The sequence below is a fragment of the Lampetra fluviatilis genome, unplaced genomic scaffold (genome assembly GCF_964198595.1).
Source record: "Lampetra fluviatilis unplaced genomic scaffold, kcLamFluv1.1 SCAFFOLD_220, whole genome shotgun sequence".
In the NCBI taxonomy this organism is placed as follows: Eukaryota; Metazoa; Chordata; class Hyperoartia; order Petromyzontiformes; family Petromyzontidae; genus Lampetra; species Lampetra fluviatilis.
Window position 1 is genome coordinate 1,677 of NW_027620597.1, and position 71,591 is coordinate 73,267.

At 50.7% G+C, this 71,591-nt stretch overlaps 1 protein-coding gene across 1 annotated transcript; it reads right to left on the minus strand.

The window, feature by feature from the left end:
- Positions 1 to 4,815: 4,815 nt before the first annotated feature.
- Positions 4,816 to 29,241, minus strand: LOC144954109 (protein BANP-like; the record flags this gene model as incomplete). The annotated part of the gene is made up of 8 exons (XM_078884684.1): positions 29,161 to 29,241; positions 17,505 to 17,699; positions 9,960 to 10,154; positions 8,432 to 8,636; positions 7,494 to 7,928; positions 6,832 to 6,899; positions 6,104 to 6,277; positions 4,816 to 4,920 (listed from the first exon to the last, which is right to left on the minus strand). Coding segments are annotated over exons 1-8 (1,458 nt in total), but the record flags the coding sequence as incomplete, so codon positions are not given.
- Positions 29,242 to 71,591: the final 42,350 nt, after the last annotated feature.

Genomic DNA, 71,591 nt, shown 5'->3' on the forward strand with positions numbered 1-71,591 from the left:
ATTTGGAGGCAAAAACGTGATTTGGAGGGCAAAAACGTGATTTGGAGGCAAAAACGTGATTTGGAGGCAAAAACGTGATTTGGAGGGCAAAAACGTGATTTGGAGGGCAAAAACGTGATTTGGAGGCAAAAACGTGATTTGGAGGCAAAAACGTGATTTGGAGGCAAAAACGTGATTTGGAGGCAAAAACGTGATTTGGAGGCAAAAACGTGATTTGGAGGCAAAAACGTGATTTGGAGGCAAAAACGTGATTTGGAGGCAAAAACGTGATTTGGAGGCAAAAACGTGATTTGGAGGCAAAAACGTGATTTGGAGGCAAAAACGTGATTTGGAGGCAAAAACGTGATTTGGAGGCAAAAACGTGATTTGGAGGGCAAAAACGTGATTTGGAGGGCAAAAACGTGATTTGGAGGCAAAAACGTGATTTGAAGGCAAAAACGTGATTTGGAGGCAAAAACGTGATTTGGAGGCAAAAACGTGATTTGGAGGCAAAAACGTGATTTGGAGGCAAAAACGTGATTTGGAGGGCAAAAACGTGATTTGGAGGGCAAAAACGTGATTTGGAGGCAAAAACGTGATTTGGAGGCAAAAACGTGATTTGGAGGCAAAAACGTGATTTGGAGGCAAAAACGTGATTTGGAGGGCAAAACGTGATTTGGAGGGCAAAAACGTGATTTGGAGGCAAAAACGTGATTTGGAGGCAAAAACGTGATTTGGAGGCAAAAACTTGATTTGGAGGCAAAAACGTGATTTGGAGGGCAAAACGTGATTTGGAGGGCAAAAACGTGATTTGGAGGGCAAAAACGTGATTTGGAGGGCAAAAACGTGATTTGGAGGCAAAAACGTGATTTGGAGGCAAAAACGTGATTTGGAGGGCAAAAACGTGATTTGGAGGCCAATACGTGATTTGGAGGCAAAAACGTGATTTGGAGGCAAAAACGTGATTTGGAGGCAAAAACGTGATTTGGAGGGCAAAAACGTGATTTGGAGGTAAAAACGTGATTTGGAGGCAAAAACGTGATTTGGAGGCAAAAACGTGATTTGGAGGCAAAAACGTGATTTGGAGGCAAAAACGTGATTTGGAGGGCAAAAACGTGATTTGGAGGGCAAAAACGTGATTTGGAGGCAAAAACGTGATTTGGAGGCAAAAACGTGATTTGGAGGCAAAAACGTGATTTGGAGGGCAAAAACGTGATTTGGAGGCAAAAACGTGATTTGGAGGGCAAAAACGTGATTTGGAGGGCAAAAACGTGATTTGGAGGCAAAAACGTGATTTGGAGGCAAAAACGTGATTTGGAGGCAAAAACGTGATTTGGAGGTAAAAACGTGATTTGGAGGGCAAAAACGTGATTTGGAGGCAAAAACGTGATTTGGAGGCAAAAACGTGATTTGGAGGGCAAAAACGTGATTTGGAGGCAAAAACGTGATTTGGAGGGCAAAAACGTGATTTGGAGGGCAAAAACGTGATTTGGAGGCAAAAACGTGATTTGGAGGGCAAAAACGTGATTTGGAGGCAAAAACGTGATTTGGAGGGCAAAAACGTGATTTGGAGGCAAAAACGTGATTTGGAGGCAAAAACGTGATTTGGAGGCAAAAACGTGATTTGGAGGCAAAAACGTGATTTGGAGGGCAAAAACGTGATTTGGAGGCAAAAACGTGATTTGGAGGCAAAAACGTGATTTGGAGGGCAAAAACGTGATTTGGAGGCAAAAACGTGATTTGGAGGCAAAAACGTGATTTGGAGGCAAAAACGTGATTTGGAGGCAAAAATGTGATTTGGAGGGCAAAAACGTGATTTGGAGGCAAAAATGTGATTTGGAGGCAAAAACGTGATTTGGAGGGCAAAAACGTGATTTGGAGGTAAAAACGTGATTTGGAGGGCAAAAACGTGATTTGGAGGCAAAAACGTGATTTGGAGGGCAAAAACGTGATTTGGAGGCAAAAACGTGATTTGGAGGCAAAAACGTGATTTGGAGGGCAAAAACGTGATTTGGAGGGCAAAAACGTGATTTGGAGGCAAAAACGTGATTTGGAGGGCAAAAACGTGATTTGGAGGTAAAAACGTGATTTGGAGGTAAAAACGTGATTTGGAGGGCAAAAACGTGATTTGGAGGCAAAAACGTGATTTGGAGGCAAAAACGTGATTTGGAGGCAAAAACGTGATTTGGAGGCAAAAACGTGATTTGGAGGCAAAAACGTGATTTGGAGGCAAAAACGTGATTTGGAGGCAAAAACGTGATTTGGAGGCAAAAACGTGATTTGGAGGCAAAAACGTGATTTGGAGGGCAAAAACGTGATTTGGAGGCAAAAACGTGATTTGGAGGGCAAAAACGTGATTTGGAGGCAAAAACGTGATTTGGAGGCAAAAACGTGATTTGGAGGCAAAAACGTGATTTGGAGGGCAAAAACGTGATTTGGAGGCAAAAACGTGATTTGGAGGCAAAAACGTGATTTGGAGGCAAAAACGTGATTTGGAGGGCAAAAACGTGATTTGGAGGCAAAAACGTGATTTGGAGGCAAAAACGTGATTTGGAGGCAAAAACGTGATTTGGAGGCAAAAACGTGATTTGGAGGCAAAAACGTGATTTGGAGGGCAAAAACGTGATTTGGAGGGCAAAAACGTGATTTGGAGGTGTGTGTGCACTGTGTGTGTGTGCACTGTGTGTGTGTGCACTGTGTGTGTGTGTGCACTGTGTGTGTGTGTGCACTGTGTGTGTGCACTGTGTGTGTGTGTGTGCACTGTGTGTGTGTGTGCACTGTGTGTGTGCACTGTGTGTGTGTGCACTGTGTGTGTGTGTGTGCACTGTGTGTGTGCACTGTGTGTGTGTGCACTGTGTGTGTGTGTGCACTGTGTGTGTGTGCACTGTGTGTGTGTGTGTGCACTGTGTGTGTGTGTGCACTGTGTGTGTGTGTGCACTGTGTGTGTGTGTGTGCACTGTGTGTGTGTGAGACGATGCGAATAAAGATTCTGCTCAGGGCAGCACCTCGCGAGGTCTGGACACTTGCTTACTGCCACCGCGGGGGGGAGAGCCGTCCCCGCCATAGGAACGTGGAATGAGCGTCCTCCCTCCCTACCACCCCCTCCTCCTCCTTCCCACCCCTCCCCCCCACCCCTCCTCTTCCCCCCCACCCCTCCCCCCCTTCTCACCCCCCCACCCCTCTCCCTACTCCTCTTCCCCCCCACCCCCCCTCCCCCTACCCCCCCTCGTCCTCCTCCCCCCACCCCTCCCCCCCTCCTCGCCCCATCTCAGAGGCGACGGTTCAGACGACAACAACAACGTCAACAACAACAACGTCAACAACAACAACGTCAACAACAACAACGTCAACAACAACAACGTCAACAACAACAGCGTCAACAACAACAGCGTCAACAACAACAGCGTCAACAACAACAGCGTCAACAACAACAGCGTCAACAACAACAACGTCAACAACAACAGCGTCAACAACGACGACGCAGAGCGACTTTAGCGGCTTGTGCAGATTTTGCTTTAATTGGGAATCCTCACAGCGCCTCCCCCTCCTTGCACTTGCGGTGGTGGTGATGGTGATGATGGTGGTGGCGGCGATGATGAGGTGGGGGGGGGGGTTGCACGTCAACCACGTTGGTCAAGGTGGTGGCGGTGGTGGCGGTGGTGGCGGTGATGGTGGCGGTGATGGTGGCGGTGATGATGGTGGTGGTGGCGATGATGACGATGATGAGGTGGGGGGGGGCTGCACGTCAACCACGTTGGTCAAGGTGGTGGCGGTGGTGGCGGTGGTGGCGGTGATGGTGGCGGTGATGGTGGCGGTGATGGTGGCAGTGATGGTGGCGGTGATGATGGTGGTGGTGGCGATGATGACGATGATGAGGTGGGGGGGGGGCTGCACGTCAACCACGTTGGTCAAGGTGGTGGCGGTGGTGGCGGTGGTGGCGGTGATGGTGGTGGCGGTGATGGTGGTGGCAGTGATGGCAGTGATGGCAGTGATGGCGGTGGTAGTGATGGTGATGGTGGCGGTGATGGTGGCGGTGATGGTGGCGGTGATGGTGGCGGTGATGGTGATGGTGGCGGTGATGATGGTGGTGGCGATGATGATGGCAGCGGTGATGATGATGATGGCAGCGGTGATGATGATGATGATGGCAGCAGTGATGATGGCAGCAGTGATGATGATGATGGTGATGGCGGTGGTGATTATGGGAGCGGTGATGATGGCAGCGGTGATGATGGCAGCGGTTATGATGATGGCGGTGCTGATGGTGATGATGATGATGGCGGTGATGATGGTGGTGGCGGCGGTGATGAGGATGACGATGATGAGGTGGGGGGGGGCTGCACGTCAACCACGTTGGTCAAGGTGGTGGCGGTGCCCTGGTGGATGTGAATCTGGTCCGCCTCCACCAGGCCCAGCTGCAGATGCTGGTGCTGCTGGTGGTGTTGGTGGTGCTGCTGGTGGTGGGGGTGGTGCAGCACTGCCTGGAACTCTCTCCCAGCAGCTTCCATCACGGCCTGTGGGGGGGGGGGGTGGTGGTGGTGGTGGTGGTGGGGTGGGGGATTGATTGTGGGGGTGGTGGTGGTGGTGGTGGGGGGGTAGGGGGATGGTGATGGTGGTGCTGCTGGTGGTGGTGGGGGGAGGTGGTGGTGAGGGGGTGGTGGTGGTGGTATTTGTGGTGGTGGGGGTGGGGGGGGGTGGTGGGGGTGGGGGGGTTGGTGGGTGTGTTGTGGTGGGGGTGGTGGGGGGGTGGTGGGGCGGTGGTGGGGGTGGTGGGGTGGTGGTGGGGGCGGGGGTGGTGGCGGGGGTGGTGGCGGGGGTGGTGGCGGGGGTGGTGGCGGGGGTGGTGGCGGGGGTGGTGGCGGGGGTGCCTTGGTGGATGTGAATCTGGTCCGCCTCCACCAGGCCCAGCTGCTGGTGCTGCTGCAGATGCTGGTGGTGCTGCTGGTGGTGGTGGTGGTGGGGGTGGTGGTGGGGGTGGTGGGGTTGGGGATTGATTGTGGGGGTGGTGGTGGTGGTGGTGGGGGTGGTGGAAGGGGTGGTGGTGGGGGTGGGGGTGAAGTTAGTGGGTTCGAGAGTGAGTGTGCGTGTTCTTGACACTTCACGTGACCTTATAACGTGCACCTAGCCTGGCACAAGCACTGCAGTGACGTCACCGCCACTTTGCGGAGAAAGGCGTTTGTTTTTGTTGTTGTTTGTTGTTGTTTGTTGTTCTTGTTATTTGTTGTTGTTTGTTGTGGGGAGCGGTGGGTGTAACAGCGGTTAGCGGAGCGCTGGGCTATGAGCCCGGCCATTGCCCGAGTTTGATTCCTGCTCAAGGCCAACACCAGCAGCTGTGTGAGTGAGTGGGTGGGTGGCTGAGTGAGTGAGTGAGTGGCTGAGTGGGTGGCTGAGTGAGTGGCTGAATGGCTGAGTGAGTGGTTGAGTGGCTGAGTGAGTGAGTGGCTGAGTGATTGGGTGGGTGAGTGAGTGAGTGAGTGGCTGAGTGAGTGGCTGAGTGGGTGAGTGGTTGAGTGTGTGAGTGAGTGGCTGTGTGGCTATGTGAGTGGCTGAGTGAGTGGGTGATTGAGTGAGTGTATGAGTGGGTGAGTGGCTGAGTGGTTGAGTGTATGAGTGAGTGTGTGGCTGTGTGAGTGAGTGAGTGGCTGAGTGAGGGGCTGAGTGAGTGAGTGACTGTGTGAGTGGCTGAGTGAGTGGGTGATTGAGTGAGTAGCTGAGTGAGTGAGTGGCTGTGTGAGTGAGTGATTGAGTGAATGAGTGAGTGGGTGAGTGGCTGAGTGGGTGTGTGGATGAGTGAGTGAGTGGCTGTGTGAGTGAGTGAGTGGCTGAGTGAGTGGGTGAGTGAGTGAGTGAGTGGCTGTGTGAGTGAGTGATTGAGTGAGTGGGTGGGTGAGTGGATGAGTGAGTGAGTGGCTGTGTGAGTGAGTGGGTGAGTGAGTGGCTGTGTGAGTGAGTGGGTGAGTGAGTGGCTGTGTGAGTGAGTGGATGGCTGAGTGAGTGGCTGAGTGAGTGAGTGTGTGAGTGGGTGGCTGAGTGAGTGGCTGAGTGAATGAGTGGCTGTGTGAGTGTATAAGTAGGAAGGGGGGGAGGGGGGGTTGTGGTTGCGATCTCCTCCCTGGTCACTCACCGTGGCCACGACTACTCCATCGTGCCCTCCGTCTCGGCCGTCGTCACCGTCACTGCCGCCGCCAGCGGGCGCCAGCTGCATGTACTGCCCCTGGATGGAGCTGGCCGGCAGGGCGGTGGTGGTGGTGGCGTCACCGGCAGCGCCGCTCGCGTCACCGGCTGTCTCCGCAATCAGCTGTCGCGGGGGGGGGGGGAGAGGTACGGTCCAGACGGCATGGTACAGATGGTACAGTGCAGATGGTACGGTGCAGATGGTACAGTGCAGATGGTACGGTGAGGTGAACGACTCACTCACCCACCCCACCCACTCACTCACCAACTCACCCACCAACTCGCCCACCCACTCAACCACACCACTCACCCACCCACTCACCCACCCCACTCACTCACCCCACCCACTCATCCACCCCACTCACTCACCCACCCCACTCACTCAATCACCCACTGACTCACCCACCCCACTCACTCAACCACCCCACTCACCCACTCACTCACCCCACTCACTCACCCCACCCACTCACTCACCCCACCCACTCACTCACCCCACCCACCCACTCACTCACCCCACCCACCCACTCACTCACCCACCCACTCACCCATCCACCCACCCACGGAATCAACCACACACTCACCCACTCACCCATCCACCCCACTCACCCACCCACCCACTCACTCCCTCACCCATTCACCCACCCACTCACCCCCTCACCCACCCACTCACCCACTCACCGTGGGTATGATCTGCCCGCTGGCCAGCGTGTAGCTGTGCAGCTGCGTCGTCTCCTCCCTGCAGACGCCTGGAGGTGGAAGGAGGTCACCACCATCACCACCATCATCACCATCATCACCACCATCATCACCACCATCATTATCACCACCATCATTATCACCACCATCATTATCACCACCGCCATCACCACCATCACCGTCAGCACCGCCATCACCACCATCACCGTCAGCACCGCCATCACCACCGCCATCACCACCATCATCATCATCATTACCGCCATCACCACCATCACCGCCATGACCGCCATCACCGCCATCACCACCATCATCACCGCCACCACCAACATCACCACCATCAGCACAATCACCGCCATCACCACCGCCATCACCGCCATCACCACCATCATCATCACCGCCATCACCATCACCACCATCACCGCCATCACCACCATCACCACCATCACCGCCATCATCATCATCATCACCGCCATCACCACCATCACCGCCATCACCACCACCCCCATCGCCATAACCACCATCACCGCCATCACCACACATCAGCAGCATCAGCATCACCACCATCACCACCCTCACCAGCATCACCACACACCACCACCAACACCCTCACCACCCTCATCACCACCACACACCACCACCCTCACCTCCCCCATCACCGCCGCCGTGTTTAGCAGCGACTCCCGCTACGCCGGTGCCGCTGGTGCCGCTGGTGCCACTGGTCCCGCTGGTGCCGCTGGTCCCGCTGGTGCTGCTGGTCCCGCCGGTGCCGCCGGTGCCGCCGGTGCCGCCGGTGCCGCCGGTCCCGCCGGTGCCGCTGGTGCCGCCGGTCCCGCCGGTGCCGCGAGTGCCGCTGGTGCCGCCGGTCCCGCGAATGCCGCCGGTGCCGCTGGTGCCGCGAGTGCCGCCGGTGCCGCCGGTGCCGCTGGTGCCGCGAGTGCCGCCGGTGCCCCTGCGGCCCTTAACTGTGCAGCTCTTGCCGAGCTGCTTGCGACGCCAGGCGGAGCGGCATTTTGTATCTATGGCAAGTTTTATGCGGCACCAGTCGCCCTCAGTGATGCCGAACTTGTAGATTAAGTGGCCTGCGTCACGGTCGGCATGGTGGTGGTGGTGGTTGTTGTGGTGGTGGTGCAGGTGGTGCAGGTGGTGGTGGTGCAGGTGGTGGTTGTTGTGGTCGTCGTGGTGGTGGTGGTGCAGGTGGTGGTGGTGGTGGAGGATGGAGGGAGGGAGGTTACAATTTGTGAGTATTCAATGGGACACTCCCACTAACACCCCCCACAACCCACTCCACCCACCCCACTCACTCCCTACCCGTCCACCCCCTCCCCCCTACACACCAGCCACCACCACCGCACCATCACCACCACCACCCCACCCACGCACCCACCCACCCCACCCCACTCACACCCCACCACCACCACACCCTCCACCCACTCCACCACCACCACCACCCACCACCACCACACCCTCCCCCCACCCCACCACCACCCACCACCACCACACCCTCCCCCCACCCCACCACCACCACCCACCACCACACCCTCCCCCCACCCCACCACCACCACCCACCACCACCGCAACTCACAGCGGATGCCGTCGACCATGAGCGGGTCCAGCTGCTTCTTGCCGTGGTGCCCGCGACCCGACAAGTTGCTGGTGGCCTGCACCTCGCGATCGAAGAGGTGGTCCAGGAGGGTGAGTGCCATCTTCCTGGGCGTGCGGCAAGTGGCGGTGATGTGCAGGAGGGCCCCCGGGGCGATGGGGCAGCGCACGCGAAGATTTAAATTTGACTGGTCGCCCAGCCAAGTGCCATGCGGGAGTGGGTGGGTGGGTGGGTGAGTGGATGGAGGAGAGGGGTGGTGAGTGGGTGGGTGAGTGGGTGAGTGTGTGAGTGGGTGGGTGGGGTGGGGTGGGTGGGTCGGTGGGTGGGGTGGGGTGAGTGGGTGGGTGGGTGGGGTGGGGTGGGTGGGTGGGGTGGGGTGGGGTGGGTGGGTGGGTGGGGTGGGTGGGTGAGTGAGTGAGTGGCCCTGGCCCGGCACAGCGCTGGAGGTGGGGGGGAGGGGCGGGGGGTGGACGCAGAAATCAGACCGAGACTGTGGGTCTCTGTGATGAGTCTGTGGGTCTCTGCTGTGTGATGAGTCTGTGGGTCTCTGTGATGGGTCTGTGGGTCTCTGTGATGAGGCTGTGGGTCTCTGTGATGAGGCTGTGGGTCTCTGCTGTGTGATGAGTCTGTGGGTCTCTGTGATGGGTCTGTGGGTCTCTGTGATGAGTCTATGGGTCTCTGTGATGAGTCTATGGGTCTCTGTGATGAGTCTGTGGGTCTCTGCTGTGTGATGAGTCTGTGGGTCTCTGTGATGGGTCTGTGGGTCTCTGTGATGAGGCTGTGGGTCTCTGTGATGTGATGAGTCTATGGGTCTCTGTGATGAGTCTGTGGGTCTGCTGTGTGATGAGTCTGTGGGTCTGCTGTGTGATGAGTCTGTGGGTCTGCTGTGTGATGAGTCTGTGGGTCTCTGCTGTGTGATGAGTCTGTGGGTCTCTGTGATGAGTCTGTGGGTCTCTGTGATGAGTCTGTGGGTCTCTGTGATGAGTCTGTGGGTCTCTGTGATGAGTCTGTGGGTCTCTGTGATGAGTCTGTGGGTCTCTGTGATGAGTCTGTGGGTCTCTGTGATGAGTCTGTGGGTCTCTGTGATGAGTCTATGGGTCGATGTGATGAGTCTGTGGGTCTCTGTGATGAGTCTGTGGGTCTCTGTGATGAGTCTGTGGGTCTCTGTGATGTGATGAGTCTGTGGGTCTCTGTGATGTGATGAGTCTGTGGGTCTCTGTGATGAGTCTGTGGGTCTCTGTGATGTTATGAGTCTGTGGGTCTCTGTGATGAGTCTGTGGGTCTCTGCGATGTGATGAGTCTATGGGTCTCTGTGATGAGTCTGTGGGTCTCTGTGATGAGTCTGTGGGTCTCTGTGGGAGTCTGTGGCTCTCTGCTGTGTGATGAGTATATGGGTCTCTGCTGTGTGATGAGTCTATGGCTCTCTGCTGTGCGATGAGTCTATGGGTCTCTGCTGTGATGAGTCTACGTCTCTCTCCGACCTTCCCGCACCCAATGCCGACCTGCGAACTTTCATGGACGAGTGCATGACGCCCCAGGGTGAGCCGGCCTGCATCGACACGGTGGGTGCCCCGGCCACACCGCCACCGCCAGCGTACCTGCCCAGCAGCACGAGGCTCAACTTTTCCTCGACGTGGGCCAGGATCCGAGCCTCCATTGCCTCCAGGCGGTCGCACACAGCCTCGTGAAGGTCCACCAACAGGGCCTGCACGGCATGAGACGCGGGGGGGGAGGCAGACAGAAAGCAGACTGAGTATGTGGGTCTCTGCTGTGTGATGAGTCTATGGGTCTCTGCTGTGTTATGAGTCTATGGGTCTCTGCTGTGTGATGAGTCTGTGGCTCTCTGCTGTGTGATGAGTCTATGGGTCTCTGCTTTGTGATGAGTCAGTGGGTCTCTGCTGTGTGAGTCTGTGGGTGTCTGTGTGTGATGAGTCTGTGGGTGTCTGCGTGTGACGAGTCTGTGGGTGTCTGTGTGTGATGAGTCTGTGGGTGTCTCTGCTGTGTGATGAGTCTGTGGATCTCTGCCGTGTGATGAGTCTGTGGGTCTCTGTGATGGGTCTGTGGGTCTCTGTGATGAGGCTGTGGGTCTCTGTGATGAGTCTGTGGGTCTCTGTGATGAGTCTGTGGGTCTCTGCTGTGTGATGGGTCTGTGGGTCTCTGTGATGGGTCTGTGGGTCTCTGTGATGAGTCTATGGGTCTCTGTGATGAGTCTGTGGGTCTCTGCTGTGTGATGAGTCTGTGGGTCTCTGTGATGGGTCTGTGGGTCTCTGTGATGAGGCTGTGGGTCTCTGTGATGAGTCTGTGGGTCTCTGTGATGAGTCTGTTGGTCTCTGTGATGAGTCTGTGGGTCTCTGTGATGTGATGAGTCTATGGGTCTCTGTGATGAGTCTGTGGGTCTGCTGTGTGATGAGTCTGTGGGTCTGCTGTGTGATGAGTCTGTGGGTCTCTGCTGTGTGATGAGTCTGTGGGTCTCTGTGATGAGTCTGTGGGTCTCTGTGATGAGTCTGTGGGTCTCTGTGATGAGTCTGTGGGTCTCTGTGATGAGTCTGTGGGTCTCTGTGATGAGTCTGTGGGTCTCTGTGATGAGTCTGTGGGTCTCTGTGATGAGTCTGTGGGTCTCTGTGATGAGTCTGTGGGTCTCTGTGATGAGTCTGTGGGTCTCTGTGATGAGTCTGTGGGTCTCTGTGATGTGATGAGTCTGTGGGTCTCTGTGATGAGTCTGTGGGTCTCTGCGATGTGATGAGTCTATGGGTCTCTGTGATGAGTCTGTCGGTCTCTGTGATGAGTCTGTGGGTCTCTGTGATGAGTCTGTGGGTCTCTGTGATGAGTCTGTGGGTCTCTGTGATGAGTCTGTGGGTGTCTGTGTGTGATGAGTCTGTGGGTGTCTCTGCTGTGTGATGAGTCTGTGGATCTCTGCCGTGTGATGAGTCTATGGGTCTCTGTGTGTGAGTCTGTGGATCTCTGCTGTGTGAGTCTATGGGTCTCTGTGTGTGCGAGTCTGTGGGTCTCTGTGTGTGATGAGTCTGCGGGTCTGTGTGATGAGTCTGTGGGTCTCTGCTGTTTGATGAGTCGATGGGTCTCTGTGTGTGAGTCTGTGGGTCTCTGTGTGTGATGAGTCTGTGGGTCTCTGTGTGCGAGTCTGTGGGTCTCTGTTGTTTGATGAGTCTATGGGTCTCTGCTGTGTGATGAGTCTGTGGGTCTCTATTGTGTGAGTCTATGGGTCTCTGTGTGTGAGTTTATGGGTCTCTGTGTGTGTGAGTCTGTGGGTCTCTGCTGTGTGCGAGTCTGTGGGTCTCTGCTGTGTGATGAGTCTGTGGGTCTCTGTGTGTGATGAGTCTGTGAGTCTGTGTGTGATGAGTCTGTGGGTCTCTGTGTGTGATGAATCTATGGGTCTCTGCTGTGTGATGAGTCTATGGGTCTCTGCTTTGTGATGAGTCAGTGGGTCTCTGCTGTGTGAGTCTGTGGGTGTCTGTGTGTGATGAGTCTGTGGGTGTCTGTGTGTGATGAGTCTGTGGATCTCTGCCGTGTGATGAGTCTATGGGTCTCTGCTGTGTGATGAGTCTGTGGGTGTCTGTGTGTGATGAGTCTGTGGGTCTCTATTGTGTGAGTCTATGGGTCTCTGTGTGCGAGTCTGTGGGTCTCTGTTGTGTGATGAGTCTATGGGTCTCTGCTGTGTGATGAGTCTGTGGGTCTCTATTGTGTGAGTCTATGGGTCTCTGTGTGTGAGTTTATGGGTCTCTGTGTGTGAGTCTGTGGGTCTGTGTGTGTGAGTCTGTGGGTCTCTGCTGTGTGCGAGTCTGTGGGTCTCTGCTGTGTGATGAGTCTGTGGGTCTCTGTGTGTGATGAGTCTGTGGGTCTCTGCTGTGTGATGAGTCTATGGGTCTCTGCCGTGTGACGAGTCTGTGGGTCTCTGCCGTGTGATGAGTCTGTGGGTCTCTGCCGTGTGATGAGTCTATGGCTCTCTGCTGTGTGATGAGTCTATGGGTCTCTGCCGTGTGATGAGTCTATGGGTCTCTGCCGTGTGATGAGTCTATGGCTCTCTGCTGTGTGATGAGTCTATGGGTCTCTGCTGTGTGATGAGTCTGTGGCTCTCTGCTGTGTGATGAGTCTATGGCTCTCTGCTGTGTGATGAGTCTATGGGTCTCTGCTTTGTGATGAGTCAGTGGGTCTCTGATGTGTGAGTCTGTGGGTGTCTGTGTGTGATGAGTCTGTGGGTCTCTGCTGTGTGAGTCTGTGGGTGTCTGTGTGTGATGAGTCTGTGGGTGTCTGCGTGTGACGAGTCTGTGGGTGTCTGTGTGTGATGAGTCTGTGGGTGTCTCTGCTGTGTGATGAGTCTGTGGATCTCTGCCGTGTGATGAGTCTGTGGGTCTCTGTGATGGGTCTGTGGGTCTCTGTGATGAGGCTGTGGGTCTCTGTGATGAGTCTGTGGGTCTCTGTGATGAGTCTGTGGGTCTCTGCTGTGTGATGGGTCTGTGGGTCTCTGTGATGGGTCTGTGGGTCTCTGTGATGAGTCTATGGGTCTCTGTGATGAGTCTGTGGGTCTCTGCTGTGTGATGAGTCTGTGGGTCTCTGTGATGGGTCTGTGGGTCTCTGTGATGAGGCTGTGGGTCTCTGTGATGAGTCTGTGGGTCTCTGTGATGAGTCTGTTGGTCTCTGTGATGAGTCTGTGGGTCTCTGTGATGTGATGAGTCTATGGGTCTCTGTGATGAGTCTGTGGGTCTGCTGTGTGATGAGTCTGTGGGTCTGCTGTGTGATGAGTCTGTGGGTCTCTGCTGTGTGATGAGTCTGTGGGTCTCTGTGATGAGTCTGTGGGTCTCTGTGATGAGTCTGTGGGTCTCTGTGATGAGTCTGTGGGTCTCTGTGATGAGTCTGTGGGTCTCTGTGATGAGTCTGTGGGTCTCTGTGATGAGTCTGTGGGTCTCTGTGATGAGTCTGTGGGTCTCTGTGATGAGTCTGTGGGTCTCTGTGATGAGTCTGTGGGTCTCTGTGATGAGTCTGTGGGTCTCTGTGATGTGATGAGTCTGTGGGTCTCTGTGATGAGTCTGTGGGTCTCTGCGATGTGATGAGTCTATGGGTCTCTGTGATGAGTCTGTCGGTCTCTGTGATGAGTCTGTGGGTCTCTGTGATGAGTCTGTGGGTCTCTGTGATGAGTCTGTGGGTCTCTGTGATGAGTCTGTGGGTGTCTGTGTGTGATGAGTCTGTGGGTGTCTCTGCTGTGTGATGAGTCTGTGGATCTCTGCCGTGTGATGAGTCTATGGGTCTCTGTGTGTGAGTCTGTGGATCTCTGCTGTGTGAGTCTATGGGTCTCTGTGTGTGCGAGTCTGTGGGTCTCTGTGTGTGATGAGTCTGCGGGTCTGTGTGATGAGTCTGTGGGTCTCTGCTGTTTGATGAGTCGATGGGTCTCTGTGTGTGAGTCTGTGGGTCTCTGTGTGTGATGAGTCTGTGGGTCTCTGTGTGCGAGTCTGTGGGTCTCTGTTGTTTGATGAGTCTATGGGTCTCTGCTGTGTGATGAGTCTGTGGGTCTCTATTGTGTGAGTCTATGGGTCTCTGTGTGTGAGTTTATGGGTCTCTGTGTGTGTGAGTCTGTGGGTCTCTGCTGTGTGCGAGTCTGTGGGTCTCTGCTGTGTGATGAGTCTGTGGGTCTCTGTGTGTGATGAGTCTGTGAGTCTGTGTGTGATGAGTCTGTGGGTCTCTGTGTGTGATGAATCTATGGGTCTCTGCTGTGTGATGAGTCTATGGGTCTCTGCTTTGTGATGAGTCAGTGGGTCTCTGCTGTGTGAGTCTGTGGGTGTCTGTGTGTGATGAGTCTGTGGGTGTCTGTGTGTGATGAGTCTGTGGATCTCTGCCGTGTGATGAGTCTATGGGTCTCTGCTGTGTGATGAGTCTGTGGGTGTCTGTGTGTGATGAGTCTGTGGGTCTCTATTGTGTGAGTCTATGGGTCTCTGTGTGCGAGTCTGTGGGTCTCTGTTGTGTGATGAGTCTATGGGTCTCTGCTGTGTGATGAGTCTGTGGGTCTCTATTGTGTGAGTCTATGGGTCTCTGTGTGTGAGTTTATGGGTCTCTGTGTGTGAGTCTGTGGGTCTGTGTGTGTGAGTCTGTGGGTCTCTGCTGTGTGCGAGTCTGTGGGTCTCTGCTGTGTGATGAGTCTGTGGGTCTCTGTGTGTGATGAGTCTGTGGGTCTCTGCTGTGTGATGAGTCTATGGGTCTCTGCCGTGTGACGAGTCTGTGGGTCTCTGCCGTGTGATGAGTCTGTGGGTCTCTGCCGTGTGATGAGTCTATGGCTCTCTGCTGTGTGATGAGTCTATGGGTCTCTGCCGTGTGATGAGTCTATGGGTCTCTGCCGTGTGATGAGTCTATGGCTCTCTGCTGTGTGATGAGTCTATGGGTCTCTGCTGTGTGATGAGTCTGTGGCTCTCTGCTGTGTGATGAGTCTATGGCTCTCTGCTGTGTGATGAGTCTATGGGTCTCTGCTTTGTGATGAGTCAGTGGGTCTCTGATGTGTGAGTCTGTGGGTGTCTGTGTGTGATGAGTCTGTGGGTCTCTGCTGTGTGATGAGTCTGTGGGACTCTGCTGTGTGATGAGTCTGTGGGTCTCTGTGTGATGAGTCTATGGCTCTCTGCTGTGTGATGAGTCTGTGGCTCTCTGCTGTGTGATGAGTCTGTGGGTCTCTGCTGTGTGATGAGTCTATGGGTCTCTGCCGTGTGATGAGTCTGTGGGTCTCTGCCGTGTGATGAGTCTGTGGGTCTCTGCCGTGTGATGAGTCTATGGCTCTCTGACGTGTGATGAGTCTATGGGTCTCTGCCGTGTGATGAGTCTATGGGTCTCTGCCGTGTTATGAGTCTATGGGTCTCTGCTGTGTGATGAGTCTGTGGGTCTCTGCTGTGTGATGAGTCTGTGGGTCTCTGCTGTGTGATGAGTCTGTGGATCTCTATTGTGTGAGTCTATGGGTTTCTGTGTGTGAGTCTATGGGTCTCTGTGTGTCTGAGTCTGTGGGTCTCTGCTGTGTGCGAGTCTGTGGGTCTCTGCTGTGTGATGAGTCTGTGGGTCTCTGCTGTGTGATGAGTCTGTGGGTCTCTGTGTGTGATGAGTCTGTGAGTCTGTGTGTGATGAGTCTGTGGGTCTCTGTGTGTGATGAGTCTATGGGTCTCTGCTGTGTGATGAGTCTGTGGGTCTCTGCTGTGTGATGAGTCTATGGCTCTCTGCTGTGTGATGAGTCTGTGGGTCTCTGCTGTGTGATGAGTCTATGGGTCTCTGCCATGTGATGAGTCTATGGGTCTCTGCCGTGTGATGAGGCTGTGGGTCTCTGCCGTGTGATGAGTCTATGGCTCTCTGCCGTGTGATGAGTCTATGGGTCTCTGCCGTGTGATGAGTCTATGGGTCTCTGTTGTGTGATGAGTCTATGGCTCTCTGCTGTGTGATGAGTCTATGGGTCTCTGCTGTGTTATGAGTCTATGGGTCTCTGCTGTGTTATGAGTCTATGGGTCTATTGTATGAGTCTATGGCTCTCTGCTGTGTGATGAGTCTATGGCTCTCTGCTGTGTGATGAGTCTATGGCTCTCTGCTGTGTGATGAGTCTATGGCTCTCTGCTGTGTGATGAGTCTATGGCTCTCTGCTGTGTGATGAGTCTATGGCTCTCTGCTGTGTGATGAGTCTATGGCTCTCTGCTGTGTGATGAGTCTATGGGTCTCTGCTGTGTGATGAGTCTATGGGTCTCTGCTGTGTGATGAGTCTATGGCTCTCTGCTGTGTGATGAGTCTATGGGTCTCTGCTTTGTGATGAGTCAGTGGGTCTCTGCTGTGTGAGTCTGTGGGTGTCTGTGTGTGATGAGTCTGTGGGTGTCTGCGTGTGACGAGTCTGTGGGTGTCTGTGTGTGATGAGTCTGTGGGTGTCTCTGCTGTGTGATGAGTCTGTGGATCTCTGCCGTGTGATGAGTCTATGGGTCTCTGTGTGTGAGTCTGTGGATCTCTGCTGTGTGAGTCTATGGGTCTCTGTGTGTGCGAGTCTGTGGGTCTCTGTGTGCGAGTCTGTGGGTCTCTGTTGTGTGATGAGTCTATGGGTCTCTGCTGTGTGATGAGTCTGTGGCTCTCTGCTGTGTGATGAGTCTGTGGGTCTCTGTGATGAGGCTGTGGGTCTCTGCTGTGTGATGAGTCTGTGGGTCTCTGTGATGGGTCTGTGGGTCTCTGTGATGAGTCTATGGGTCTCTGTGATGAGTCTATGGGTCTCTGTGATGAGTCTGTGGGTCTCTGCTGTGTGATGAGTCTGTGGGTCTCTGTGATGGGTCTGTGGGTCTCTGTGATGAGGCTGTGGGTCTCTGTGATGTGATGAGTCTATGGGTCTCTGTGATGAGTCTGTGGGTCTGCTGTGTGATGAGTCTGTGGGTCTGCTGTGTGATGAGTCTGTGGGTCTGCTGTGTGATGAGTCTGTGGGTCTCTGCTGTGTGATGAGTCTGTGGGTCTCTGTGATGAGTCTGTGGGTCTCTGTGATGAGTCTGTGGGTCTCTGTGATGAGTCTGTGGGTCTCTGTGATGAGTCTGTGGGTCTCTGTGATGAGTCTGTGGGTCTCTGTGATGAGTCTGTGGGTCTCTGTGATGAGTCTGTGGGTCTCTGTGATGAGTCTGTGGGTCTCTGTGATGAGTCTATGGGTCGATGTGATGAGTCTGTGGGTCTCTGTGATGAGTCTGTGGGTCTCTGTGATGAGTCTGTGGGTCTCTGTGATGTGATGAGTCTGTGGGTCTCTGTGATGTGATGAGTCTGTGGGTCTCTGTGATGAGTCTGTGGGTCTCTGTGATGTTATGAGTCTGTGGGTCTCTGTGATGAGTCTGTGGGTCTCTGCGATGTGATGAGTCTATGGGTCCCTGTGATGAGTCTGTGGGTCTCTGTGATGAGTCTGTGGGTCTCTGTGGGAGTCTGTGGCTCTCTGCTGTGTGATGAGTATATGGGTCTCTGCTGTGTGATGAGTCTATGGCTCTCTGCTGTGCGATGAGTCTATGGGTCTCTGCTGTGATGAGTCTACGTCTCTCTCCGACCTTCCCGCACCCAATGCCGACCTGCGAACTTTCATGGACGAGTGCATGACGCCCCAGGGTGAGCCGGCCTGCATCGACACGGTGGGTGCCCCGGCCACACCGCCACCGCCAGCGTACCTGCCCAGCAGCACGAGGCTCAACTTTTCCTCGACGTGGGCCAGGATCCGAGCCTCCATTGCCTCCAGGCGGTCGCACACAGCCTCGTGAAGGTCCACCAACAGGGCCTGCACGGCATGAGACGCGGGGGGGGAGGCAGACAGAAAGCAGACTGAGTATGTGGGTCTCTGCTGTGTGATGAGTCTATGGGTCTCTGCTGTGTTATGAGTCTATGGGTCTCTGCTGTGTGATGAGTCTGTGGCTCTCTGCTGTGTGATGAGTCTATGGGTCTCTGCTTTGTGATGAGTCAGTGGGTCTCTGCTGTGTGAGTCTGTGGGTGTCTGTGTGTGATGAGTCTGTGGGTGTCTGCGTGTGACGAGTCTGTGGGTGTCTGTGTGTGATGAGTCTGTGGGTGTCTCTGCTGTGTGATGAGTCTGTGGATCTCTGCCGTGTGATGAGTCTGTGGGTCTCTGTGATGGGTCTGTGGGTCTCTGTGATGAGGCTGTGGGTCTCTGTGATGAGTCTGTGGGTCTCTGTGATGAGTCTGTGGGTCTCTGCTGTGTGATGGGTCTGTGGGTCTCTGTGATGGGTCTGTGGGTCTCTGTGATGAGTCTATGGGTCTCTGTGATGAGTCTGTGGGTCTCTGCTGTGTGATGAGTCTGTGGGTCTCTGTGATGGGTCTGTGGGTCTCTGTGATGAGGCTGTGGGTCTCTGTGATGAGTCTGTGGGTCTCTGTGATGAGTCTGTTGGTCTCTGTGATGAGTCTGTGGGTCTCTGTGATGTGATGAGTCTATGGGTCTCTGTGATGAGTCTGTGGGTCTGCTGTGTGATGAGTCTGTGGGTCTGCTGTGTGATGAGTCTGTGGGTCTCTGCTGTGTGATGAGTCTGTGGGTCTCTGTGATGAGTCTGTGGGTCTCTGTGATGAGTCTGTGGGTCTCTGTGATGAGTCTGTGGGTCTCTGTGATGAGTCTGTGGGTCTCTGTGATGAGTCTGTGGGTCTCTGTGATGAGTCTGTGGGTCTCTGTGATGAGTCTGTGGGTCTCTGTGATGAGTCTGTGGGTCTCTGTGATGAGTCTGTGGGTCTCTGTGATGAGTCTGTGGGTCTCTGTGATGTGATGAGTCTGTGGGTCTCTGTGATGAGTCTGTGGGTCTCTGCGATGTGATGAGTCTATGGGTCTCTGTGATGAGTCTGTCGGTCTCTGTGATGAGTCTGTGGGTCTCTGTGATGAGTCTGTGGGTCTCTGTGATGAGTCTGTGGGTCTCTGTGATGAGTCTGTGGGTGTCTGTGTGTGATGAGTCTGTGGGTGTCTCTGCTGTGTGATGAGTCTGTGGATCTCTGCCGTGTGATGAGTCTATGGGTCTCTGTGTGTGAGTCTGTGGATCTCTGCTGTGTGAGTCTATGGGTCTCTGTGTGTGCGAGTCTGTGGGTCTCTGTGTGTGATGAGTCTGCGGGTCTGTGTGATGAGTCTGTGGGTCTCTGCTGTTTGATGAGTCGATGGGTCTCTGTGTGTGAGTCTGTGGGTCTCTGTGTGTGATGAGTCTGTGGGTCTCTGTGTGCGAGTCTGTGGGTCTCTGTTGTTTGATGAGTCTATGGGTCTCTGCTGTGTGATGAGTCTGTGGGTCTCTATTGTGTGAGTCTATGGGTCTCTGTGTGTGAGTTTATGGGTCTCTGTGTGTGTGAGTCTGTGGGTCTCTGCTGTGTGCGAGTCTGTGGGTCTCTGCTGTGTGATGAGTCTGTGGGTCTCTGTGTGTGATGAGTCTGTGAGTCTGTGTGTGATGAGTCTGTGGGTCTCTGTGTGTGATGAATCTATGGGTCTCTGCTGTGTGATGAGTCTATGGGTCTCTGCTGTGTGATGAGTCTGTGGGTGTCTGTGTGTGATGAGTCTGTGGGTCTCTATTGTGTGAGTCTATGGGTCTCTGTGTGCGAGTCTGTGGGTCTCTGTTGTGTGATGAGTCTATGGGTCTCTGCTGTGTGATGAGTCTGTGGGTCTCTATTGTGTGAGTCTATGGGTCTCTGTGTGTGAGTTTATGGGTCTCTGTGTGTGAGTCTGTGGGTCTGTGTGTGTGAGTCTGTGGGTCTCTGCTGTGTGCGAGTCTGTGGGTCTCTGCTGTGTGATGAGTCTGTGGGTCTCTGTGTGTGATGAGTCTGTGGGTCTCTGCTGTGTGATGAGTCTATGGGTCTCTGCCGTGTGACGAGTCTGTGGGTCTCTGCCGTGTGATGAGTCTGTGGGTCTCCGCCGTGTGATGAGTCTATGGCTCTCTGCTGTGTGATGAGTCTATGGGTCTCTGCCGTGTGATGAGTCTATGGGTCTCTGCCGTGTGATGAGTCTATGGCTCTCTGCTGTGTGATGAGTCTATGGGTCTCTGCTGTGTGATGAGTCTGTGGCTCTCTGCTGTGTGATGAGTCTATGGCTCTCTGCTGTGTGATGAGTCTATGGGTCTCTGCTTTGTGATGAGTCAGTGGGTCTCTGATGTGTGAGTCTGTGGGTGTCTGTGTGTGATGAGTCTGTGGGTCTCTGCTGTGTGATGAGTCTGTGGGACTCTGCTGTGTGATGAGTCTGTGGGTCTCTGTGTGATGAGTCTATGGCTCTCTGCTGTGTGATGAGTCTGTGGCTCTCTGCTGTGTGATGAGTCTGTGGGTCTCTGCTGTGTGATGAGTCTATGGGTCTCTGCCGTGTGATGAGTCTGTGGGTCTCTGCCGTGTGATGAGTCTGTGGGTCTCTGCCGTGTGATGAGTCTATGGCTCTCTGACGTGTGATGAGTCTATGGGTCTCTGCCGTGTGATGAGTCTATGGGTCTCTGCCGTGTTATGAGTCTATGGGTCTCTGCTGTGTGATGAGTCTGTGGGTCTCTGCTGTGTGATGAGTCTGTGGGTCTCTGCTGTGTGATGAGTCTGTGGATCTCTATTGTGTGAGTCTATGGGTTTCTGTGTGTGAGTCTATGGGTCTCTGTGTGTGTGAGTCTGTGGGTCTCTGCTGTGTGCGAGTCTGTGGGTCTCTGCTGTGTGATGAGTCTGTGGGTCTCTGCTGTGTGATGAGTCTGTGGGTCTCTGTGTGTGATGAGTCTGTGAGTCTGTGTGTGATGAGTCTGTGGGTCTCTGTGTGTGATGAGTCTATGGGTCTCTGCTGTGTGATGAGTCTGTGGGTCTCTGCTGTGTGATGAGTCTATGGCTCTCTGCTGTGTGATGAGTCTGTGGGTCTCTGCTGTGTGATGAGTCTATGGGTCTCTGCCATGTGATGAGTCTATGGGTCTCTGCCGTGTGATGAGGCTGTGGGTCTCTGCCGTGTGATGAGTCTATGGCTCTCTGCCGTGTGATGAGTCTATGGGTCTCTGCCGTGTGATGAGTCTATGGGTCTCTGTTGTGTGATGAGTCTATGGCTCTCTGCTGTGTGATGAGTCTATGGGTCTCTGCTGTGTTATGAGTCTATGGGTCTCTGCTGTGTTATGAGTCTATGGGTCTATTGTATGAGTCTATGGCTCTCTGCTGTGTGATGAGTCTATGGCTCTCTGCTGTGTGATGAGTCTATGGCTCTCTGCTGTGTGATGAGTCTATGGCTCTCTGCTGTGTGATGAGTCTATGGCTCTCTGCTGTGTGATGAGTCTATGGCTCTCTGCTGTGTGATGAGTCTATGGCTCTCTGCTGTGTGATGAGTCTATGGGTCTCTGCTGTGTGATGAGTCTATGGGTCTCTGCTGTGTGATGAGTCTATGGCTCTCTGCTGTGTGATGAGTCTATGGGTCTCTGCTTTGTGATGAGTCAGTGGGTCTCTGCTGTGTGAGTCTGTGGGTGTCTGTGTGTGATGAGTCTGTGGGTGTCTGCGTGTGACGAGTCTGTGGGTGTCTGTGTGTGATGAGTCTGTGGGTGTCTCTGCTGTGTGATGAGTCTGTGGATCTCTGCCGTGTGATGAGTCTATGGGTCTCTGTGTGTGAGTCTGTGGATCTCTGCTGTGTGAGTCTATGGGTCTCTGTGTGTGCGAGTCTGTGGGTCTCTGTGTGCGAGTCTGTGGGTCTCTGTTGTGTGATGAGTCTATGGGTCTCTGCTGTGTGATGAGTCTGTGGCTCTCTGCTGTGTGATGAGTCTGTGGCTTTCTGCTGTGTGATGAGTCTATGGGTCTCTGCCGTGTGATGAGTCTATGGGTATTATAGTAGGTTGTTACCCTTTTAACTGGTACAAAACTGACACCTTTATTCAAGGCATCATGTTTGCAATGACCACAACACAAGTAGTCAAAAAAGCAAACAAAAAGAAGCAACCCTGATAAGGATGATAATATGCACGAGCTCTCAATACTCTGATATTGCACTGTGTTTGAGTTGTACGCCTTCTGGTGTCATCTGGCCCTACACCAATGGGGACTAGGCTCTAAAGAAAGCCGTCTCGGGTGTGGGCCAATCAACTTCAAGGACAGTGCATATTATCATCCTTATCAGAGTTGCTTCTTTTTGTTTGCTTTTTTGACTACTTGTGTTGTGGTCATTGCAAACATGATGCCTTGAATAAAGGTGTCAGTTTTGTACCAGTTAAAAGGGTAAAAACATACTATTATATTTTGCCACTGGTAAAAGAGATCTCATAGTGTAAATGCTTACCCCGAGCTCTCAATACTCTGATATTGCACTGTGTTTGAGTTGTACGCCTTCTGGTGTCATCTGGCCCTACACCAATGGGGACTAGGCTCTAAAGAAAGCCGTCTCGGGTGTGGGCCAATCAACTTCAAGGACAGTGCATATTATCATCCTTATCAGAGTTGCTTCTTTTTGTTTGCTTTTTTGACTACTTGTGTTGTGGTCATTGCAAACATGATGCCTTGAATAAAGGTGTCAGTTTTGTACCAGTTAAAAGGGTAAAAACCTACTATTATATTTTGCCACTGGTAAAAGAGATCTCATAGTGTGAGTCTATGGGTCTCTGCCGTGTGATGAGTCTGTGGGTCTCTGCCGTGTGATGAGTCTATGGGTGTCTGCCGTGTGATGAGTCTATGGCTCTCTGCTGTGTGATGAGTCTATGGGTCTCTGCTGTGTTATGAGTCTATGGGTCTCTGCTGTGTGATGAGTCTGTGGCTCTCTGCTGTGTGATGAGTCTATGGGTCTCTGCTTTGTGATGAGTCAGTGGGTCTCTGATGTGTGAGTCTGTGGGTGTCTGTGTGTGAGTCTATGGGTCTCTGTGTGTGAGTCTATGGGTCTGTGTGTGAGTCTATGGGTCTCTGCTGTGTGAGTCTGTGGGTCTCTGCTGTGTGATGAGTCTGTGGGACTCTGCTGTGTGATGAGTCTGTGGGTCTCTGTGTGATGAGTCTATGGCTCTCTGCTGTGTGATGAGTCTGTGGCTCTCTGCTGTGTGATGAGTCTGTGGGTCTCTGCTGTGTGATGAGTCTATGGGTCTCTGCCGTGTGATGAGTCTATGGGTCTCTGCCGTGTGAGGAGTCTGTGGGTCTCTGCCGTGTGATGAGTCTATGGCTCTCTGCCGTGTGATGAGTCTATGGGTCTCTGCCGTGTGATGAGTCTACGGCTCTCTGCTGTGTGATGAGTCTATGGGTCTCTGCTGTGTGATGAGTCTATGGCTCTCTGCTGTGTGATGAGTCTATGGCTCTCTGCTGCGTGCTGAGTCTATGGCTCTCTGCTGTGTGATGAGTCTATGGCTCTCTGCTGTGTGATGAGTCTATGGCTCTCTGTTGTGTGATGAGTCTATGGGTCTCTGCTTTGTGATGAGTCAGTGGGTCTCGGCTGTGTAAGTCTGTGGGTGTCTGTGTGTGATGAGTCTGTGGGTGTCTGTGTGTGATGAGTCTGTGGGTGTCTGTGTGTGATGAGTCTGTGGGTGTCTGCTGTGTGATGAGTCTGTGGATCTCTGCCGTGTGATGAGTCTATGGGTCTCTGTGTGTGAGTCTGTGGATCTCTGCTGTGTGAGTCTATGGGTCTCTGTGTGTGCGAGTCTGTGGGTCTCTGTGTGCGAGTCTGTGGGTCTCTGTTGTGTGATGAGTCTATGGGTCTCTGCTGTGTGATGAGTCTGTGGGTCTCTATTGTGTGAGTCTATGGGTCTCTGTGTGTGAGTCTATGGGTCTCTGTGTGTGTGAGTCTGTGGGTCTGTGTGTGATGAGTCTGTGGGTCTCTGTGTGTGATGAGTTTTTGGTTCTCTGTGTGTGATGAGTCTGTGAGTCTGTGTGTGATGAGTCTGTGGGTCTCTGTGTGATGAGTCTATGGCTCTCTGCTGTGTGATGAGTCTGTGGCTCTCTGCTGTGTGATGAGTCTGTGGGTCTCTGCCGTGTGATGAGTCTATGGGTCTCTGCCGTGTGATGAGTCTGTGGGTCTCTATTGTGTGAGTCTATGGGTCTCTGTGTGTGAGTCTATGGGTCTCTGCTGTGTGAGTCTGTGGGTCTCTGCTGTGTGATGAGTCTGTGGGACTCTGCTGTGTGATGAGTCTGTGGGTCTCTGTGTGATGAGTCTATGGCTCTCTGCTGTGTGATGAATCTGTGGCTCTCTGCTGTGTGATGAGTCTGTGGGTCTCTGCTGTGTGATGAGTCTATGGGTCTCTGCCGTGTGATGAGTCTATGGGTCTCTGCCGTGTGATGAGTCTGTGGGTCTCTGCCGTGTGATGAGTCTGTGGGTCTCTGCCGTGTGATGAGTCTATGGCTCTCTGCCGTGTGATGAGTCTATGGGTCTCTGCCGTGTGATGAGTCTATGGGTCTCTGCCGTGTGATGAGTTTATGGGTCTCTGCTGTGTTATGAGTCTATGGGTCTCTGCTGTGTGATGAGTCTGTGGCTCTCTGCTGTGTGATGAGTCTGTGGGTCTCTGCTGTGTGATGAGTCTATGGCTCTCTGCTGTGTGATGAGTCTATGGCTCTCTGCTGTGTGATGAGTCTATGGGTCTCTGCTTTGTGATGAGTCAGTGGGTGTCTCTGCTGTGTGATGAGTCTGTGGATCTCTGCCGTGTGATGAGTCTATGGGTCTCTGTGTGTGAGTCTGTGGATCTCTGCTGTGTGAGTCTATGGGTCTCTGTTGTGTGATGAGTCTATGGGTCTCTGCTGTGTGATGAGTCTGTGGGTCTCTATTGTGTGAGTCTATGGGTCTCTGTGTGTGTGAGTCTGTGGGTCTCTGCTGTGTGCGCGTCTGTGGGTCTCTGCTGTGTGATGAGTCTGTGGGTCTCTGTGTGTGATGAGTCTGTGAGTCTGTGTGTGATGAGTCTGTGGGTCTCTGTGTGTGATGAGTCTATGGGTCTCTGCTGTGTGATGAGTCTGTGGGTCTCTGTGTGATGAGTCTATGGCTCTCTGCTGTGTGATGAGTCTGTGGCTCTCTGCTGTGTGATGAGTCTGTGGGTCTCTGCCGTGTGATGAGTCTATGGCTCTCTGCTGTGTGATGAGGCTGTGGGTCTCTGCCGTGTGATGAGTCTATGGGTCTCTGCTGTGTGATGAGTCTATGGGTCTCTGCTGTGTGATGAGTCTATGGCTCTCTGCTGTGTGAGTCTATGGGTCTCTGCTTTGTGATGAGTCAGTGGGTCTCTGCTGTGTGAGTCTGTGGGTGTCTGTGTGTGATGAGTCTGTGGGTGTCTGTGTGTGACGAGTCTGTGGGTGTCTGTGTGTGATGAGTCTGTGGATCTCTGCCGTGTGATGAGTCTATGGGTCTATGTGTGTGAGTCTGTGGATCTCTGCTGTGTGAGTCTATGGGTCTCTGTGTGTGCGAGTCTGTGGGTCTCTGTGTGTGATGAGTCTGCGGGTCTGTGTGATGAGTCTGTGGGTCTCTGCTGTTTGATGAGTCGATGGGTCTCTGTGTGATGAGTCTGTGGGTCTCTGTGTGTGCGAGTATGTGGGTCTCTGTGTGCGAGTCTGTGGGTCTCTGTTGTGTGATGAGTCTATGGGTCTCTGCTGTGTGATGAGTCTGTGGATCTCTCCTGTGTGATGAGTCTGTGGGTCTCTGCTGTGTGATGAGTCTGTGGGTCTCTGCTGTGTGATGAGTCTATGTGTCTCTGCCGTGTGATGAGTCTATGGGTCTCTGCCGTGTGATGAGTCTATGGGTCTCTGCCGTGTGATGAGTCTGTGGGTCTCTGCCGTGTGATGAGTCTATGGCTCTCTGCCGTGTGATGAGTCTATGGGTCTCTGCCGTGTGATGAGTCTATGGGTCTCTGCTGTGTTATGAGTCTATGGGTCTCTGCTGTGTGATGAGTCTGTGGCTCTCTGCTGTGTGATGAGTCTATGGGTCTCTGCTTTGTGATGAGTCAGTGGGTCTCTGATGTGTGAGTCTGTGGGTGTCTGTGTGTGATGAGTCTGTGGGTCTCTATTGTGTGAGTCTATGGGTCTCTGTGTGTGAGTCTATGGGTCTCTGCTGTGTGAGTCTGTGGGTCTCTGCTGTGTGATGAGTCTGTGGGTCTCTGTGTGATGAGTCTATGGCTCTCTGCTGTGTGATGAGTCTGTGGCTCTCTGCTGTGTGATGAGTCTGTGGGTCTCTGCTGTGTGATGAGTCTATGGGTCTCTGCCGTGTGAGGAGTCTGTGGGTCTCTACCGTGTGATGAGTCTATGGCTCTCTGCCGTGTGATGGGTCTACGGGTCTCTGCCGTGTGATGAGTCTACGGGTCTCTGCCGTGTGATGAGTCTATGGGTCTCTGCTGTGTGATGAGTCTGTGGCTCTCTGCTGTGTGATGAGTCTATGGGTATCTGCTGTGTGATGAGTCTATGGCTCTCTGCTGTGTGATGAGTCTATGGCTCTCTGCTGTGTGATGAGTCTATGGCTCTCTGCTGTGTGATGAGTCTATGGCTCTCTGCTGTGTGATGAGTCTATGGCTCTCTGCTGTGTGATGAGTCTATGGCTCTCTGCTGTGTGATGAGTCTATGGCTCTCTGCTGTGTGATGAGTCTATGGCTCTCTGCTGTGTGATGAGTCTATGGGTCTCTGCTTTGTGATGAGTCAGTGGGTCTCTGCTGTGTAAGTCTGTGGGTGTCTGTGTGTGATGAGTCTGTGGGTGTCTGTGTGTGATGAGTCTGTGGGTGTCTGTGTGTGATGAGTCTGTGGGTGTCTGCTGTGTGATGAGTCTGTGGATCTCTGCCGTGTGATGAGTCTATGGGTCTCTGTGTGTGAGTCTGTGGATCTCTGCTGTGTGAGTCTATGGGTCTCTGTGTGTGCAAGTCTGTGGGTCTCTGTGTGCGAGTCTGTGGGTCTCTGTTGTGTGATGAGTCTATGGGTCTCTGCTGTGTGATGAGTCTGTGGGTCTCTATTGTGTGAGTCTATGGGTCTCTGTGTGTGAGTCTATGGGTCTCTGTGTGTGTGAGTCTGTGGGTCTGTGTGTGATGAGTCTGTGGGTCTATGTGTGTGATGAGTCTGTGGGTCTCTGTGTGTGATGAGTCTGTGAGTCTGTGTGATGAGTCTGTGGGTCTCTGTGTGTGATGAGTCTATGGGTCTCTGCTGTGTGATGAGTCTGTGGGTCTCTGTGTGATGAGTCTATGGCTCTCTGCTGTGTGATGAGTCTGTGGCTCTCTGCTGTGTGATGAGTCTATGGGTCTCTGCCGTGTTATGAGTCTATGGGTCTCTGCCGTGTGATGAGTCTGTGGGTCTCTGCCGTGTGATGAGTCTGTGGCTCTCTGCCGTGTGATGAGTCTATGGGTCTCTGCCGTGTGATGAGTCTATGGGTCTCTGCCGTGTGATGAGTCTATGGGTCTCTGCCGTGTTATGAGTCTATGGGTCTCTGCTGTGTGATGAGTCTATGGCTCTCTGCTGTGTGATGAGTCTATGGCTCTCTGCTGTGTGATGAGTCTATGGCTCTCTGCTTTGTGATGAGTCTATGGCTCTCTGCTGTGTGATGAGTCTATGGCTCTCTGCTGTGTGATGAGTCTATGGGTCTCTGCTTTGTGATGAGTCAGTGGGTCTCTGCTGTGTAAGTCTGTGGGTGTCTGTGTGTGATGAGTCTGTGGGTGTCTGTGTGTGATGAGTCTGTGGGTGTCTGTGTGTGATGAGTCTGTGGGTGTCTCTGCTGTGTGATGAGTCTGTGGATCTCTGCCGTGTGATGAGTCTATGGGTCTCTGTGTGTGAGTCTGTGGATCTCTGCTGTGTGAGTCTATGGGTCTCTGTGTGTGATGAGTCTGTGGGTCTCTGTGTGTGCGAGTCTGTGGGTCTCTGTGTGCGAGTCTGTGGGTCTCTGTGTGCGAGTCTGTGGGTCTCTGTTGTGTGATGAGTCTATGGGTCTCTGCTGTGTGATGAGTCTGTGGGTCTCTATTGTGTGAGTCTATGGGTCTCTGTGTGTGAGTCTATGGGTCTCTGCTGTGTGCGCGTCTGTGGGTCTCTGCTGTGTGATGAGTCTGTGAGTCTGTGTGTGATGAGTCTGTGGGTCTCTGTGTGTGATGAGTCTATGGGTCTCTGCTGTGTGATGAGTCTGTGGGTCTCTGTGTGATGAGTCTATGGCTCTCTGCTGTGTGATGAGTCTGTGGCTCTCTGCTGTGTGATGAGTCTGTGGGTCTCTGCCGTGTGATGAGTCTATGGCTCTCTGCTGTGTGATGAGGCTGTGGGTCTCTGCCGTGTGATGAGTCTATGGGTCTCTGTGTGTGAGTCTGTGGGTCTCTGTGTGTGATGAGTCTGTGGGTGTCTGTGTGTGCGAGTCTGTGGGTCTCTGTGTGCGAGTCTGTGGGTCTCTGTTGTGTGATGAGTCTATGGCTCTCTGCTGTGTGATGAGTCTATGGGTCTCTGCTTTGTGATGAGTCAGTGGGTCTCTGTGTGTGATGAGTCTGCGGGTCTGTGTGATGAGTCTGTGGGTCTCTGCTGTTTGATGAGTCGATGGGTCTCTGTGTGTGAGTCTGTGGGTCTCTGTGTGTGATGAGTCTGTGGGTGTCTGTGTGTGCGAGTCTGTGGGTCTCTGTGTGCGAGTCTGTGGGTCTCTGTTGTGTGATGAGTCTATGGGTCTCTGCTGTGTGATGAGTCTGTGGGTCTCTGCTGTGTGATGAGTCTGTGGGTCTCTGCTGTGTGATGAGTCTGTGGGACTCTGCTGTGTGATGAGTCTGTGGGTCTCTGTGTGATGAGTCTATGGCTCTCTGCTGTGTGATGAGTCTGTGGCTCTCTGCCGTGTGATGAGTCTATGGCTCTCTGCCGTGTGATGGGTCTATGGGTCTCTGCCGTGTGATGAGTCTATGGCTTTCTGCCGTGTGATGGGTCTATGGCTCTCTGCCGTGTGATGGGTCTATGGGTCTTTGCTGTGTTATGAGTCTATGGGTCTCTGCTGTGTGATGAGTCTGTGGCTCTCTGCTGTGTGATGAGTCTATGGGTCTCTGCTGTGTGATGAGTCTATGGCTCTCTGCTGTGTGATGAGTCTATGGCTCTCTGCTGTGTGATGAGTCTATGGCTCTCTGCTGTGTGATGAGTCTATGGCTCTCTGCTGTGTGATGAGTCTATGGCTCTCTGCTGTGTGATGAGTCTATGGGTCTCTGCTGTGTGATGAGTCTATGGCTCTCTGCTGTGTGATGAGTCTTTGGCTCTCTGCTGTGTGATGAGTCTTTGGCTCTCTGCAGTGTGATGAGTCTGTGGGTCTCTGCTATGTGATGAGTCTATGGGTCTCTGCTGTGTGATGAGTCTATGGGTCTCTGCTGTGTGATGAGTCTACGACTCTGCTGTGTGATGGTTCTGACCCTGAGGCTGGCGTCATCCGTCACCTCTCTGCTGGTGCCGGCGAAGACCTGGAAGCGCGGGCGCTTCAGCGGCGGAGCCATCTGGCTACCATGAGAGATTCGTTCATGAGGCTATCCACATATATAAACACAGAGACAATTTCAACCGAGAAGATGGATTCTGGCTTAGCAATCATTGGAAGGACGTAATAAACCATTTCGGATCTTAACTGATTGTGTTCACGTTTACGGTGACTTTCAGACCGCGTTCCACTCACTGGCATTGTATTCTCCGCAGAGAATGGATGCTTTGCTCCGCTGCATTGACATATTTTGTTGCTTCCTCTTAGTATCTTTCACACGACGGTCAACAGTACAGTGTATAATAACAAATAGTTTAAAAATGTATATGCTTAATACAATGTACAAAGTAATATATAGTATCGTAATTGTATAGTGAATATACAGCAGTGTAATATACATTAGGGTGGGTAGAATAATACATAGTGTAATATTACAATGGATAAGGTATAGGGTGGTTTATAGCAATACAGTATATATTTTAATGTTTGGGTTTGTCTATGGCAGTATATAGTACGGTGTAGACTCGTGTGATGTAAGAGAATAAAGTTTAGATGGAAGCATATTATATTTTTTACGACGTAGAATTGTAATGTATTACTTACTGTTAGTAACTCAGCTTATTGTAGAGTATATTTAGTATAATTATGATACTATGTAGTTTATACTTTAGTTGTTTACGTGGTGGTTTTAGTTACTGCTGCTACATACTATTGTAATAAATGGACTCGACCACAGTATCTGGTCTGGTGTCCTTTATTCGGGTTCGTTTCTGTTTCCCACACGGCTGTCCTTTATCTGGCTCCTTCCACACGGTGCCGACTTCGCTGTCGCTCCCGTCACCGCCAACAGCCCCGCTGTTGGTCTCCGTCGCTCCCGTAGCTCCTTAGCAGCCTTGCTGCTGTTCCCCCACACGCAGCCCCTCCGGCTGCTGTCGCTCCCGTAGCCCTCTTGCTCTGCAGCCCCCGGCTGCTGTAGCCCCTAGCAGCCTCGCTGCTGTCTCCCACACGCAGCCCCTCCGGCTGCTGTCGCTCCCGTAGCCCTCTTGCTCTGCAGCCCCCGGCTGCTGTAGCCCCTAGCAGCCTCGCTGCTGTCTCCCACACGCAGCCTCTCCGGCTGCTGTCGCTGCTCCCAGCTTTCGCCCTCCCTGGCCTCACCCTCGTCCAGTCTCCAACCAACTCCCTTCCATCCCGCTGGCTGGCGCTGTCACCGAGCCCCTCAGCCACCAGGCTGAGGGCACGGCGACCACCCAACGCGGTCTCCACTCTTCCCTCGCCCGACTCCTCGATCTCTTCCTGTCTCACCGCTATACTATCTCCCTCTCACGTGACCCTGACTCCTCCCCACATGACGTCACATCCGCCAAGCCCTTTACGCCCGCATTACACTATTAACACTTCTTCCCTTTATTAATGCTACCCCTATCCCCTCCCTGTGATGCTGCTAATCCTGCATCATGCACGGGCAAAGTAGCACTAATCACATACCTGCATTTCTCATATCCCCTCCCTTGGATGCTGCTAATCCTGCATAATGCACGGACATAAGTAGTACTAATCACATACCTGCATTTCCCATAAATATGCTAAATTCCTCTTGATATGCAAATTCTTTTGTCAAGGCGCCCTTCCCCCCCCCCCTTCCAACCCAGCTTATATATATGCTCCAAGCACGTGTGCTGTTTCATTCAGACTCTGTCGCCTCGACAGACCTGGTTTCACCTGAGGACGGCTGCTTGCGTTGTGGCCAAAACGTCGTGGGAATTATTTTATTGTTTTATTTTTATTATTTTATTACTTCCCTTCTATGTGACTTTACCGAAAGAACCAAGAAGATGAACCTTACACTTATTACTACACCGCATTACACTTATTACTACACACATTACACTTATTACACATTATTCTTATTATAACATTATACTCGTTATAACATATTATAATTACGGCTTTGTGTCAATGAGAGATTTGGAGGTTTGTTGACTGCACTTAATCAAACAAACTTCGTAACATTTGAAATGTAATGCAATGCAACACAGAGAGTCGGTCAACACACAATTGACGCATCGCCTGGCTGATTGCGTTCTTCCACAGATTGCTAAACTAAGCGAGAGAATTGAAGCGAACGCCATCAGGCGAGGGCAGGAGGCAAGGCCCCGCGTTGTAAAGTTCCAACGTGGACATCGCTTCCATGCTCGCTGCTACTCAATTGACATCCCTACGAGAGAGAGCGCGAGGCTCTACCTCGGTATACAACAACAACCACCACATCCACCACCACATCCACCACCACAACAACCACCACAACCACCACATCCTCCACCACAACCACAACAACCACCACAACCACCACTACAACCACCACAACCGCGATGAAAATTTCTCACCTCGAATTTCAGTGTGAGCACGGAGATGCAACAGTCACGCAGCAGCAGGCCGTGACGTCACTTCCAGGGTACAAGACACGCCCCTCCCGCAATGAGCGTCTCTTAACTTAAAAAATTATGTTAATGAGCCCCGCCAATACGTGGAGGGGTGGGGTGCGCGTGCTGAACCCGTCGCAATGAACTCGCGACGGCTTTCACGAATAAATTATGTTAATGAGGTGCCAGTCACTGGGCGTGGCTTTGCCCAAATAAGGATTGGCATTGGAAGATATCGTCTTCTTAGGTTTTTTCGGTAAAGTCACGTAGAAAGTAAAATAAAATAAAAACAAAAATCACGACGTTTCGGAGGCAACACAAGTCTCCGTCATCAGGTGGGACCGTCACAGCCAGATTAGCTGTATCAAGTGAGGCAATGATTCAAGATGTAATCCCTTAAAAGCGAGTTGAGGGGGGAGGGAGAGGGAGGGGGGAGCTCATCAGACTATGGTAGCCAATGAAAGGAACGTATCGGGAGGGAGGGGGGGCGAGGCCAAAAGGGTGGGCGATGGACGTGGAAGCGCTTGTGCGCAAGCGGCCAATTACTGCACACGCCAACACAATGGAGCGATTGTGCGCAAGCGACCAGCCACTGCACCCGCCAACACAATGGGCAGAGAGGAGGAGGGGAGGTCTAATACACATGATAGACAAAAGAACGAAAATGATGATGGGTACAAACTTAGGGGGAGCTCATCAGACTATGGTAGCCAATGAATGGAACGTATCGGGAGGGAGGGGGGGGCGAGGCCAAAGGGTGGGCGACGGACGTGGAAGCGCTTGTGCGCAAGCGGCCAATTACTGCACACGCCAACACAATGGAGAGAGAGGGGGAGTGGGGGGTCTGATACACATGATAGACAAAAGAACGAAAATGCCTATGTTTATACCAATGCTGGCTGAACAATGAAGAGAGTACTGTTAAAATAACTGGGGATGTTAACACTCGGTAAAGTACAGTAAAATAGTGCCTGTCAGATAAGATGGTCCAAAAAGACTTAATCACAAATTTTTTGGACCATCTTATCTGACAGGCACTATTTTACTGTACTTTACCGAGTGTTAACATCCCCAGTTATTTTAACAGTACTCTCTTCATTGTTCAGCCAGCATTGGTATAAACATAGGCATTTTCGTTCTTTTGTCTATCATGTGTATCAGACCCCCCACTCCCCCTCTCTCTCCATTGTGTTGGCGTGTGCAGTAATTGGCCGCTTGCGCACAAGCGCTTCCACGTCCGTCGCCCACCCTTTGGCCTCGCCCCCCCCCCCGCCCCCCCCCCCTCCCTCCCGATACGTTCCATTCATTGGCTACCATAGTCTGATGAGCTCCCCCTAAGTTTGTACCCATCATCATTTTCGTTCTTTTGTCTATCATGTGTATTAGACCTCCCCCTCCTCCTCTCTGCCCATTGTGTTGGCGGGTGCAGTGGCTGGCCGCTTGCGCACAATCGCTCCATTGTGTTGGCGTGTGCAGTAATTGGCCGCTTGGGCACAAGCGCTTCCACGTCCATCGCCCACCCTTTTGGCCTCGCCCCCCCTCCCTCCCGATACGTTCCTTTCATTGGCTACCATAGTCTGATGAGCTCCCCCCTCCCTCTCCCTCCCCCCTCAACTCGCTTTTAAGGGATTACATCTTGAATCATTGCCTCACTTGATACAGCTAATCTGGCTGTGACGGTCCCACCTGATGACGGAGACTTGTGTTGCCTCCGAAACGTCGTGATTTTTGTTTTTATTTTATTTTACTTTCTACGTGACTTTACCGGAAAAAACCTAAGAAGATGATTCCTTGCAGTCACGAAAGCTTCAAATCTAGAATGGAAGATATCGGTTGCGGCCGAGCGGAAGTGACGTCAGGAGGTGGGCGAATACCTTGGTGACATGACGTCACTAGCGAAGCACACCTCCCCCTGACGTTTGACGTCGATGAGGTCACGCTGAGCGGCGACGTCAGAGAGCGGGGTCAGAGTTCAAGTTTGTTGACAACAGTGGAGCGGCAGTGTCGTGGTGAGCGCTGCGCTCCGCACCGACCAGCCGAGTTCCATTCCCGCTCGTGGCCAACACCGCCAGTGACGACTTTCTGAACCGGTCCTGAGCCTCCCCTACGTCGACTCAGCCTCAAACGAGTACCCGGTGCGGTGTGTCAACATCGCCACTGGGGAGACAAAGGCGGCCGGGCGTGGTGCTGGCCACCCACCCCCTCGTGTGCCGTCCCACCCTTAATAGGTGCTCGCTAACAGCACTTGCCCCTGCAGTCTGTACGGGGGATCGTTGTCTTTGTGTGTTGGGAGCAAGTTTGTGTGGCGTGTAGCCTTGGGAGTTGAACGGGCGACTGCTGGTACTGACAGTCGTTGACTGCGGTTGGACAGACGCTGATAGACAGACACACACAGACAAGACAGGCGGACAGACACAGACAAGAGGAACACAGAGACACAGAGACGACATAGACAGAGACAGGCAGAGAGAGAGAGACACAGAGGCGAACAGAGACACAGACGGACAGAGAGATGTTGAATCGAACTCACTGAACTCGCTCCATTGAAAGAGATTCCTCGATCTTTGCCCATCCCCGGAAGTCGTTCTCGTTTCTATTTATTTCATTGTGTGTGGTGTGTAGTGTAATCAATGTGGGATATCGATGTACACGGATATGAACAAGATCAGCAGACAAGACGTCTTTCGTACTCTTTGGTTCTTTCGGTAAAGTCACGTAGGTAGAACAAGTAAAATAATAATAAATAAATCACGACGTTTGGATCGCAACACGAGCGGTCGTCCTCAGGCGAAAACATCCAGACATTGTCGCGGCAGAAGTCACGTGAGCTACAGCTGAGCATTGTTTTAATGCGGTGGGCTCACTCGAAATTGATTTCTGTAAGACGAAGGTACTTTGAAAACCCACTGGCGATGCTCTTTTATATAAGCGCACAACTTGATCTATCTGTATTCTTAGTTCTTTCTTAAAATTATTCATTTTGATTTCATTTTTTACCTACGTGACTTTACAGAAAGAACTAAGAATATGAATCCTTGCAGTCACGAAAGCTTCAAATCTAGAATTAATCTGTGATGAATGCTGCACTTTCCGTCGTTTTCATGCAGGGGGCGCTATAACCCTACGCGCCCCCTGCATGAACGACGGAGGCACAGGGACAGACGTTCGATCACGTTGGAATCGATCTGCAGACGGCGGTCTTCTCGCACGGCCAGCTCTGTGTCGCCTCATCTCAATCCCGCGATCCCAACCAGGTGAAAGTCCGCATCGAACCGAATCCCCGGCAAGGCCACCTACTTAACGACGAGAGAAAATTCACACGAAATGTCGTTTTCAATTAAGTCTTCCAGATGTAAAATTGTATTGAAGAAACACAATTCAAAACATAATACAATTCAAAGTTGTTTCATTTTAAAACTTCAAAACGGAGCATTGGGAGTTGGCGTGGATGCGTCGTTCGTGTGCAATTTTTTCGTGACTTTCCTGGCCCAAGGCCGTAAATGGTTGTGAGGGGCACCGCAGGCAGTCAGGCTTGCTTCACCCCATGGTTGTCAACATCCAGACGTTAATCGGCAAGGGCCATTTCTCGTCCCAATTCGACAAAATCTACGTCAACACGTAATACAAAATTATAATTCGTGTTGTTGAGAATGTATCTCCTCTACGTGTAACTTTTGGGTGGTATGCCTTGTAATTGATGAATGATCCGAGTGTGCTCCCTATTTCAAAGACAATGAGTTGCTCCAGAGAAAGATGCTTCCTGAAAACACAAAAATACCCTTTGACCTGTATCACAAGAACAATGAGTCTCACCTGAGTTATCTGTACAGGTTACTTGCAAAACACACACTGTGTCCTAACATCACTTATTCAATGTTTGACCCTCATAGACAAAAGGTTGCATGTACGCACACAATCAGACAAGTATTCATTGTAACTTATTGACAGGCATATGATCAAAATTGAATTACTGCACTGAAATATACTGCATCAGGTTACATCCTATTAACTAGAAGCTAATTAAAAAAATACGCACCGTCTATGCATGTACAACATACTAATGCACCATTCAAAACGAGTCGACCATTGCATGCTGGCATCTGGGTAAAAATTTAGCAAATTCTAAACATTACCTACAAACTCCACAACTGAGATGCCACATCAACCATCGCCCCCTACTGACAGGCTCTTGTCCACATGCAGGCCGGTAAAGGGCCACCACCTTGTGCCACACAGGGGCAGCTGCTACTTGGGGATGCTCTTCGAGTGTTTGAGACGAGATACGATGCAAAACTCCGAATTGCCGAGGCAATTAAGCAAGGACAATATAAATGCAATTGATAACAGTGAATGCTTGGGAGCTTATTGGCATTCGCTCCTGGTTAGAGATCTACCCAACACACAGGTTCACAAAGACTGGCCGCTCTTACCCTGCAGGTTGAACCTAGGAATTGAGTGTTCAACTTCACATTCTTGTCATTAAAAGCCTGTGACAAAGGTGCATCTACTGGAGCGACATCGTCTCAGGCTTACACATCTACCGTGTCTCCAATTGACTTTGTATTGTCTCGGAGGAAGTCCACCCACACCTCCACTTCCACAAACTGCTGGGAGTTGCCTCGCTCTGCCTCACAGTCAGGATTCTTCTCCTGCTTCACGTTGCCTCCATCAATGTGAAAGTCCGATTTTGGAATTTAATCTTCATTTTCACATTTTACCTTCACTTCTTCGCTCTTCACCATCACCTCTTCACATTTCACCTTCACCTCTTCATATTTCACCTTGTTACCTTTAAAAGTGTCCAAGCTGGGATTGTCATCCGGTTCTTGTTTGATGAGGGATGGGCTCATTGCGGCACTGACTTTCACAAGCTGATTTCACACTCCACTGCTAGTGGATCTTCTGATGCTTGTGTGTTCTCTGGTGTATTTGAGTGAACATCGCCACGTGTCTTGAGTGAACACCGCCACGCGTCTAGAGTGAACACCGCCACACGTCCAGAGTGAACTCCGCCACGTGTCTTGAGTGAACACCGCCACGTGTCTTGAGTGAACACCGCCACGCGTCTAGAGTGAACATCGCCACGCGTCTAGAGTGAACTCCGCCACGCGTCTAGAGTGAACATCGCCACGCGTCTAGAGTGAACTCCGCCACGCGTCTAGAGTGAACACCGCCACGCGTCTAGAGTGAACACCGCCACGCGTCTAGAGTGAACACCGCCACGCGTCTAGAGCGAACACCGCCACGCGTCTAGAGCGAACACCGCCACACGTCTAGAGCGAACACCGCCACGCGTCTAGAGTGAACACCGCCACACGTCTAGAGTGAACTCCGCCACGCGTCTAGAGTGAACACCGCCACGCGTCTAGAGTGAACACCGCCACGCGTCTAGAGTGAACACCGCCACGCGTCCAGAGTGAACTCCGCCACGTGTCTAGAGTGAACTCCGCCACGCGTCTAGAGTGAACTCCGCCACGCGTCTAGAGTGAACACCGCCACGCGTCTAGAGTGAACACCGCCACGCGTCTAGAGTGAACACCGCCACGCGTCTAGAGTGAACACCGCCACACGTCCAGAGTGAACTCCACCACGTGTCTAGAGTGAACTCCACCACGTGTCTAGAGTGAACTCCGCTACGTGTCTAGAGTGAACTCCGCCACGCGTCTAGAGTGAACACCGCCACGCGTCCAGAGTGAACTCCGCCACGTGTCTAGAGTGAACACCGCCACGCGTCTAGAGTGAACTCCGCCACACGTCTAGAGTGAACTCCGCCACGCGTCTAGAGTGAACACCATCACGTGTCTAGAGTGAACTCCGCCACGTGTCTAGAGTGAACACCGCCACGTGTCTAGAGTGAACACCGCCACACGTCTAGAGTGAACTCCGCCACGCGTCTAGAGTGAACACCATCACGTGTCTAGAGTGAACACCACCACGTGTCTAGAGTGAACACCGCCACGCGTCTAGAGTGAACACCGCCACGTGTCTAGAGTGAACTCCGCCACACGTCGAGTGAACTCCGCCACGCGTCTAGAGTGAACACCATCACGTGTCTAGAGTGAACTCCGCCACGCGTCTAGAGTGAACACCGCCACGTGTCTAGAGTGAACTCCGCCACGCGTCTAGAGTGAACACCGCCACGCGTCTAGAGTGAACACCGCCACGCGTCTAGAGTGAACACCGCCACACGTCCAGAGTGAACTCCGCCACACGTCCAGAGTGAACTCCGCCACGTGTCTAGAGTGAACTCCGCCACGTGTCTAGAGTGAACTCCGCCACGCGTCTAGAGTGAACTCCGCCACGCGTCTAGAGTGAACACCACCACGCGTCTAGAGTGAACTCCGCCACGCGTCTAGAGTGAACTCCGCCACGCGTCTAGAGTGAACACCGCCACGCGTCTAGAGTGAACACCGCCACGCGTCTAGAGTGAACACCGCCACGCGTCTAGAGTGAACACCGCCACGCGTCTAGAGTGAACACCGCCACGTGTCTAGAGTGAACACCGCCACGCGTCTAGAGTGAACACCGCCACGCGTCTTGAGTGAACACCGCCACGCGTCTAGAGTGAACACCGCCACGCTGTTGACGAGCCTCACCTTGTTGTTATTGTTGTTGTGGGCAAGTCGCTTCTGAAAACAAGAGCGGTATATCAGCTCAAGCGGGTGTGGCCTGGTAAAAAAAATGGAAAAAAAACCTATTAAACTTAGAGTCAGCTAACATAACAGTCAACACCCTACCTGGTTGATAACGTTCTTCCAAAGATTGCTCAATTTGAGAGAGAGACACGGAGACACATAGACAGACACATAAGCAGAGAGAGAGAGATGACACAAAGACACACAGAGAGAGACACACATAGGCACACAGAGAAACAACGCCTCTGTGTTGAGGCCTTAAATAGAGAGAGGGGGGGTGGGTAGAGAAGGGGGTAGAGAAATTAGCATGTCAATTCAAGGCCGTAGCCATGAAGTCAACATTGGGAGAGACCAAATATTCCACGGGTCTGGGGTCCCCCCCCCCAGAAAAATATCTAAATTTGAAAACTATTTTCCTGCCATTTCCTCCCTAAAATATTTTTAAAAGTTCACTAGCACATGGGATGGACTTTGTTTTATTTGATACAATAATGTCTAATAGTGTATTGTAATACATTGCTGTTTCTTTTTTACCTTTCTTGTTTCATAGTGTGTAATGGCAGAGATTAGGGATTCATAAAGTACAACGCAATCCTATAAACAGGAATCTATGCATTGTTATATGAAGACAAGTCCAGATTTCGTGGCCAAGGTTTAGCAAATTGTTGTCTTTATTAACAGAGCATCACAATTATTATTTACAAATAATTTTACAGAAACATATTGGGGGGCATATTTGATTATTATACGTATTATAACATATTATAACATTATAATTATGACATATTATACTTATTATAACATTATAATTATTATATATTATAACATAATATTATACTTATTATAACATGTTATAATGACGGCCTTGTGTCAATGAGAGACTTGGAGGTTTGGTGACTGCACAGAGAGAGAGAGACACTTAATGTAATGCAACACAGAGAGTCGGTCAACACACCAACTAACGTACTCTTAGGTTTTTTCGGTAAAGTCACCACGTAGGTAAAAAATGAAATTAAAATTAATGAAAGTAAAGCTTAATAACCAGGCTACAGTCTACATTATAGACTGCCAGTACACTCACCCAGCTTAATAACCAGGCTACAGTCTACGTTACTACGTTATAGACTGCCAGTACACTCACCCAGCTTAATAACCAGGCTACAGTCTACATTATAGACTGCCAGTACACTCACCCAGCTTAATAACCAGGCTACAGTCCACATTATAGACTGCCAGTACACTCACTTCAGTCCTCGGACTGGTTTACAGCAGCGTCCTGCATTGAGTTTTTATTGTAAGATTTCTGTTTCGGCCAATTAATGATGACGAGTGTTAATACAAGTGGGAGAAAATCGGAGCACCCGAGAAAAACCCACGCCATGTGCGTGGTGGCAACACTCTATCCCTGCACAGATGGAAACAGGTGGCAATTAATCCGCTGGCCAAAGGCTAGATTATGGACCGGGCCAGTGGGGCCAGTGCCCCGGGGCTGCCAGGGGGGGCCTCCAAGCCTCAGGCCGCTAGGTGTGTCGCCCAAGTCTTCCGAAGGAAGTTGAACGCCAGGGCCCTCAGTGCGCACAGCGCAAGCCGACCACTGGCCCCTGGGTGGCTATAGCGTGAGCTAACCACTAGGGCCCCCCAGACCCCTCAGTGCTTACAATGTGAGGGCCCCTTAGACCATTTGGTGTTTAAAACGTAACCTGACAACTAGGGTCCCTGGGCCCCTCGACACCTACAGTGTGAGTGTCCCAGGGCCCCTCCACGCTTAAATCATGAGCTGACCACTAGGGCCCCCAGGCCCCTCGGTGCACACATCGAGCGTAACACCTGGGCCCCTTGGTACATACAGTGCATGCCTAAAACGAGAGCCTCTGGACAACCGAGCCACTGGTCGGCACGCTAAAATATAAAATATAAATTTTCAAATTTTCTTTGTGGATTTCACACCTGATGATGATTTCTTGTGTTGCAGTCGAAACGTCGTGAGAATTTTTATTGTTTTATATTTATATTATTTTATTATTACCAAGTTTGCAGTCGATACCACTTTGGGAAGTGGGTTAAAATTAATTTTAGAACTTTCGTGACTGCAGGGATTATTATTTGTTTCTTTCGGTTAAGTCACGTCTAAAGATAAAATAATAAATTAAATTAAATAATAGAATACGACGTTTCGATTGCAACACAAGCAATCATCATCAGGTATAATGAAATAGCGACATAAAATCTAACCAGAAAACTATAGACAGACATATTAGCAGACAGATATCACCAAGATACATAGCGAGAGCAACACAGGTAACAGAGAGGGGTGATCGTCTCTGTGTGGTGGCCTTAAATAGACAGGGGGGGGGGGCGGAGGCAGAGAGAGGGAGGAGGGTTAGAGAAAAAATTAGCATATCAATGAGTGGTCAACAGACGTGGTGCTGCGAATGCGATGGCACGGCAAGCAAGCCTGAACATCAGGAGAAGGACACACTAAAATTAAATAACCTAGTAAAATATCGAAATGTAATGTAATACAACACAGAGGGTCGGTCAACACACAATTAACGCATAGCCTGGTTGATTACGTATTTCAAAGATTGCTAAGTTAGAATTTAAGTGTGAACAATCTAAAGAGAGGACACAGGCAGAGAAAACAAGTCGCCAGAGAGAGAGAAAAAAGATAAGCTTAAAACTTCCCCGTAGAAGTGGTTCAATCTTAATTTTAGAACTTTCGTGACTGCAGGAATTATTATTTGTTTCTTTCGGTTAAGTCACGTCTAAAGATAAAATAATAAATTAAATTAAATAATAGAATACGACGTTTCGATTGCAACACAAGCAATCATCATCATGAAATAGCGAAACAAATAATAATGGGTTAAAATTGAGTTACAAGATTTGAGGATACAACAACAGACAGAGTGGGCTAATAGAAGGCGCGTAATAAAAAAAAAACCGAAAACAGGCTGGAACAACGAGGACGTCCAGAATAAGTACCTGCTCGATCGAGACCCAAACATTCCTCCTTGTAGACACGAGTGGTGTAACCATCATCTGCATCAGAACATCAAAAGGCCGCTGCACACGTCTCGATTATAAACGGCTTAGACTCCGCCCTCGGCCCCGCACCCCTTCTGGATATTCCAGAATGCCTTGCCCACAGGTGCAATTGACAGAACGGAATTGTACCCCTAATGACATTGTCTACCAATCTCCTAGCGACACGCGCTACAGTGACTCATTCAATGTCAATAGACGTAATAATGCCATAAGAGGAATAGGCAGGGATTCTCCTGTAGATACAACTGGTTCTTCATGTTCTACAGATGTAGATGCCACTGGGTTTTGACGTTCTGCAGATGTAGATGCCACTGGTTCTTCACGTTCTGTAGATGTAGATGCCACTGGTTCTTCTCGTTCTGTAGATGTAGATACCACTGGTTCTTCTCGTTCTGTAGATGTAGATGCCACTGGTTCTTCATGTTCTGCAGATGAAGATGCCACTGGTTCTTCACGTTCTGCAGATGTAGATGCCACTGGTTCTTCACGTTCTGCAGATCTAGATGCCACTGGTTCTTCACGTTCTGTAGATGTAGATGCCACTGGTTCTTCACGTTCTGCAGATCTAGATGCCACTGGTTTTTTTCGTTCTGTAGATGTAGATACCACTGGTTCTTCACGTTCTGCAGGTGTAGATGCCACTGATTCTTCACGTTCTGCCGATGTAGATACCACTGGTTCTTCACGTTCTGCAGGTGTAGATACCACTGGTTCTTCTCGTTCTGCAGATGTAGATGCCACTGGTTCTTCACGTTCTGTAGATGTAGATGCCACTGGTCCTTCACGTTCTGTAGATGTAGATACCACTGGTTCTTCATGTTCTGTATATCTAGATACCACTGGTTCTTCACGTTCTGCAGATGTAGATGCCACTGGTTCTTCTCATTCTGCAGATGTAGATGCCACTGGTTCTTCACGTTCTGTAGATGTAGATGCCACTGGTTCTTCACGTTCTGTAGATGTAGATGCCACTGGTTCTTCTCGTTCTGTAGATGTAGATACCACTGGTTCTTCTCATTCTGCAGGTGCAGATACCACTGGTTCTTCTCGTTCTGTAGATGTAGATACCACTGGTTCTTCTCATTCTGCAGATGTAGATGCCACTGGTTATTCACGTTCTGTAGATGTAGATGCCACTGGTTCTTCTCATTCTGCAGATGTAGATGCCACTGGTTCTTCACGTTCTGTAGATGTAGATACCACTGGTTCTTCTCATTCTGCAGATGTAGATGCCACTGGTTCTTCACGTTCTGTAGATGTAGATACCACTGGTTCTTCTCATTCTGCAGATGTAGATGCCACTGTTTCTTCTCGTTCTGTAGATGTAGATGCCACTGGTTCTTCACGTTCTGTAGATGTAGATACCACTGGTTCTTCTCGTTCTGTAGATGTAGATACCACTGGTTCTTCTCATTCTGCAGGTGCAGATACCACTGGTTCTTCTCGTTCTGTAGATGTAGATACCACTGGTTCTTCTCATTCTGCAGATGTAGATGCCACTGGTTATTCACGTTCTGTAGATGTAGATGCCACTGGTTCTTCTCATTCTGCAGATGTAGATGCCACTGGTTCTTCTCGTTCTGTAGATGCCACTGGTTCTTCACGTTCTGTAGATGTAGATACCACTGGTTCTTCGCATTCTGCAGATGTAGATGCCACTGGTTCTTCACGTTCTGTAGATGTAGATACCACTGGTTCTTCTCATTCTGCAGATGTAGATGCCACTGGTTCTTCACGTTCTGTAGATGTAGATACCACTGGTTCTTCTCATTCTGCAGATGTAGATGCCACTGGTTCTTCATGTTCTACAGATGTAGATGCCACTGGTTCTTCACATTCTGTAGATGTAGATGCCACGGGTTCTTCACGTTCTGTAGATGTAGATACCACTGGTTCTTCTCATTCTGCAGATGTAGATGCCACTGGTTCTTCATGTTCTACAGATGTAGATGCCACTGGTTCTTCACGTTCTGTAGATGTAGATGCCACTGGTTCTTCTCGTTCTGTAGATGTAGATACCACTGGTTCTTCTCATTCTGCAGATGTAGATGCCACTGGTTCTTCATGTTCTACAGATGTAGATGCCACTGGTTCTTCACGTTCTGTAGATGTAGATGCCACTGGTTCTTCTCATTCTGCAGATGTAGATGCCACTGGTTCTTCATGTTCTACAGATGTAGATGCCACTGGTTCTTCTCGTTCTGTAGATGTAGATGCCACTGGTTCTTCTCGTTCTGTAGATGTAGATGCCACTGGTTCTTCTCGTTCTGTAGATGTAGATACCACTGGTTCTTCTCATTATGCAGATGTAGATGCCACTGGTTCTTCATGTTCTACAGATGTAGGTGCCACTGGTTCTTCACGTTCTGTAGATGTAGATGCCACTGGTTCTTCTCATTCTGCAGATGTAGATGCCACTGGTTCTTCATGTTCTACAGATGTAGATGCCACTGGTTCTTCTCGTTCTGTAGATGTAGATGCCACTGGTTCTTCTCATTCTGCAGATGTAGATGCCACTGGTTCTTCTCGTTCTGTAGATGTAAATGCCACTGGTTCTTCTCATTCTGCAGATGTAGATACCACTGGTTCTTCTCATTCTGCAGATGTAGATACCACTGGTTCTTCTCATTCTGTAGATGTAGATGCCACTGGTTCTTCACGTTCTGTAGATGTAGATGCCACTGGTTCTTCTCATTCTGTAGATGTAGATGCCACTGGTTCTTCTCATTCTGCAGATGTAGATGCCACTGGTTCTTCATGTTCTACAGATGTAGATGCCACTGGTTCTTCTCGTTCTGTAGATGTAGATGCCACTGGTTCTTCTCATTCTGCAGATGTAGATGCCACTGGTTCTTCACGTTCTGTAGATGTAGGGAGTGCTCCTAATCTCAACTTGTTACCTGTGTAATAAAAGACTTGACCACGATCTCTGGCTCAGTGTCCTATATTTGGTTCGTACTGTATTTCCCAAACGGCTGTCTCCTCTTTGCTCAGTCCCCACAGTGCTGACTCCGATGTCTTTCCAGTCTCCACCAGCAGCCCCTCTGTTGGCCTCTGTCGCTCTTGTAGCCCCCACAGCAGTTCCGCTGCTGTTACTCTCTCTCAGCCCCCCTGGCTGTAATCGCTGCAGCTCCTCTCGCTCTTGGTTACTCCGCAGCTCTGACAGCCTCGTGCCGTCTCTCTCTCTTCGTCGCTCCTGCGACTCTCTGCAGCCTCACCGCTGCCTCTAACACACAGCCTTCCTGGCTGTACTCTCCGCAGCCTCACCGCTGCCTCTAACACACAGCCTTCCTGGCTGTACTCTCTGCAGCCACACCGCTGCCTCTAACACACAGCCTTCCTGGCTGTACTCTCCGCAGCCTCACACCACCCCTTAGCTCCCTACTGTTCTCCGGGGTTGGCTCCCGCTGGCCGACGGTGCCCCCCTCCTCTCGTTCGCCCGCGTGGCCTCACTCTTTTCCATTCACAACCCGACTGACTTCTACTTCCGGTTTACCCGCTTAAGGACCCGAACCTTTCACCCACGTCACATGGTTCCGCCTCCCCGTGACGTCACATCCGGAAGGTCGCTTACGCCCGCATTACACCTGTATAAAAGGCACCTGTTCACAGAAGAAATCAATAAATCAGATTCCAAACTCTCCATCATGGCCAAGACCAATGAGCTCTGCAAGGATGTCAGGGACAAGATTGTAAACCTACACAAGGCTGGAATGGGCTACAAGACCATCGCCAAGCAGCTTGGTGAGAAGGTGACAAAAGTTGGTGCGAATATTCGCAAATGGAAGAAACACAAAAGAACTGTCAATCTCCCTCGGCCTGGGGCTCCATGCAAGATCTCACCTCGTGGAGTTGCAATGATCATGAGAACGGTGAGGAATCAGCCCAGAACTACACGGGAGGATCTTGTCAATGATCTCAAGGCAGCTGGGACCATAGTCACCAAGAAAACAGTTGGTAACACACTACGCCGTGAAGGACTGAAATCCTGCACTCGCTCTCACTCACACTATCAGACTCACACACACTCACTTTCACACTCTCAGACTCACACACTCACACTCTCACTCACACACACACACTCACTCTCTCAGACTCACACACGCACACTCACTCTCACACTCCCACACACTCACACTCACTCTCACATTCTCAGACACACTCACACTCTCAGACACACACACTTACCTGGTCAATATTCTAGATATTTTTAAACTATCAATCAGAATTTGTTTAACCAAGAAAACTGTGGACCCGCTTCACCCTTCTTGGTGTCGACAGCAGATCCAGAGGCAGGAAGGCAGGCGGAATGGAAGTGGCTGAGGTGGCTTACAATCGTCATCTGCTGCTGCTGACTGCAGCCAACATCAACATAGGGAGGATAAAAATAAGCAAAGCCAGATTTGCAAAACACATAATGGCAAGCGCACTACAGATGAAGTGCTGGACCTGTTAAACGTAAAAAATTAAATGACGCAATGCTTCACAATCGACTGTCGATGTGATAAACCGTCACGGCTGGCGGTGGTGATTCGATTAAAAACATGATTAACAGTTGTTGTTGTTTTAACGTCTAATTTGTATTTACCGTTTGTTCCGTCTCGTTAATCATAATCACAATAAAACACATTCCAAGTGATTAATAATCTACAACTCGCATCGTAACAACTGCCTGATTACTAATCTAGTATATAATTACAATAACCCCCCCCCCCCTCAAATCTCTGCACGTGATGAGTTAATGAGTTAATGATGACGTCACCCTGCTGCTGCTCTATATAAGAACGGGAGACAGAGGAGAGCCTCACCATTCTGGCGAATTGCCCGATGAGTAGGGGGGGGGGTTGGTGCGGTGCCTCTGTATCTCTGCTGGTGTCGTGCCAAGTCTCGGCTCCCTGGCTTCCTGGCTTCCTGGCCAGTGGCAGCCTCGCAGGCCCTCGGGGGCATGGCGACCAAGCGCTCTGGGGTGGTGAGCCAAGGTGAGCGGGCCAGTTTGGCTGCTGCAGAGGCGGAGGATGGTGAGGTGGGACTGCCTGGAGGAGGGAGACCCGCAGAGGAGAGGGACGAGGCGCGAGCGTCGACCTTGAGGCGAGCGGAGGAGGACGCCTGGTGGCAGCGGGCGAGGAAGGGAGAGGAGCCGACGAGGAGTGGAATGGTGTCGGCCAGCCCAAGAGAGGAGGTGGAGGAAGCACCGAGCTCGGCGGGGCTGCAGGCGCAAGGTGCACAACGCGACGCAATGCAGGTATGTGCTTGGATCACAAATTCGGATAATACACAATTAACCTCGGAATAAAAACGCAAAAATGCAACAATTCCAAAGAACGAAAATGTAAATATGCAATAAAGTGCCATTATCTGCACGGATAAAAGGAATCAAGATTGAAGAGTATCAGTTTAACATGTAGGCTTTCGCGACCAATATCATACATAATAGTTTTTTTGGGTTATATCGCGTAAATATATATTTATATAAATATCTACGAGGTTAGATCGCATATTTATGTGATCTAACCCCTGACAACGACCTGTATTGTGGAAGAGTCTCTTATGGTCGTTTTACATTTTCGTAAACGTGATTCGTACAAACGGATAAGTAACGTTTGAATTATGTTAATTTGCTTAGAGTCCAAGTTAAACCTCAGTTAGAAACGATAATTGAGCACGGACGTGGCGTGAATGATGGTAACGGCTGCATTTCCCTACTATGGGATGGAAGCACAAACCTCAAACGCCGTATTGAGCGCTCTGAAGCTTTGTGTTTGTGGCACAGGATGGGACCGGGAGTCGAGTCAATTCCACAAGAGTCAGAATATTTATTTATAACTGGGGAAGGAATCTGATAAGCTATGAAGCTCTTTTTCCTTGATGCCCAGTGGGGGCGTGTCGGCAAGTTACAACAACAAACAAAACACAAACACGACAGGAGTGCGACATAGAGAAACAGGGTAAGCAAGTGGTACAATATAATTAATGTATTTATTAATGAGTTATCGAAGTCTGACTTGTCAACATTAGGCAGCAGAAAGCACAACGCAGTTACAGACCACACCAAGACAGCGCCACACAGCAGTAGCCCTCAATACAATGGCACATTGACATTGAACAATCGACGAGCAGGTAATGGTCAACGTTACAAATCACATTTGCAAGTGTGACTGTATCCAGCACGAATCTACTGCTTCAGGATCTGTGTTTGAAGGGCAGCAGGCACGGGGTAGCAGGATTAGGGGGAGAGTGAAGTGAGGTTGGGAAGGAAGTCCTCGAGGGCGGACAAAAGTTCAAGACGAGCAGCAGTCAGAATCTTTATATCCTGGGGACGGAGAGGTGAACGCGATCACTTCTAACTGAAGAAAGTCCAAGGTGGGCTTGGGCAGGATGTGGCACGACTCGACGGGATGCTGGCCAACGGTCAAGAATAATGAGCGAGTGGCAATCCAAGGGAGTGGAACGCGTTTTGGAATGCCTCCGCTGAGCAGACGGAGCGACGACATCGGTGTGACACGTTGTCCTGCCCCCATTGTCGTGCTCCCATTTTGCATGTTGTGGGTTTACCCTCCAACACACCGGTGTGCTGAACCAGTAACTAATTGGCACATTTTGTTTACTTGACAAACCTTACTAATTGGCTGTTGGGTGGTGGTGGGTTTACCGACACATCTATATTTACACTATATAAACAAACAACCTTTATTACGGACGAAATCAGGTCGTGCTCGGTACCTGGGTGAATTGTTACATCGCAAGATGGCAGGAGGTGGTCGTGGCTTTGGGGAGGCATTCGTTCAGCTGTGGACCGAGTGTGGTTGATGAGGACAATGAGTCTATTTGTTGCTGTAAGTGTCCACGATGATAAGGCACTCCGACGAGCTCTCCTTTGTGGCCAGGTCACTTCTGAAAAAGAGCGACATAGCTCGGTGAGGTTTGTGTGTGCCCTTGCTATGTGCTTTACCCCAATTACACCTGATGATGAGCGCCTGTTGCGTTCGCAACGTCGTGATTTATTTTAATCTGATTTTATTTTATTTGTTAATATTTTATTTCCACATACGTGACTTTACCAAAAAAACAACAGTATAGGTTTAACTGGTGAAGTAAAAACAAATTTCGAGTGGAATGTTTAGAAAGGCTTCACCAACTACGTTATCTCCTCTGCCCGTGGCTGTCCCGTCTCCTGTCGGTTTTGCGATGGTGCCCCTCGCTTTGCAAACGGAATCACTCCGGTCTCATTCACGTGATGCGTGCGGTGCGTTCCACTCTTTGTTCCGTGCGCGGCGTTTTGAGCCTCATTGGCATTCAGACGCCACACGTACAAGTGGTGCTGTGGCGTGTCGGTGGCTTGTGTCTGTGGTCTGAACAAGTTAATTATTTCAAACAACAAAACAATTATTTCACGGCATTAAACAGGTAATCTTAAATCTGGAATTGTATTTGCACGAATCATTGTCTCGTAAGCTGGAGGGTTTCTTTCCTGTGCGAGTCAAACAAGAAGGTTTGCCATAAATATTTCTATCAACATGACTTCCAGGGCAATCATAGCTACTCAAAGTCCAGCATAAATTGTTATTTATTTTTTGACCGAGAAATCAGCCGCATGAAAGCTGCTCCCGTCGTCTCCCAGGGGCATACAATTCTTGTCCAGACCAGCGACGGAATTCAAAATTTCGAGACCTCGCAGAAGAAGACTGCAAGGCTGGAGCCAATGGAACCATTTAGTGCTCCCAATTAAGTTTTGGCTGCGAGGATGTTTCAAGTTATCTCGATCCTTATAAACATTCCCCTGCAATTGCTACTGCGTGTCCTAATGTTCCGACGGTAACATGCCTTGCGAATTACAATACGTTAAAAACCTAACCTTTTGCATAACGGTCAATTAATCCCGATTAGCTAAAGCTACTGGCAAAGGCGTGGCGGTTCCAACAAAGTGGCTTTGGGGAAGGGGGCCACATTGAATACGCACTACAATGACAATAGTTTAAAGCGATTTGAAGCATGTTTCATTTTGGGGGGGGCAGAGCTTTGACCTCATATTTGAGGGGGGTCTGACTTTTTGTGACGCCGTGTGGGGAGGGGGGGTGGTCAAAAATCGTCCAAAATTGCATTGAACATAACGGAACGCGATTTTGGGGGTGGGGGGGGGAGTGGGGTGGAGGTGCCCGTTGCTTGAACTAAACTAAAACTGTTATTTACCAGGTAAAGCCACCTGGGAGCTATGAGCTATTTTTCAGAAGCCACATGTGACGACCGCTCATAAAAGTGGCGTACGTCATGGTCATCTTCGGCTGGATAGAGTTTCCCACGCAGTGTCTGTTATGGGGGTGGTTTAACCTTGCTTCTTTGTGTGGTGGTGGTGCGTGTGGGTCGGTGGTGGTGGCGAGTCTGCGGGTCTCTGTGTGGTGGTGGTGAGTCCGCGGGTCTGTGAGCGTGGGTGTTGGTCAACTGTGCTTCTCAATGCCCGTCATTGCAAGTTGTTGAAATACACAATGTACTTTGCTGCAGTGCCCTCTGCTACCTTCAACATCAGAAGCGCATTTGAAAGCGCACGATGCAGTAACTCTTTTGTTCGGTGGTTAGCCAAAAGCCGCCGCTGCGAGAATGAGCGGAGTTCGCGTGATGGTTTATGCTCCTTGACGAGATCAGCAGCGAGGTGTTGTGGGCTTTGTGTCATCGAGGCACACCCACCTGGTCTGCGTCTCCACTTGTGCCGCCGTAAGGGACGCTCCTTACGGCGTTTTTTGTCTTTTTTCCGTTTTCGCAGAAGGGCGGGCAGCGACTTCTTCCGCTTCCTTTTTTTTACGTCCGATTCCAACCTGACGACGACAAGCGTCGAGAAGGGAGGGAATGACTGTGGCCGAGAAGACCTGACGCTTCGGGCGGAGCGACAGACCAGGTAGCTTCCACACAGCGTTACTCAACCGATGAAAAGATATTGCCGTTCGACCCAAGCGCCTCACCCTCGCTGATGAGCGTCACGCTCGGGTGGAAGTTCCCACGTCTGTCGCCGCCGTGTGCCCCGACGACTGCCGCTCCCACTGCGTCTGCGCCGCGGGTGCCGCGGGTGCCCCTGCGGCCCTTAACGGCGAGGCTCTGTCCGAGCTGCTTGCGCCGCCAGGCGGTGCAGCACTTTGCATCGATATTCAGTTTGATGCAGCACCAGTCGCACTCGGTGATGCCAAACTTGTAGAACAGGTGGCCTGCGTCACGGTCGGCATAGTGGTGGTGGTGGAGGGAGGTTACGATTTGTGAGTATGCAATGGGACACTCCCACTCCACTCACCCCCTATCCACCACCCTCGCCCTACCCACTCCACCCACCCCACCCACCACCACCTCGCCCCACTCACTCCCTACTGACCCACCCCACTCACTCACTCCCCACCCACCCACCTCACTCACTCCCTACCCACCCCCCCAACCCACTCAACCCACCCCACTCACTCCCTACCCACCACCACACCACCACCACCCACCCACCCCCAACCCACTCCACCCATCCCACTCACTCCCTACCCGTCCACCCCCCCCCCCTACCCACCACCGCACCATCACCACCACCACCCACCCACCCCACCCACCCCACTCACACACCACCACCACCGCCGCAACTCGCAGCGGATGCCGTAGACCATGAGCCGGTCCAGCTGCTTCTTGCCGTGGTGCCCGTGACCCGACAAGTTGCTGGTGGCCTGCACCTCGCGATGGAAGAGGTGGTCCAGGAGGGTGAGCGCCATCTTCTCGGGCGTGCGGCAAGCGGCGGTCACGTGCAGCAGGTCCCCCGGGGCGATGGGGCAGCGCACGCGAAGCTCCACGTTCCACTCGTCGCCCAGCCAAGTGCCATGCGGGTAATCCTCTGCGGGGTTTTGTGAGTGGGTGGAGGAGAGGGTTGGTGAGTGGGTGGGTGGGCGAGTAGGTGAGTGGTTGAGTGAGTGGGTGGGTGAGTGTCACTCACGCACGGACCACGCACGGACCACGCACGGATCACGCACGGATCACGCACAGATCACACACCGCCACACCCCGTGTAGCCTCTAGAAGGCTGTAGGGGCAAGTGCTGTTCGTAGCAGCAGCACATATACACATACAAAGGTCCCCCGTGTAGCCTCTAGCAGGCTATCGGAGCAAGTGCTGTTAGTAGCAGCAGCAGCACCTATACACAGACAAAGGTCCACCGTGTAGCCTCTAGCAGGCTGTAGGGGCAAGTGCTGTTCGTAGCAGCAGCACCTATACACAGACAAAGGTCCCCCGTGTAGCCTCTAGCAGGCTGTAGGGGCAAGTGCTGTTCGTAGCAGCAGCACCTATACACAGACAAAGGTCCCCCGTGTAGCCTCTAGCAGGGCTGTCGGGGCAAGTGCTGTTCGTAACGAGTAGCAGCAGCAGCACTGCCTGTGAAGGTAGATACAAAGCTCCCCCGTGTAGCCTTAACAGACTGTCGGGGCAAGTGCTGTTAGCGAGTAGTAGCACCTCTGAAGGTCGGCACTGTGGCACACGAGGGGGGTGGGTGGCCAGCACCACGCCCGGCCGCCTTTGTCTCTCCCCCAGTGGCGATGTTTACTACACATCGCGCCGGGTACTCATGTGAGGCCGAGTTGACCTGGGGGAGGCCCAGGACCGGTTCCGATACGCTTTCCATTAACGCACTCACTCTGTTGTTGTTGTAAACTAGTCTTCTTACACACTTTCATTTTACTCACTCTGTTGTTGTTGTTGTTGTTATAAACTAGTCTTCTTACACACTTTCATTTTACTCACTCTGTTGTTGTTGTTATAAACTAGTCTTCTTACACACTTTCATTTAACTCACTCTGTTGTTGTTGTAAACTAGTCTACTTACACACTTTCATTTTACTCACTCTGTTGTTGTTGTTGTTGTTGTAAACTAGTCTTCTTACACACTTTCATTTAACTCACTCTGTTGTTGTTGTTGTTGTAAACTAGTCTTCTTACACACTTTCATTTAACTCACTCTGTTGTTGTTGTAAACTAGTCTTCTTACACACTTTCATTTAACTCACTCTGTTGTTGTTGTTGTTGTAAACTAGTCTTCTTACACACTTTCATTTAACTCACTCTGTTGTTGTTGTTGTTGTTGTAAACTAGTCTTCTTACACACTTTCATTTTACTCACTCTGTTGTTGTTGTAAACTAGTCTTCTTACACACTTTCATTTAACTCACTCTGTTGTTGTTGTTATAAACTAGTCTTCTTACACACTTTCATTTAACTCACGTTGTTGTTGTTGTTGTTGTAAACTAGTCTTCTTACACACTTTCATTTTACTCACTCTGTTGTTGTTGTTGTTATAAACTAGTCTTCTTACACACTTTCATTTTACTCACTCTGTTGTTGTTGTTGTTATAAACTAGTCTTCTTACACACTTTCATTTTACTCACTCTGTTGTTGTTGTTGTTGTAAACTAGTCTTCTTACACACTTTCATTTTACTCACTCTGTTGTTGTTGTTGTTGTAAACTAGTCTTCTTACACACTTTCATTTTACTCACTCTGTCTGTTGTTGTTATAAACTAGTCTTCTTACACACTTTCATTTTACTCACTCTGTCTGTTGTTGTTGTAAACTAGTCTTCTTACACACTTTCATTTAACTCACTCTGTTGTTGTTGTTGTAAACTAGTCTTCTTACACACTTTCATTTTACTCACTCTGTCTGTTGTTGTTGTTGTTATAAACTAGTCTTCTTACACACTTTCATTTTACTCACTCTGTTGTTGTTGTATCCTCAAATCTTGTAACTCAATTTTAACCCACTTCCCAATGTGGTATCGACTGAAAACGTGGTATACTTATGTCATACTGATGACAATACTACATTCTATCATAAAAAATTATTTACATTTTTTTTAAACAATCTTTTTTTACATGCTATGTTTCGGCTTGGGTCTAATTGTCCACGCTCAACTGACGTTGGCTGTAAATCACCACGGCTCCCTTAAGTTATGGCAAGCTCCGGGGTCAGAGGTCGCAAACGGGTTTTGATTCCTTACCCGTACCCGGCCGCACCAGGGTCGCAAATGGGTACCCGTACCTGGCCGGGTACGGGTTCCCGTTCCCTACCCTACCCGAAATGAGTGACAAACGGTGACTCACCAGTGACTCACGATCTACCCGTACCCGGCCGCACCAGGGTCGAAAACGGCTACCCGTAGCCGGGTATCGGGTAGGGTACGGGTATCGGGTACCCGATTGCGACCTCTGCTTCCTGGAGTCGTGGAGTTATTCCATTACTCGTACGGTACATTTCATTAAAGCGTGTTTTTAAAAAAAGTGTTTAAAATATTACTTATTGTTGTACTGTCTGCCGTAGTAACTTGCGGACCTGTCCGTGCTGGGCCATCTGTGAAAAACAGCTTCATAAGCCCATCGGATCCCTCCTAAAGTCCAAACAAATATTCAGATTCTGACCAATACCAATCAATACCCGCCATTTGCTACTAAGCGATGGTGACGTCAATGGCACCTATGCCAGGTGGACTTTGAGGCTATCACGTGAAGTGTCGAAGGCTCTCTGCTGACAGAAATTCGCGGGACAGACCCAGCAGGTGCCACGGGTTGGCCGACTGAGATGAGCGGTAGATGCACCACCAGCTGTACCTCCCTACTGTGCCAACTCGCTGCGTTTTAGCCGCCCGGCGCTCCGCTCGTTGTTGTAAGCGTCGCTCCTCTGCCCTCCGTTGTTGTCGCTGGAGGGCGACTGCCTCAAAGTGCACCTAGCCTGGCACTGCCCCAGTAGCCTCCTCCTCCACAGAGGCCGATCTTGACACCGCTGGTACCGGTCATCGGCAAGTCCACTCAGCTCCACGTCCTCCCGTACCACATCACTCCGTCTCTTCTCTAGCCTGTGCCGTGCCCGTTGAGCCCCGCTATTTGCAGCCAAACGAAAGCTGTTTGGGCATGCGGTGGCTGGGCATGCGGTGGCTGGGGCATGCGGTGACTAGGGCATGCGGTGACTAGGGCATGCGGTGACTAGGGCATGCGGTGGCTGGGCATGCGGTGGCTGGGCATGCGGTGGCTGGGCACGCGGGCTACGTGACCCAACCGACCCATCCTCACCATTGGAACCTCATTTGCCAGTGAAAAATATGCTAATTGTTTTTTTTACCCTTCTATCTGGCTACAAAACTGACACCTTTTTTACAAGGAGTCATGTTTGCATAGACCACAATACCTGCAGTTATAATGCAAACAAGAACAGTGCATAGATTATCAGAGTTATGTTTTTCGTTTGCATTATGACTGCAGGTATTGTGGTCTATGCAAACATGACTCCTCGTAAAAAATTAACCCATAAAAACTAAGTTTTTCACTATAAATCCTTTATATGCGTGGCGGCTAGAGTCCTCTCGTCCTCTGGCTTGATGGCTGCCACCTATGGGTCAGATGATTGCATTGCACCATTAAGCAATTGGTAATTAAATATAATAATTTTTTTCTTAAAAAGTGTAAAATTTTGGAAAAAAAATTTTCACGAAAATAAATTGTCACGCACAACGAGTCTGTGTGCAAAATGTCAGCTCGATTGGATCACGGGAAGTGGGTTAAAAAACGACCGAAAGATTTGCACGGTCGTAAGCGCAAGCAAGCGAACTTAATATAAAGGATTTGAAGCTTTCGTGACTGCAAGGAATCATCTTCTTAGGTTTTTTCGGTAAAGTCACGTAGAAAGTAAAATAAAATAAAAACAAAAATCACGACGTTTCGGAGGCAACACAAGTCTCCGTCATCAGGTGGGACCGTCACAGCCAGATTAGCTGTATCACTTGATACAGCTAATCTGGCTGTGACGGTCCCACCTGAGGCAACACAAGTCTCCGTCATCAGGTGGGACCGTCACAGCCAGATTAGCTGTATCAAGTGATACAGCTAATCTGGCTGTGACGGTCCCACCTGATGACGGAGACTTGTGTTGCCTCCGAAACGTCGTGATTTTTGTTTTTATTTTATTTTACTTTCTACGTGACTTTACCGAAAAAACCTAAGAAGAAAGTTAATATAAAGGATTTTAAAAAGGTGCCCGTTTTGTTGCCCGATGCAGCCTTGGCCTGCCGGAGGAGCTTGCCGCTGGGAATGTGTCCGGATGCTTCTCTCGCTCTCCCTCCGTGTCTCTCACCTGCGGCTCGCCAGGTACGAAGGTGACGCAGGGAACGCAGCCATCCTGCAGCTCCCACGGCACCATGGGGCGACAGCGCACGGCCACGCGGACGGGGATCGCCGCATCCTCCTCTTTCGACATCGCCGCTCTTCCTGCCTGCTGCTGCTGCTGCCTGCTGCTGCTGCAGCTGATGATGATGCTGCTGTTGCTGCTGCGTGTCAGAGGGGCCGTGGTGACTGTCAAACACGAGTTCAAGTTCATTTACACTGGTCAACACACTTGTTCTGGCATGAGGTATTCCAACGGTCATATTCTCGGTTCTTTCGGTAAAGTCATCACGTAGAATGGAAATAATAAAATAATGAAAATAAAACATAATAAAATACAATTCTCACGACGTTTCGGCCACAACGTAAGTAGCCGTCCTCAGGTGAAGAACAGGTCTGTCGGAAATTCAGACGCCGTTTCCCTTCTACGTGACTTTACCGAAAGAACCGAGAATACGAATCCCTGCAAAGTCCAGGCCAGAAAGAAATGTGTTTTTTTGTTGGCCAGTGTTATTAGGTATAGCCCTGTGAGCCATTCGGCTCTTGAATCGGGTGCAACCACAACAAACAAAAAACAAAAACATGAACAAAAAACATCTTAAAGTGAATATGTGACTAAGTGCAAACAGAAAATCCAAGAAAAGACAGCAAAAATATTGCAGAAAAAACACCGTACACCAACGCTGTGTGCAAACATCCCAGTGGGATGCAAGTCAAACAACAGCAACAACCACAAGACAGCTTAGATTAAGGCCATCAGTCTAACTCTGTACTACAACAAACAAACATGGCTAAACCAATACACTTTTCGAAATCACCAAAATAAAGCCATGAAAGCAATGAAAAAGCAATCGTAGGAACTGTGACGGAATTTTCACAATAAATGGCATAAACAACATGTACTACCAAAACCCTGCAGCCATAGCTGGCTGCATGAGTCACTCCACAACAGCAGTAGGAGCATCAGTCGGAGTATTGTAATTTTTCAATGCACCTTTAAGATCAGCACACTGAATCAAAACACAGGTCATACTTTGTAGCGATCATCCGGAGCGAAACATTTTATTTTAGGTCACTGAATAGCACTGGCAGCTAGGGGTGTACAACTCCTCTAGAGCAGTTTTGAGTGAAGATCTCATAGGTAGTGACTCAAGTTCCAATTTATTGGCAACAGCATTCCAGACCCTGGGGGCATCAATAGCAAAGGCCCTTCCTCCAGTATATGTACGTCAATAGGGAATATGAAGCTGGTAAATGAGTGTAGACCTTAGGTCAAATTTGTTCTTTGAAACAGAGATGAGATCCAGCAGGTAATCTGCAGATTTTTTTTGCAAGTACATCATGAATAAATAAGATCTGGTGCACAATCCGTCGAACATTCAGAGATGTTAAGTTTGACCCAATGTAGAGATCACAGTGGTGAGTCCTATATGGGCAGTTCAATGCAAATCTTAAGGCCGAGTGATACATTGAGTGAAGCTTCTTCAGTACAGTACTTGGGGCTGATTTATACACGATGTCACAGTAATCAAGTAGAGGCAGTACGGTAGCTTTGATCAATTCCAAACGGAACACAGGGGGGAAGCAGTGCTTGTGTCGATATAGAAAACCAATTTTAATTTTTGTCTTTTTCCCAATATAATCAATGTGATCTTCAAAATTCAGTTTTGAATCCAGGATGACCCCAAGATACTTATAGATCTTGACTTGCTCTATTTGATCATTATTTAAGGAATGTAATTGGGGGAAAATAACTTCCCGCTTTAGTCCTGGTGAGAAGCATAGCACCTTGGTTTTGGCAGGATTTAGGACTAGTTTAAGAGCAACTAGCTGATGTTGTAGTTTGTTTAAATCACTCTGGAGCTTAGCAATCACGTCATCCGGAGAGCGGCCAGCAGTAATTAGTACCGTGTCATCTGCAAAAAGATTTACCCTGGAATAATCCAGTTCAGTGCACAAGTCATTTACATAAAGAGAGAACAAGAGAGGGCCGAGAATGGAACCCTGTGGAACCCCTTTTGTTATCACCCACTAAAACTATTTCACCTTTAGGGAGGCTCCCAAGAAGCTCTCTCAGTGCAGATGCAGCTTCAACATCCTTCCCACTAGGCGGTCTATAGCAGCACACTACCAATATGTGTTGATTATTAGGGAGAGGGGAGAGTTATTCTGAGAGCCAGACCTTCAAAGCAACATTTTTTAAACAAGGAGTGAGCTGGTGAACATGCAATAGTATTACGAACATAGATGGCAATTCCACCTCCTTTAGATCCTCGGTCAAGCCGAAAAAGGTTGTAGTTGTCAATCGTAATCTGCAAGTCATTGACGGCAGGAGTGAGAAATGTTTCTGTTTGGCAAAATATGTCCGGGTCAAGATTTGCCACTTCTAGTTTTAGTTGACTTAATTTAATCAAAAGCCCTCTGATGTTGACATGTAGAACACCAACACCTTTTCTGCCAGAAAAATCTACAGAATTATACGAGTTATTTACATTTGGTCCAGGATGAAGCTCAATACCACCCAGAAATAAGAAAGTAGAATTAATAGTTTGCACAGGTATTTTCTGTGAAAGGATGAAGAGCGACGAACCTTGGACGAATAGCAGCAACTCGCAGATGGTGTTATTTTTAAGAGCAGAATGAAGTTTGGAAGGAGTGCTGGTGAAGTAATGGGACAAAGATAGGGTTTAAAAGGATACATTGATGGAGTGTAGAAGTGTCTATAAGCTGTTTCTTTAGCAGGTGTAGTGGCAAATTTAGCAATAAGTATTGACGCGAAGTAACGCGGGTAGCCGTTTGTAGAGTTGAGTGTGGCACTAGATATGGCCGGGAGGGACAGTAGTAAGATACACAGCAGGTGAATTGACATCTTTAAAACACTAAATTTAAACTCACACGCAGCTCACCCTCACCCACTCTCACGCACAGCCCACACCCATGCAGCACAACGCACACGCGTGATGATGATGATGATGAGAGCAGTGTCTATGAAGGCACAATCTGCGCAGGGGGAGGATGCACACACGATCCGCAGCACTCACGGGGGTACAGGATAGGGAGCAGACGGGGGACGAAAGTCCGGACCCCACCAGACAGCAAGGAGGTAATGATACGGAGGGGACGATGGAGACAGAGGCGAGCAGCCTCCACACGTGCATGTGTGTGTGCGTGCGGTGTGTGTGCGTGCGGTGTGTGTGCGTGCGCGTGTGTGTGCGTGCGCGTGTGTGTGCGTGCGCGTGTGTGTGCGTGCGCGTGTGTGTGCGTGCGCGTGTGTGTGCGTGCGCGTGTGCGTGCGCGTGTGTGTGCGCGTGTGTGTGCGGTCGATATCCCTGTACCGGTAAAAATTAAGATTATTCTTACCTGCCCACCGCGCAGGGTCGTGATTTTTGTTTTTATTTTATTTTACTTTCCTTGCAGTCACGAAAGCTTCAAATCTAGACTCAATGATTTCCTTCTTTTTTAAATCGCCGCCAATATGAAGCTCCGCTCATCCGCCTTTTAAATACCTCGGCGACCAATCAGCGAGCGTCTTCCCGGTTAAAAATTGACCAATCGCAAGGGCGAGTACGCGAGACCCCGCCCCCTCGCTCCACCCTGAACCCCCCTGACCCCACCCACTTCGAGGTTAAATCGACCAATGGGAGGGACGTACGGACGTGACGTCACCGGAAGTAGACATCGATCCTACACGGTTTGTTTTCTTCGACGCGTGGAAGTCGTCTACCGGTGGCGGTAGATATCTTCCGGTGGCAGTAGATGTCTTCCGGAACTGGTAGATGATCTTCCGGTGGCGGAAGATGTCTTCCGGAAGAGGTAGATGATCTACCGGTGGCGGAAGATGTGTCTGTGTCTCTGTGTCTGAGCCCCAATGTGGTTTCAGGAAAGGGCGGTCCTGCACAGATGCCATATTTTCTGTCCGTCTGCTACAGCAGAGGTGTAGGGAATTCCAAAAAGACCTACATCTCTGCTTTATTGACCTGGTCAAGGCCTATGATACCATCAGTAGGACTGGGCTCTGGGTTGTTCTTCGTGCTTTCGGAGTCCCTGACCCTCTGCTCACGATCATTAAGGACCTTCATGATGGTGAGCGGGCCCGGGTAAAACTACGTGGCCGGGAGTCGGAGCCTTTCCCTGTACACCTTGGGGTGCGACAGGGATGTCCTCTGGCTCCCACATTATTTAACATCTATTTCGACTGCGTAGTTCGTGAAGCCTTCAATAGCTGTACCGGGGGAATTACCATTTGGTACAGATACAATGGGAGGCTGATCGACGCCCGGGTGCGATCAAGGGATGGCTCCCTATTGGTCAACCACGTTATGTATGCCGATGATTTGGTAATAGCTGCTCATTCAGAAGAGGAGTTGGAGACGCTGCTGCTGAGACTGGAGCGTGCCACTAAGAGGTGGGGCCTTACCATCAGCCCCACCAAAACTAAGCACCTGCCTGGGTATTTTGTACCATCGGGCACTCCGCCCCCACAACTCCCAATCGGTGATGGGGCAGTTGTGGAGAGAGTAGAGAGTTTCCCATACCTGGGCAGTGTGCTCATGACCGGCTCCAGTTTATCAGCAGAGGTCTCACTCCGAATCAGCCGAGCGGCAATATCTTTTCATCGGTTGCGTAACGCTGTGTGGAAGCTACCTGGTCTGTCGCTCCGCACGAAGCTTCAGGTCTTCTCGGCCACGGTCATTCCCTCCCTTCTCTATGCTTGCGAAACGTGGACCCCCCTAGTGGAGCATCTTCGCCGGTTGGAAACATTTAGGCTGGCCTGCCTACGATCCATCCTGGGTTTAACCAGGCTGGATTGTGTGAGGAGCTCACAAGTCCTTGAAAGATCTGGGCAAAGTCCCATCAGTGAGCTCCTCCGGCAGGCAAGGCTGCGTTGGCTGGGTCATGTAGCCCGCATGCCCAGCCACCGCATGCCTAAACAGCTTTTGTTCGGCCGGATCGAGGGGGCTAAACGGGCGCGGCACGGGCTAGAGAAGAGATGGAGTGATGTGGTACAGGAGGACGTGGAGCTGAGTGGACTTGCCGATGACTGGTACCAGCGGTGTCAAGATCGGCCTCAGTGGAGGAGGCTCGTGAAGGACGCTACTGGGCAGTTGGAGGCAGTCGCCCTCCAACAACAACGGAGGGCGGAGGAGCGACGCTCACAACAACGAGCGGAGCGCCGGGTGGCTAAAGCACAGCAAGTTGGCACAGTAGGGGGCACAGGTGGTGCATCAGCCAGTCATCTCGGTCATCTCGGTCAGTCGACCCGTGGCACCTGGGTCTGCCCCGTGACCTCCTGCCAGCGGGCGTTCGACACTTCACGTGGCCTCAAGGTGCACATGGCCTGGCACAAGCGTCGTGGTGACGTCACCGCCACTTAGTGGCGAATGGCGGTTGTTGTTGTTGTTGTGTGTGTGTCTGTCTGTGTGTCTGTCTGTGTGTCTGTGTGCGCGTGCGTGCGTGCGTGTGCGGTATAAATGCCGTGGGGTTTTGGGAAGGGATTTCAAGATTTTCTTTACAAGAGAGAGGAGAGGGAGAGAGAGAGAGAGAGGCAAGGGTTTGGGGGGATCGCTGCGTGTAGGAATTTAATAATTCAGTCGCGCTACAAATGACAGACAACGAGGAGAGGTGCTTGCGCGTGTTGAATTGTGACCATTTGTCACGCTGAGTCCACAAGAGATGGGGTGGTGGTGTTGGGTCCAGTGCCGGATGAAACTAGAGCAGGTCCTGTAGCATTTGCTGTTACACTGGCAGAGGTATTCCAACGTTTTTAAGGTAATTTTGGGGTGCCGATTCCAAATCAATTTTTGTCTATCACATCAGGTTTTTGAGATATCAAAGATTGCATTTTCAATAAAAACTGCGGAAGAAAAATATTAAATAAATGTGGATATCTACATGAAATGATATTATAAACACACTATGCTAAAAATACAGCACCGTGTTTTAACACTAAAGCAGTCACTGACTCGCAACAACTTGCAATCATAAGTGACAGAGTTAATTTCGGGTAAAATCTATGAAAATGGGGTATGCCGATAGCATGAAAATGAGATGTGATAGAGCAAATCTGAGATCAGATTTGGAATCAGCACCCTGAAGAAATTAGTCTAGAACAGCTGCAAAAGTCCAGGCCAGAAAAAAAATGTGTTTTTTTGTTGACCAGTGTTATAGAGGGGCCCTAGATTTGAGAGAGAAAAAATATTAAAAGACAATTTGTTTTTCAATTTTTTTCTAATTTTCTTGCTGTGATTTTCACACCTGATGATGATTGCTTGTGTTGTAAATTCTCACGTCGTGAGCATTTTATTGTTTTAGAATTTTTTTATTATTTTATTGTTTCCCTTCTACGTGACTTTACCGAAAGAACCGATAATATGAATCCTTGCAGATACGAAAGCTTTAAATCAAATTTAGTTTTTTTTACTTGCGTAGTAAAGTAATTTTTATATGTTTTCATTTGCTATACAGCCGGATGGATACGACGAATCGGTAACCTTAAACACCGCGGTCGTTCGTAAAAGCTGAAGGGCAGTATAGTACTATAGCAATAGAGCAAGTGCAGAATCAGCGAACCGAAATTGAGTGCTACTAGGATAATGAAACATTGTTAAGTAGCATTAGTAGCTACTTGTGCTACTAGGTTAATGATACACTGACAAGTAGCATTAGTAGCTACTTGTGTTACTAGGATAATGAGACACTGACAAGTAGCATTAGTAGCTACTTGTGTTACTAGGATAATGAGACACTGACAAGTAGCATTAGTAGCTACTTGTGCTACTAGGATAATGAGACACTGACAAGTAGCATTAGTAGCTACTTGTGCTACTAGGATAATGAGACACTGACAAGTAGCATTAGTAGCTACTTGTGCTACTAGGATAATGAGACACTGACAAGTAGCATTAGTAGCTACTTGTGCTACTAGGATAATGAGACACTGACAAGTAGCATTAGTAGCTACTTGTGTTACTAGGATAATGAGACACTGACAAGTAGCATTAGTAGCTACTTGTGCTACTAGGATAATGAGACACTGACAAGTAGCATTAGTAGCTACTTGTGCTACTAGGATAATGAGACACTGACAAGTAGCATTAGTAGCTAATTGTGCTACTAGGATAATGAGACACTGACAAGTAGCATTAGTAGCTACTTGTGCTACTAGGATAATGAGACACTGACAAGTAGCATTAGTAGCTACTTGTGCTACTAGGATAATGAGACACTGACAAGTAGCATTAGTAGCTACTTGTGTTACTAGGATAATGAGACACTGACAAGTAGCATTAGTAGCTACTTGTGCTACTAGGATAATGAGACACTGACAAGTAGCATTAGTAGCTAATTGTGCTACTAGGATAATGAGACACTGACAAGTAGCATTAGTAGATAATTGTGCTACTAGGATAATGAGACACTGACAAGTAGCATTAGTTGCTAATTGTGTTACTAGGATAATGAGACATTGACAAGTAGCATTAGTAGCTACTTGTGTTACTAGGATAATGAGACTCTGACAAGTAGCATTAGTAGCTACTTGTGCTACTAGGATAATGAGACTCTGACAAGTAGCATTAGTAGCTACTTGTGCTACTAGGATAATGAGACTCTGACAAGTAGCATTAGTAGCTACTTGTGTTACTAGGATAATGAGACACTGACAAGTAGCATTAGTAGCTACTTGTGCTACTAGGATAATGAGACTCTGACAAGTAGCATTAGTAGCTACTTGTGCTACTAGGATAATGAGACACTGACAAGTAGCATTAGTAGCTAATTGTGCTACTAGGATAATGAGACACTGACAAGTAGCATTAGTAGCTACTTGTGCTACTAGGATAATGAGACACTGACAAGTAGCATTAGTAGCTAATTGTGCTACTAGGATAATGATACACTGACAAGTAGCATTAGTAGCTACTTGTGCTACTAGGATAATGAGACACTGACAAGTAGCATTAGTAGCTAATTGTGCTACTAGGATAATGATACACTGACAAGTAGCATTAGTAGCTACTTGTGTTACTAGGATAATGAGACACTGACAAGTAGCATTAGTAGCTACTTGTGCTACTAGGATAATGAGACACTGACAAGTAGCATTAGTAGCTAATTGTGCTACTAGGATAATGAGACACTGACAAGTAGCATTAGTAGCTACTTGTGCTACTAGGATAATGAGACACTGACAAGTAGCATTAGTAGCTACTTGTGTTACTAGGATAATGAGACACTGACAAGTAGCATTAGTAGCTACTTGTGTTACTAGGATAATGAGACACTGACAAGTAGCATTAGTAGCTACTTGTGTTACTAGGATAATGAGACACTGACAAGTAGCATTAGTAGCTACTTGTGTTACTAGGATAATGAGACACTGACAAGTAGCATTAGTAGCTACTTGTGTTACTAGGATAATGAGACTCTGACAAGTAGCATTAGTAGCTACTTGTGCTACTAGGATAATGAGACACTGACAAGTAGCATTAGTAGCTACTTGTGCTACTAGGATAATGAGACACTGACAAGTAGCATTAGTAGCTACTTGTGTTACTAGGATAATGAGACACTGACAAGTAGCATTAGTAGCTACTTGTGTTACTAGGATAATGAGACACTGACAAGTAGCATTAGTAGCTACTTGTGTTACTAGGATAATGAGACACTGACAAGTAGCATTAGTAGCTACTTGTGCTACTAGGATAATGAGACACTGGCAAGTAGCATTAGTAGCTAATTGTGCTACTAGGATAATGAGACACTGACAAGTAGCATTAGTAGCTAATTGTGTTACTAGGATAATGAGACAGACAAGTAGCATTAGTAGCTAATTGTGTTACTAGGATAATGAGACACTGACAAGTAGCATTAGTAGCTACTTGTGCTACTAGGATAATGAGACACTGACAAGTAGCATTAGTAGCTAATTGTGTTACTAGTGTAATGCGGGCGAAAGCGACCTTCCGGATGTGACGTCACGAGGAGGCGGAGCCAGGTGACGTGGGTGAAAGGTAGGGGGTCCTTAAGCGGGTAAACCGGAAGGAGAAGGCAGTCGGGGGTGAATGGAAAGGTGTGGGGCCACGCGGGCGTACGAGCCGAGGGGGCACCGTCAGAAGCGGGAGCCAACCCTGGGAACAGTAGGGAGCTACTGGGAGGTGTAAAGCTGCAGATAGAGATAGGCAGTAAGGGTGTGTGAGGAGCAGCGGGGTGGCTGCCAGGAGTCGCAGGAGCGACGAGAAGGCGAGACAGCACGAGGCCGTCAGAGCTGCAGCAGGAACAGCCAAGGGAGCTGTGTGAGAGTACAGCAGCGGAGCTGCTGTGGGGCTGCAAGAGCGACAAGAACAGCAGCGGGGCTGCTGATGTGGACTGGAGTGACATCGGAACCAGCACAGAGAGAATAAGAGAGACAGCCGTGTGGGGACGCAGTACGGACCGAATAAAGGACACTGAGCCAGATATCGTGGTCAAGTCTTTTATTACACTGGGGTCAGAAGTGAAACGGCATGTCTAAGCAAGTAAGGAAGAAAATTCCCCCGGCGCCAGCATCGGCTTCTTCGTCCGACGACGACGAATTCCCTCCGACCACGGATTTTGCTGGGGTGGTGGAGGAGAGCCCTGCTGTGGCGAGCACGGGGACGGGCGTGGAAGATGTCGGCGCGATGGCGGGTCCGTCAACAACATCGGACGCTGAGCAAAGATGGCAACAGGTGGCAGAACAACTGGAGACACTCAAGGACGTCCTGGCGCATCTGTGTCACCTCGTTACGCCAAGGACGACGATGGAACGAGAAGGTGCTCCACGGGCCGCCACGTTGCCTGCCCTGCCGCCGCCATTGGCCACGCGGCAAGAAGACGCCATCTTGCGCGCTCCGCGGCGCCAAACCGCCATCTTGGCCACGCCGCGGGCCGACGCCATTTTGAATTTACCTCCACAACAACCATCATTGGAAGACGGCGTGAAGAGGAGTCGGAGTCGCCACCTTACTACGGTTAAGGAATTCTCTATCGGGGGCGATTGGAGCGCTTTCGCCTGCCGATTTTTGGCGGCGGTTCGTTCAGCAAGATGGACCGATGCGGAGGCCTTGGAAGTGTTGCCGACTTTACTGGACGACGAATCTGTGCGATTTTTCCGTTCCATAACGGCCGATAAGAAGAAGACGTTATGTGGAGTTTTTGAGGAAATGGCCGACGCCTATGAGCCACCTGACGACGCGCATCGGCGATTCGCTCAACGACAACGAGCACCCGAAGAATCGCCCGTGGCGTTCAGGGGTGCGGTGTTGGAGCTGGCCATGGCAGCATATCCTGACACGCCACAGGATCTGCTCGAGCCCCTCATATTGGGAAAAATGCTGGAGCTGTCTCGGGATCTGGGGATCCCCATGCCTGTGTGTGGGCATGAGAAGCTCACGTCCCGGGCGGCAGCAAAGTGTCTGGACGCGCAGTTTAATCTCCGTCGCTGGAAGCAAGTGGCGGCATGGACGGGTGGGCCCGTCAAGGAAGGAGGCGCGATGGGGTGGGACCCCACAAGGGCGATCTATGTGCCGGATGAGCGGGGTCCACAGGAGCTGACGGCTGCCTCCTCTCCATGGCCGGGACGCGGAAGGCCGGGGCCGCGCGCTACGCCATCGGGACGGGGCCGCCGGGACGCAGGACCTGCGCTTCGGCGCAACGAGGCCGATTGCTTCCGCTGCGGCCGTAGGGGCCATTACGCCAAAGATTGCTGGGCCCGCTTCCCGGGTCCGCCGCAGCAGGAGCCCACAACACCGGACAAGCCGACCAAGGAACCTCCGAAACAGGCATGTCGGCACGCACCAGACACTCGGCAAGGCTTTACACCTCACCCACCACTGTTGTTGCGCGATCCTATTGTTGTTGTTAAAGAAAGGCCATCGACGGGGCCTTGTCATTCAGTTACGCAGTGGCGCAAATTGGCACGGAGAGTTGTCGCGGCCGCTACGGGTTCGTCCACTGTACCGGGGTCCATACAAGGTGTGGACGTGCGCATTTTGGTCGACTCGGGAGCGTCTGCGACTATTATATCGGATGTCATTTTCCATCTGTTGGGCATTCCGCCGGGGGCTGTGCGTCCGGTTTATGGGTCTTGCGTCGCTGCAAACGGGGGTAGTATGGGGATTGTGGGCCAGGTGGATGCTAAGATATCTATAGGGGATGTGTCGGCTTCGGGCGTTGTGTTAATATCGAGATCTTTGGCGGTTCCTTGCTTACTAGGCACGGATTTTTTGGCTAAGATTCCCATTTTGATTAAAATCAATGAGAATTGTATTGAATTGCCGGGGGGCCGTCGAATCTCGTTTCTGCCGTCGCCCTGGGGGCGACCTGCTTCGGCCGTACAGGTGCAGGCGCTGTCCGTCGCATCTGTGGACATCCCACCTGGTTCACAGATGCTTATACCCTTGCGGTATCGGAAGCCCCTGCCCAATCGGCTAGGAGCATTAGGGGTCTTGTTGTCACCATCCGCCACGATAACAACGGGATTGGCGTTAGTTGGGGCACAGACCATCGTCCGGCCGGATCAATTACCGGTTTTACAGGTGCTTAATGCGGGGGTGGAAAACATCCGTGTTCCGGCCGGTACGGTTGTGGCACATGCCACTACGGCGTTTGCGACGCACGATTGTCCGCATCGCCGAGGAGTGGTCGCTGGTGTTTCCGAGCCAAGGAGTTCGGATAATCGTTGGATCGCTACCTTATGTGACGAAAATTCTTCCCTGTCCGTGGGGCAACGTGATGCGCTGCGTAAATTGTTGCTGACGTATTCGGATGTATTCAGCTCCGACGATTTGGATTTGGGACGCACATCGTTGCTTTCCCATCACATTGAGACGGGCGACGCTGCCCCTATTCGGTTAAATTCGCATCGGATGAGTCCAGCGGAGCGAGAACACGTTCGGGGGGCGGTGGAAGACATGTTGGCTGCGGACATTATATCGCCATCTAACAGCCCATGGGGCGCTCCTGTGGTCTTGGTTAAGAAAAAGGATGGCAACTTGAGATTTTGTGTCGATTTCCGGAAATTGAATAAGATATCGGTGGCAGATGCGTACCCCCTGCCGCGTATGGACGACTCCCTTGACGCATTGTCGGGGGCTAAGTTCTTTTCCACACTGGACCTCTCTTCGGGATTTTGGCAGCTTCCCCTTGACGAGTCCTCACGGGAGAAAACCGCATTCCGTACGCCGCAGGGGTTATTTCAATTCAACTGCCTCCCAATGGGATTGAATGCGGCCCCTGCTACGTTTCAAAGATTGATGGAGCTCGTTTTGACGGGGTTGCAGTGGGAGACGTGTCTTATATATTTGGACGATATTATTGTGTTCAGCCGCACATTTGAGGAACATTTAACGCGGCTGGAGACAGTGTTCACGAGGATGCGCTCTGCCAATTTGAAATTCAAACCAAAGAAATGCCACCTACTGCAACGGTCCGTCCGTTATTTGGGGCACATTGTGAGTGCCGAGGGGGTGTCCACGGATCCGGAAAAGACGGCGTGTGTCCGGGATTGGCCGACTCCGGCCTCTGTGGGGGATGTTCGACGGTTTTTGGGATTTGCCTCGTATTACCGAAGATTTGTGCCGGGGTTTGCGACGATTGCGAGGCCCTTGCATCTCCTTACGGGTAAAGGACGGAAATTTGTTTGGGGAGAGCCGGAAGAGGCGGCCTTTCGGAGTCTGCGCGATCTATTGGCTACGGCCCCGACATTGGATTATCCCGATTTTGATCGCCCTTTCATTCTCGATACGGACGCGAGTGACACAGGTATTGGGGCGGTATTATCACAGTCTAAAGGGGGCGTAGAGCGCGTCGTGGCGTATGGTAGCCGAGTCTTGTCGCCTGCGGAAACACGCTACTGTGTCACTCGTAGAGAACTTTTGGCGGTTGTTTTTTTCCTACGGCAATTTCGACCGTACCTTTACGGTCGTTCTTTTATTGTGCGTACGGATCATGCGGCCTTGCAATATGCACTTAAAATGGACCAGCCATCGGGACAGTGGGCACGTTGGTTGGACACGCTGCAGGAGTTTTCCTTCCAAATTCAACATCGGAAGGGAGTGCGCCATGCGAACGCTGACGCACTTTCCAGATTACCAGGGCGCGCCCCTTGTAAATGTGCGTCGGGGACGCATAGGTGTTCGCCGATTCTCAACCCCCCTCAGCCGCTCACGTTGGCCGTCGGGAAGTCGGATACTCCGATGGAACCGGGACCGACTGATGGGGTTTTGAATCTGCCGCGGTCTGTCTGGATTCGGGAACAGATGATGGACGAGTCGTTGTTGTCCATGCGGAAGCGGTCTATGAGGGACAAGGGGAGTCCGAGTTCGGCTGTGGGGCCGCGAACCGCTCTCCGAGATGGTCTGCTTATGTGGCAAGAAAGGTTCCAGGAAAGCTGGCGTGTGGTGGTGCCAGCGTCCTTGCGATTTGAGTTGATTAGAACTCTCCATTGTGACACACTATTGCATTTAGGGGTGCAGAAGACCTTGTTGACGTTACAACGTCATTATTTTTGGCACGGCATGGCGACAGATGTCGTAGGGCACGTGCGCGCGTGCCCTGAATGCGCCCGGCGTAAGCCGCCTAAACATCCTTACGTGCCGCCTCTCCAGTCGATTCAGGTGTCTCGAGTCAATGAATTGGTGGCACTGGACATATTGGGACCCTTCCCACCATCGGCGAGGGGAAATAAATATTTGCTGGTAGGGGTCGAGTATCTCTCCCGTTGGCCGATGGCCTGGCCGTTGCCCGATCAGTCGGCCGCGGCCATCACCGACGCCTTTTTGTTTGGGTACATTATGGACAAGGGGGCGCCGGAGAGACTCCTCACGGACCAGGGCCGAAATTTCTCTTCTAAATTGTTGGCTGAAGTGTGCGCAGGCCTTGGGACTAAGAAGATACGGACATCTCCATACCATCCGCAGACGGATGGTATGGTTGAGCGGCTGAACAGGACATTGTCTGCCATGCTTTGCCATACTGTGAGTGAACAGCAATCGGATTGGGATCTGCACATCCCCGGAGTGCTTTCGGCGTACAGGATGACGCCCCATGCGGCTACAGGATATTCGCCGTTTTACCTTATGTATGGTCGGGAAAACGTGCCTCCGGTGGATGTGCAATTGGGTACTGGGGTGAAGGGACCTCGTAAACCACTCCCTGAATACATTCAGGACACGGTTCGCCGGGTTACGGAGGCGCGGGAAAACGCCCGCGTGGCTACGGCCAAAGCCCAGGCCCGGAACGAGCGGTATGCTCGGCGGTCTGAGGGGGAGTGCCCCTGGAAGGTGGGAGACCTGGCCTGGCTCCATTGCCCGCAGGTGCGGCCGGGGACCTCTCCTAAATTGCACAAACCTTGGCATGGTCCTGTGCGCCTCATTGAGGTTCCCAATCCACAGTCGGCGCGCGTTCAGTTTGGTTCTCGCCGTTGGTTTGTTCATACGTCGCGGTTGAAACCATATGTTGCTCCCCTACGTGATGCGTCATCTCCCAATGTTGCCTTGCCGGGGTCTGTTGCTGCTGACTCTGACTCTTCCCCGCCTGCGTCCATTGATCTTGCTAGAGCGCCTGTCGTACCTGTTCCAGACAGGCCGACCGTGACACCGCGGGGGAGGAGTGGGCCTGCTCGGAGGGCGCCTGCCAAGGCTGCGGGACCTTCAAGCCCGGCGACCCTTCCGACCCCGCTGCAGGCGCATTCGCCGAATATGACCAAGACTGATTCGTCAGGGACACGAGATGTCGGTGGACTTCCAATCGCAGCAGGGGAATTACCCCCTGTCATTTCTCGTGTTCCATCGCGTCCCCGTTCTACAAGTGGGCCGCCGACCGTCCGGGACGGGCCGGCGACCCGCACTCGTTCCAAATCGCTTACGTTTCGTTGATTGTATGTTGTTATTGTTCTTGTTCTTGCCGTCGTATTTATCGCATGCTTTCGTACGTTCGTCGATGTTACTTGTGTGTTGTTCTTGTTGTTATATTGCATGCTTAGTGTCCTTTAAGGGGGAAGGTCGGTTCACCGCATTACGCTTTGGTGTTGTTCAGCCGAGGTCGGCTGGGTTTTTCTATGGGGGAGGGTGGTGTAATGCGGGCGAAAGCGACCTTCCGGATGTGACGTCACGAGGAGGCGGAGCCAGGTGACGTGGGTGAAAGGTAGGGGGTCCTTAAGCGGGTAAACCGGAAGGAGAAGGCAGTCGGGGGTGAATGGAAAGGTGTGGGGCCACGCGGGCGTACGAGCCGAGGGGACACCGTCAGAAGCGGGAGCCAACCCTGGGAACAGTAGGGAGCTACTGGGAGGTGTAAAGCTGCAGATAGAGATAGGCAGTAAGGCTGTGTGTGAGGAGCAGCGGGGTGGCTGCCAGGAGTCGCAGGAGCGACGAGAAGGCGAGACAGCACGAGGCCGTCAGAGCTGCAGCAGGAACAGCCAAGGGAGCTGTGTGAGAGTACAGCAGCGGAGCTGCTGTGGGGCTGCAAGAGCGACAAGAACAGCAGCGGGGCTGCTGATGTGGACTGGAGTGACATCGGAACCAGCACAGAGAGAATAAGAGAGACAGCCGTGTGGGGACGCAGTACGGACCGAATAAAGGACACTGAGCCAGATATCGTGGTCAAGTCTTTTATTACACTAGGATAATGAGACACTGACAAGTAGCATTAGTAGCTAATTGTGTTACTAGGATAATGAGACACTGACAAGTAGCATTAGTAGCTACTTGTGTTACTAGGATAATGAGACACTGACAAGTAGCATTAGTAGCTAATTGTGCTACTAGGATAATGAGACACTGACAAGTAGCATTAGTAGCTACTTGTGTTACTAGGATAATGAGACACTGACAAGTAGCATTAGTAGCTACTTGTGTTACTAGGATAATGAGACACTGACAAGTAGCATTAGTAGCTACTTGTGCTACTAGGATAATGAGACACTGACAAGTAGCATTAGTAGCTACTTGTGCTACTAGGATAATGAGACACTGACAAGTAGCATTAGTAGCTACTTGTGCTACTAGGATAATGAGACACTGACAAGTAGCATTAGTAGCTACTTGTGCTACTAGGATAATGAGACACTGACAAGTAGCATTAGTAGCTAATTGTGTTACT